The sequence below is a fragment of the Bombyx mandarina genome, chromosome 19 (assembly GCF_030267445.1).
Source record: "Bombyx mandarina strain Sakado chromosome 19, ASM3026744v2".
NCBI lineage: Eukaryota > Metazoa > Arthropoda > Insecta > Lepidoptera > Bombycidae > Bombyx > Bombyx mandarina.
In genome coordinates, this window is record NC_143225.1 from 8,221,254 (window position 1) to 8,289,473 (window position 68,220).

General features: G+C 37.6%; 1 protein-coding gene across 1 annotated transcript; it reads right to left on the reverse strand.

The window, feature by feature from the left end:
- Nucleotides 1-4,105: 4,105 nt before the first annotated feature.
- On the reverse strand, nucleotides 4,106-54,030 carry NGR-A3 (neuropeptide receptor A3). Its single transcript, XM_089735539.1, has 7 exons — nucleotides 53,807-54,030; nucleotides 37,321-37,724; nucleotides 34,050-34,208; nucleotides 27,574-27,710; nucleotides 13,579-13,681; nucleotides 11,386-11,957; nucleotides 4,106-8,781 (listed from the first exon to the last, which is right to left on the reverse strand). The coding sequence occupies exons 2-7, from the start codon at nucleotides 37,633-37,635 to the stop codon at nucleotides 8,760-8,762; spliced, it is 1,308 nt and encodes a 435-aa protein (XP_089591665.1). The 5' UTR covers nucleotides 37,636-37,724; nucleotides 53,807-54,030; the 3' UTR covers nucleotides 4,106-8,759.
- Between the last annotated feature and the right edge of the window lie 14,190 nt (nucleotides 54,031-68,220).

The following is a 68,220-nucleotide window of genomic DNA, read 5'->3' on the forward strand; positions in this document are numbered from 1 at the left end:
ATCTTGGGGTAAAATAGATATTCCTTCTATTAAGTCAAAACTAGAGCTATTGCCAGGTCTTCGTTCAGTTGAAGCGAAGCTGGTATTTGTAATTTTTTTTTCGTTATCATAATCTTGACCATCATCATCATCACTGTTTTCATCACCCGAGTCGCTATCATCGTGATGAGTCGACATAGGGCTCATCGGTGTAGTTTACAACTCAGTCGGTTCGGTCTTCTTTTTTGTCTATAATTAATTATTTTTTGAAGATATTCGATTCGTAGTAATCGAATGTTACTTTTTTCAATTACCAGCTTCCGATTACTTTCTGTTTTTTTTCCATCTGAAGCCTAACTCTTTCATAATTCGTCGTAAGCTTCATTCCGAGCCATTAAAATTTATATCTTCTTTAAATTTTCCGAAGCCTTTCTACGATACGGAGTTTCGCTGCTTGTTATGTAGTTATTATGATTACATCTTTTTATTACAGATTGAACGAAACTATCCATTCTGGTAACTTTCTTCTTCCCTGATCTTTTCTTACCCGGAGTCCGAAACACGGCGAGAGCCTTTAGCTTCGTTAATAATGCACCTAACAGTACTCACTGATGTTTTTCTTGCTTCCGAAGTCTGTTTTACTTTTTCCATATCATTCTTCCCCTGTTTTATAATGAAGCAATATACGTCGTACACAATTTTTCTACCCTTTCTTTTGAATACTACACCAGTTTGTCGCGGCATAGTGTATTTTTTATAAAAAATCAACAAACACTCAACATATAGCAATGGCAACAAAGTCAACAAGCAATTATAACAAATAACTTAACGATGAATAACGATAGACTTTTCACTGTACGCAAGCGTACTTTTGGGAGCAAGCGGAAAGAGGGCGCGGTGCGGGACGCAAGGTTCGACTGATCTACCAATAACGCGCTCGATACGATTTCCCCTGCCGTCGCGCCTCACCCTCACCACCAAAGTGATCTAAAATTCGGTTCTGCGCAGTCAAGGTCATTTGCTCAAGAAGTTTGCCGGTTACTATAACATACTCTTACTTACTGTGAGACATCTCTAGGGTAACAGCAGTTTTTGATTGCAGGGAGATCCGGGAATGGAATGGGGTTGGCAAGGGGTCACGATAGAAGTACCTAGTCAGGTCATAAATTCTGTCACATGTTTAATGTAAAATAATTGAAACAAGTTTATTCATTATGTAACCATTCATATACCAAAATGAACTTAACAAAACATAGATTCTTATGACACTAAAGTTTATTCAAAATTACCTCCGTGATTTTGAATACAGGCCTTCAATCTGCGCGGCCAGTCGTCTATCGCAGCACGAACGAGGTCCATGTTAATATCGGCCGCTGCCTTAATCAAGGATGTCTTGAGTGACTCCAAATTGGAATGAGGCTTTGAGCACGCCTTTTCCTCCAAGTATTGCCATATCTTGTAATCTAACGGATTCAAATCTGGACTGGAGGAGGGCCAGTCTTCGTGCCGGATGAAGTCGATTTCACGCGCCGCCAGCCAGTCTTGTGTGCTCTTCGCTCTATGAGCTGGCACCGAATCTTGTTGGAATACCCAGTGCCTGTTATTGAACATGGTATGAGAAACAGGTTCCACAAGGTTCGTCAGGACTGTATTTTGATACACAGCTGCATTCGTTTTTACACCTTTCTCACAAAAATGTACCTCTGTTAAGCCCCAATAAGAAACTCCCAACCATACCATGAGCGAGGATGGAAAAAGACCTCGTTGGACACGCGGAATACGGTTGCTCGCTTTTTCACTACTGTGTGCGTACACCTTATCATTTTGTTTGTTGTAGCTCTCTTCTACGGTAAAAAAATTTTCATCCGAAAAAAGAATTTCCCGATATTTTTTTCCCGCGTACCGCTTCAACAAAGCGCGGCATCTCTTCAGTCTCAGGTCCATTAGACGAGCATTCAAACGATGTCCTGTTTTTCTTCGATATGCCCGAAGCCCTAAGTCTTCATTAACACCCTTTTCACCGTGGTTCTGCTTAACCCCATCTGAAGGGCCAACAGTTCCTGCATACGTTTGGCATTTCTTTGAATTCGCGCCTTCACAGCTTTTATTACTGCTGGAGTCCTAACAGACCGAGGGCGACCACTTCTTGACCTGTCATCTACACTAGAGTCTTCATTGTATCGTTTGATGGTACGATAAACGAATCTTTTGATTATATTCAAAATTTTCAGTATGTTAAAAATTTGAATTGGCGCGTAACCGCAACGATGCAACGCAATAACTGCAACACGGTCTTCTTTAAGCGTCCACTCCATATTAAAAAATGAGTAAAATTCTAAAAGTATACATATTTATTTTCATGAACAATTCGAAATTCGAATTCAATAAACTTTTTTGTGGCCAGCATTCTAAAAGAAAAGTTTTTACTGTGTGACAATACTTATGACCTGACTAGTTATTTATTATCGTGTGGCATCACTGTTTTATTCTGTTTGTCATTTTGTCTGTGACTAAATTCTGTGTTTTTTATCTATCTATATATATATAAAAATGAATTGCTGTTCGGTCTCGCTAAAATTCGAGAACGGCTGGACCGATTTGGCTGATTTTGATCTTGAATTATTTGTAAAGGTCCAGAGAAGGTTTAAAAGGTAGATAAATATGAAAATGCTCGGAATTAAATAAAAATAACAATTTTATTTGTCCTTTGATGTGTCCCCCATCAGACGGATTCATTTTGTATTTTATTTATCGATTGAGGCACTACGAAGTATGCCGGGTCAGCTAGTTATTATTATAAATACGTTTTCGACGTCTGCTTTAAGCCCCCAACAATAGTCGCGGAATGATGGACAGCCGAGGAAACTGTCCGCCTGATTGTAAGCGGACGTAGCGCTTGATGTTTCTGTTTTTATTAAGCATGCTTTTCGAACCCTTTCGACATATCCTCTGTTTATATATTCAAAGGGTATAACTAATACTAAGCTAAACTAAAAATAAAATACTACTAAACTATTAACTAGACTAAACCACTAAACTAATTCGAGATATTACTTATGACGTATCATAGCGATTAAGAAATACCAAGAAGGGTGGTAGGACTGGAAGGTGGAACTGGTGGTAGGACTTCTTGTGAGTCCACACGGGTAGGTACCACCGCCCTGCCTATTTCTGCCGTGATGCAATAATGCGTTTCGGTTTGAAGGGTGGGGCAGCCGTTGTAACTATACTGAGACCTTAGAACTTATATCTCAAGGTGGGTGACGCATTTACGCTGTAGATGTCTATAGGCTCCAGTAACAATTTAACAACAGGAGGGCTGTGAGCTCTTCCACACATTTAAGCAAAAAAAAAAATTATGAAGTTCATTCCAAATCTCGATGGTAAATTTTTATTATTGCACCTATGCTATACTTCAAACCGAAACGCGAGATAATTGTGCAGGTTTATATATTTTGCGTATTTTGGTTTTGTAATACGATGTTTTTTATTCCTTCATCACTTTTTTGAACACGTGTTAAGTACGTATTTCTTTAGAAAATTAGAAACAGGGAGAGTACATCATACGTCTCAGGATGGGCAGCCAATGTACTATAGAACTCAGACTCAGAACTCTTGTATCAAGTTGGGTGGCGGCATTTACGTTGTGGATTTCTATGAGCCCCCGTGGCCACTTAACATCAGACCGTGAGCTCGTTCACCCATCTAAGCAATAAAAACATATAAATAAATAATATACACACAATTTTGTACAGAGTAGTCAATCAATTAAAATACATCAATATATTAATCTATATAGATAAAAATGAATTGCTGTTAAAACTGCTAAAACTCGAGAACGGCTAGACGGATTTGGCTAATTTTGGTCTTGAATTATTTGTGGAAGTCCAGAGAAGGTTTAAAAGGTAGATAAATATGAAAATGCTCGGAATTAAATAAAAATAACAATTTCGTTTTTCCTTTGATGTGTCTCCCGTCGGACGGATTCCTTTTGTTTGTTTTAAGTTTATTTTATAAAAAATGTTTAGGTCTTTTATTTATCGATTGAGGCATTACGAAGTCTGCCGGGTCAGCTAGTATTATTTAAAATGATGCTTTCAAAATATGAGATGTAAATAAAAACAAATACCACATCAAAAACTTTATTTACAAAAACGATATGTACATTTATTATACGACTACAATTATTTACTTATAATTAAATGAGCAGGTTTGATGGTGTTTAAATATGAGCATCGGAGCACAAATGAATTGAGGACTTCATTCACAAGAGAAACATTCTTTAATTCGATTACGATTATGTTTATAAAGTTTTCTTTATGAAAGTTTAATTACACATCTAATTTAAGGACACAATTACGTATATAATTCAATAATTGCAAATAATAATTGCAAGCTATTATTGTATTTAATATATAATATTTACATTGTATTTTATTCTTATTAGTAAATAATAGTGGTTTGGGGATTACTATAACATTTATTTACATTTTAATTTTTATATTTAACCGTTTGAATGGAACGATCCGCAACACATTTTTTTTTATTTTCTTCCTCAGTAGTCGTTGTTTGAAAATATAATTCATGTGTTATATTTTCGAAGAATTTATCTTTTACATTAAATACATACAGGACAAAAAAAGACTGTTGTTCTAGCTTGTTGCTTGTCCTTTTTTAAAAAGACATTAAAATAATTTACAATATTGGGCGATAACTCAACTGCAATTCTTAAAACATTTAATCAATCTGAATATATCTGTGTTTATTAGAATTTCTCCGCGTAATTTTTTCTTAAAGAAATTAATTCAAAATTATTGACATACAATAGTAATAGTGAGATTAGACCAACAAAATACGATCAAATCAATAAATTTTAAAGCATTTTTTTGTATTAATAAATATATGGAGTATGGGAATCGAACCCACATCCCTTGGCCCTATAATTAGGAGCGCCAAGTACTGCGCTATTATTAATTAAGAGATGAGTATATCAGAGCCGTTTAATTTTTTTCTAAAAGTACATAAATTCTATTAACTGCATTGACCTTTTTTTTACTGCTTAGATGGGTGGACGAGCTCACAGCCCATCTGGTGTTAAGTGGTTACTGGAGCCCATAGACATCCACAACGTAAATGCGCCACCCACCTTGAGATATAAGTTCTAAGGTCTCAAGTATAGTAAAACGGCTGCCCCACCCTTTAAACCGAAACGCATTACTGCTTCACATCAGAAATAGGCAGGGTGGTGGTACCCACCCGCGCGGACTCACAAGAGGTCCTACCACCAGTCTAACATTGTTAACAAGTCTGAAAATTGATTAAATTTATCGATTATTGCGGTTCTTGTAAATCGAAAACAGCACAAATATTTCGGTAAAAAATTACATTTTGTACAAATGTACATAAAAAGCAAAAAATATACAATTTACGGTGGTTTATCTAATATAATATTATTCTTAGTACTAATTTGGTTGGTTTTTATTCTTGCTTCCAATTTCATTTCACAACGCAGACGCAAAAAAAAACCAAAAAATCTAAGAAGACCGACAAAATAAAATTATTCATTTCAGTTTCACAGAATTAAGTTTAATATTCTTTTCGGTGGTTATATTTAGATGTGGAGCTAGAAATTATTGTATCAGAGAGAGTTCTTTGGTTTATATTTTTACATAGTGTTATTATTTATTTGCAATGTCGTACGTACTGTTGAATTGCCAAAATATAGTTGTATCTCTGAACTAAGCAATTTTACTGTAATATGTCAAATAAAATAAAATTTGTGTTTATTTTTTTGCCCATTTCTAATAAATGATGACTAGATAAGACTGAGAATGACTATTAAATTAGATTCACGGCCCGATTCTCCTTTTAATAGTATAATAATAAAAGCTTGCTCATTGTTCTAGAAAAAACTAAAGAATTCGGCTAGACATAAACGGACATTTTTGAGACTAGATTAGAGTAAATGCTTTGATGACTCTGACTAGTTGTTATGAGATTTTTAATACAGTTATTGAGAGTCACAGCAGAGCGTGACGTTTAACTAGTACTTCACTACATAGTATTTTCGGTAGGCAGCGGCTTGGCTCTGCCCCTGGCATTGCTGATGTCCATGAGCGACGGTAACCACTCACCATCAGGGGGGCCGTATGCTCGTCTGCCTACAAGGGCAATAAAAAAATTTAGTATAAAACAAAGTCGTTTTCTCTGTCCCTATATCCCTATATATGCTTAAATCTTTAAAACTATGCAACTGATTTTGATGCGGTTTTTTTTAATAAATAGAGTGATTGAAGAGGAAGGTTTATATGTATAATAACATCCATTAAATAGTGGAGAAATCAATAATAAATTACAGTTTCCGAAGCGAAGTGAGGGCGGGTCGCTAGTTATTAATAAAAACTAGGTTTTACAGGCGGCTTCGTTGGTATTGATATAGAAAAATTAATTCTATCGATCGATGACAGATTTTTTTTTTTGGATGAAAGTAACCAAATTCGTTCTAAGCTTTCACGACTATTCTATTCTATTTTAACCACAATTTGCGCGAAAACTGCTGTCAAAGCGCTTTTTACAGCGCAGAATTATCGGGAACTCGTTAAAAGTAAAAATCTTAGCAAGAACGCGTTCAATAATAATCTTTAGGGAGGCGTGCTCTTCTGAACGTGTTCTTTTCTGCACCTTTGATGACGTCTATGCTTTTTCATGAGTACGTATCTAAATTGAGCGGCTAAGACGTCAAAGCGGAACAAACAAACAATTTCACTTTAATAAATAATTTCAGGGAAATATTTAATAGCACACACACTATACGGAAATAATAGCTTCTTGGAGCTCGGTGGCTTATTAAGCTTGTGGTTTCATCTACGCGATGGCAAGATCAAAAGGTACTTGTAATTTTGTAAAGAACGTTGTATAATGATTTATTATTTTATTTATATTGTATTTTCTATTATATACTTATTATTATTTAAAGCGCTCTTGAAACCGGCTTAGTTTTTAAGGACTGACTACCGTAACATGGAGTTTGGGAACAATTCCCGATTGGAGTCGGTGTTTTTTTAACTCATTATGATTAAAAATGATAATGTGCCTTTGTATGTACTTGTATTTGTTTTCACAAATTTTAATACAAGCGGATATCCTATCAAACTGGTATGTAACGAGTTTCGACGAAGCCATTACAGGACGTAATCTAAAGTTCCCAGAAAAACAAAAAATGAACATGCGAAATGAAATCGGGCAAATATTTACGCGTTGTTATCGAAATATGAAAGATAAAACGATAAGGGTTCATTTCCTGAACTCAGCTGCTATTAGTTGTTGAAATGAATTTCACCGGCTGAATAACTTCTCGTGATTAATACTGATTTTACGGTTGAATCACACATTTTTTATCGATATTATATAATAATTCTGGCGTTTCGGATACAGTTTTATTCGTCGACAACTGAATATTGTGCTAACTGCACTCTGTTTTCTTTACAAAAATAAATATCTAGATTTTTAAGCTATTGCATAGCTTTTATCGCGGGCCTTGAGCGCGGCGACCGAATCATGAAATTCCGTAACGAAAAAAACCTTACACCCCTCACTCCGCCTACCATGTAGCTCGCGTTCAACACATTCACACGTTGCGCTTGTGTAGTGTTTGTGAATAAGCGCGTGGCGTGACATCACACTGCATGCGCATCATGAAAAGTCTGCCCATCTCTCTCTCGCGCGGTCTAGCTTATGAGTGTGAAGGGGACAGTTAAGGTTTTGCTTTTATTAATGTTTAATATAGCGTGGTCTTGTTTTATTATTGTTTTAATATTAAATTATCATTATAATTATAATTGTATAAGTTGATAAAAAATGCTATGCAATAGCTTTACCGCGGCAGTTCCCGAGTGCCACACGTTTTTTTTGTTTCATTTTACACAGAACGAACCACAGTATCTTGAGGTCTGACAGTTTGTTTGACTTGGATTTTCATCTTCACGTTAAGAGAGAATCCCAGTGAATCCCAGATTACGTAAGTCGTCTGTGACCATAAAAACTATAAAGTATTGGAAACGTGATAAATTCCTTAATTATTCGAAAAACTGTGTGAATCAGACAAGTATACGAGATTCGGTTGCTTTCATTTATTAATGTCACTTACGCCAATTGCCGCCTACATTTACGAGCAGTGAAATCAAAGGCCGATTAAACCAGTTTATTACTCCAGCTAGTAATTAAAAGTAAAACATAATTTGGGCGTCCCGAATTGTGAAACGTCGTCAATTTTGCTGAACTATAAAAGGGACAAACACTTTTATCATTATATTTAGAGAAACATAATGTAATAACGATTAAGAATAATCAAGAAAATGTTTTCTATTAAAGGTACTTTTTAATGAAAACATAAAATTGGATTTGCTTTCTTTGGTATTTAAATTAAAGTTATTTTAGATTTACAGTATTCAATGGACCGCCGTTTAATAAAGATTTAATACATATTTTGAAGAATAATAACAACAGGTATCTTTTTGATCCATATATGAATTATTAAATAAATAATATTTTTTTATTCGACTTTTACGGTTTTATATACAAAAGTAATCACCAAAATCAAGATACTAAAGGTTCTGTAAACATTTCATTAATGACTGATTTAAATATTACTAGTACATTGACTCCGTAACCTCTAACGTAATTAAATTTTATATTAAGTTGAAATTCGTCGTCTTTATTGAATGATGAATTCACAAGAAATGATCTAATACATTTGCGTGTTTCTCTTGTAAAATCCTTCCTCAAGGTACCGATGACTTTGCTCTGAAAAACAAAAAACTGTATTATTTAATCTGACATAAAATATAGATAATCGTTGACCGCCAAATATTTTCAGAGAAAATTTAAATAGAAATCTTCAAAAACATTTCAAAAACAATTTAAAATGTTGAGGCGGAGGTCTAAGAGGTAGCCGTATGACTAACAATTGAGACTTTTACCTCACTATTGGTAAAGTAAAAGTCTGACATTTTTTAATTCGGGAACTGACTCGAACTATTCCGGTGGACCGAGTTGACGTCCATACGTCACTGAAACCACTTTCAAATGGATTAATCATTCGACAGCCACGCTTGGCCGTGAAAACATAAAGGACAGATAGAGTTACATTTATTTTAATAGTATCACTGCGAAATAATTTCTAACATAATCTAAAATGACATCTGGAAGTAAATTATCAAAAATCTGTTAGGGACGATAACTCCTTTTGTAACATCCGATTTTAATAAAACAAAGCATAATATATTCTGCTCCTTAACTGCAGTCTATCTATAAAAAACTGAATGAAAATCCGTTTAGAAGTAGTGATAAGTAAATAAAATAAGATAAGATAAGTAAAAGATACTTAAAGAGAGAAACAACAAAGTAAAAACCGCTGACTTAGGTTCTAGTACTCTTTATTAGACATAGCTCTGTCTATATTTGATTTATTTTCTTCAGAATATAGAGATACAACGGAATCTACGTTGATATAACATTTTCTAGTACATTTGAATAGACATAATGTACAATCTAATACTAAGTCCACTTTAATTGACGTTGCAGTAAAGTCAAAGAGAATTTCTATATTAAATTTGTACTCAGTAAAATATGTTCTATTTAAATCTTGTATGAGTGCAACACAGAGCTTATTTTGCGTAAATATACAGTTTAATTTAAAAACAAGCAGAACTCGTAATAAAAATTTATTAGTCTAAGAAACGGGAGAGTTCGCTGAGTGCGTCTTATCTAGCCGCAGTTTATAACAAAATATTTTTAGCTCTTCGTGCATAATGTTACACGCTTTCAGGTAATTTCTCGGAATTTTCCTACAGAATTGCTCCCTTTGAAACTGTTAATATCTGATTCATTCTTTTTTTTTTCGGGCAAGTGTCCGAACCTCCTACAGGGTCACCGCAGCCTAGGGAGTCCATGGGGACTGGGCGGTCCCCAGATGTTGGGAGTGGACCGCGGGCCCAAGGGATAAAGTTTAAGACCCTACCCGCTAAACGACTCCCCTGAAACCTTTTTTTTTACTCGACATCCGATCTCCACCCGAGGTCAGAACCCACTCAGAGTTGGGGAGTTCCCGCGGTCAGTACTCCAACTAGACTTGCGGCGCCACCCCGAGAATATGGACATCACGAGGGCAACCAGTAGAAAATGTAGGCGATTGATTTCCACAACGAATGAATTATATATATATCGCTTAATCATTAAATTCGTGGAGTTTACTCATAGGTAGAGTGCAACTGTACTTATTTGGCTACGTATAAGCCATATATTCGGAGAGCTGATACATTGATATGTCGATTGATTGAATTTCAAGAACATGAAATCTTAGTGATTGACTCCCCTAAAATAATGAACCAACGAATATTGCAGTAAAACTTTTTTTTGTGAATAGAGATTTAATTGCATTGCATATAAGTAGGTATGAAAGTAGATGGTGATATGAAGAGGAGGCGTCCCAAAAACCTTGGATGGACTGTGTGATAGAGGATATGAGAGAGAAGAGCGTAAGCGCAAAAATGATAGATAGCAAATGATGAGCTCAAAGGTCTTAATGGAAAAAGAAGACAAGCTGCACCGACCAAAATAGTGATATAAGAGCAAGCAGAAGAGGAGATTGAATTGTATCGAGTTTCGACTTGTGAAGCAAACGTTTTTATATTAATTTTACGTACTTTTTAATATTACCTTATAATTTATATTATTTATGGTCACGGCAAACACTGAAGTCACAATAATGGCCATCGGAAGTAAATTTAGAAAACAATTTTTTTATCACTGGCCTCATAAGAATAACGTAGCGGTAGGATAAATAGAGAATTTTATAAACACCACACAATTATCGGCTCGAGTACGCCAGACGATAACATTTACTGTTTTACATTAAATTTTTGTAATGCTTTTATAATCGATTTTTGTTTATGAAATGTGTCATGTCATACGTTTGCAATTATGATGATTTCCAGTTTATTCACCGTTTCATTATTAACTTTATTCAAAAATTCTTTGTTCAACGTTTTCGATATTACGTATACTCTATCATCAACTATTATTGTAATCTTAATAAGTAGTAGTTTAGAAAACTAAATAATACGCTTTTGTAACTGACTAAACTAAACAATAAGTGTGATTAAGAAAAAACAAGCATTTTATCGTAAAAATTAATGAAGTGGTTTTTAAGATATTTTCTAATTTTATTTTCCAATTCAATCCAACCCTTTAAAGTAGGTGAAAATAATATTCAAAGATTCTGTTACATAGATACATACCAAGCTAATAAAAGCGTGTTCAAGCTAATACCCTCACTAGAATTTCAATTTAATGAGATGATCAGGGTGTGACAATCTAGTAGCTAGTACATAGTATTTATCAACTTACGTGGTTTGTCCGTCTGAGTGAGAAGCCTGCGGCGGCGACCAGCGGTGTAGATGAGCGCGCCACATCATTTGTCCAAACGTCATACGGAATTGCCGCGACATCGAACAGTACAACACGAAGTTAATCGCCCCGTTCAACAAAGCCAAAGCATCCATCAGTTCCCCGAACAAATCGTAGCAACGCTTGAAGAAACAACGCCCCAAAATCCCACTCAATAAACCCAATATTCCTTGGGGTAGTTCGGTAACCAGGAACAGTAATAGCACAGCCACGAGCATCTTCGTTGTTCTATTAGTTCTCCTGTCGGCTTTGTATTGTCGTTTGATTGCTTTGTTGTTGCTCGGACAGGCGTTGTAAACTCTAATTTTTTTTTGATGCTGATTAGCACTGTACACCTCTCTGATCAGCCATAAGCTGATTACTGTCAGTATACAGCACGGCAGCAGTTTTATCAGTACCGCGTGTACCCAGAAGTTTATTTGGTACAACCCCCCCTCCTCATCAGAATCTACGTGGTAAAGGATCATCGGACCTGTCGGTTCCAATACGACCGCCGTGTGAATGTCAAATACCTGCAAGGGAATTAGAGAGCATAGCTTTACTTTCGTTATTGTGGCTTTCATATCTTACCTATTGCTGATGCGAAATATTCTTGCTTCCCAGTCAGGGTGCTGGATAGTGTAGAAGAGTCGCATAAGTTTACTTAACGTTGGTTATTTCTAGTCGGGTTCGATAAATACTTTTGATCAGACGAAAGATATTTTTTTGCAATGATCAAATGCACAAAAAAATTACATATATCCACTCCGTTAAAATGCCATTTTTGTGGATCGTCTATATCCTATTAGGGAGTCCATCTTTCTTACAACTCATTAGAGTTATGATAAGCCATAGTTAATATAGATACCATAACCCATATAGTATCAGATGAAGCCACCTCTACTGCCATACTAATGGTTGTTTACGTTGCCGAGATTGAGTTTCGAAAAAGCTTCACACTAGGGCCTCTGAACGTTTACTCATTATCATTACGTATCGAAGCACGTGCGAAACGATGGCCGGTTTAATATTAGCTACGTTTTATTTACATTCCGAAAGCTACGAAAATCGCGTAGGTAGAATAGTTATAGGATATCAATCACTTCAAAGTTTGCAAATGGTGACGTCATTGGGCTATCAGCTTGCGGTTTTAAATTAAATACTTTTAATGAAAATTGAACGATTACAAATTTAGATCGTGGAAAAAGTTTAGCTACTTTATCAATACGTTATCAAATGCTAAGAATAAATAATAAGATCGAATGTACATTTTTGTCATACTCAGAAATAAACTCTCATTCTTCTGAATGATAGAAAACGTAACCGAATAACTAAATAGTAAGTATCAATTTTATACAGCTCTATCAACCTTTGAATTTCCATGCAAACAAATATGAAACCATTTTAAAAGAATCCGCAAAGACATTCATAACATAAATCATCGGCACAGCTAGTTGGAGCGTGAACCGTTGAAAAAACGTCGAATATCGCGGGGCAGACTCCTAAGATTACGCCTCTCTCACAAAAACATTTTTCTTGGTAGGTATAATAAAATTCCTTTCATTGAATCTTAATCATGTGGAAGACTTGCCGCCGGGTTACAAGGATCACTTGTAAAACCAGCAAATTGCCTGTAAAGGCCAAATTTTGGTCTGGCGTATTTTCAATTTTTGTCTCTTGTCTCATTTTTATAGTTAATAAGATAACTAACGGTAGGTGATAGCTGGTGGTAGGATCTCTTGTGAGTCCGCACGGGTAGGTACCAAAGCCCCGCCTATTTCTGCCGTGAAGCAGTAATGCGTTTCGGTTTGAAGGGTGGGGCAGCCGTTGTGACTATACTGAGACCTTAGAACTATATCTCAAGGTGTGTGGCGCATTTACGTTGTAGATGTCTATGGGCTCCAGTAACCACTTAACACCAGGTGGGCTGTGAGCTCGTCCACACATCTAAGCAATAAATAAATAAATAAATAAATCTTAAGGTAAGGTAAGAAATATGTCAGTACTAATTTCAAATAATATTAAAACGCTTTCATTCTAAATTTTAAGCATCACCTTGTAACGAATTGAATATTCTAATGTGTTTTCGATTCTAACACAATGTAAAACATGCAAACTTCAAAGAATGGTTTAAGGTTAATCTATAATACTCACCATATACGTGGGTATACAAAGCACAGGTGGTATTATGAAACTACTCAAAATAGCCGTGCTACATCGCCTTTCCGTACACAAAATGTGATTCTTATCTGAGTACCTGTAAACAGACAAACAAAATAAGCTATAAGAAAATAGTATCCGTGACTCTTTCATAGCATTTCGTGGTATACTCTGGCCGTTTTCCAATTACAGCACAAGAGCGCACACATTAAGTGATTTGCGGCATAATGCTCAACTAAGCTTCAGCATAATTCGGCATTGTGCGTCCATAATTAAACTACCATAGCATAATGCGACTCAGTGACACACAATGCCGAATTATGCTGAAGCTTAGTTGAGCATTATGCGGCATAATGCGCTCTTGTGCTGTAATTGGAAAACGCCTCTATTAGAATAATTCCCCTTTGTTTCTGTATCGCAGCTGTCCCTTCCAGAGTTCACATCAGTTTGATTGACATGAATCGTAAAAATTCGTTCTTTGTATTTTTTTTATACTCGTATGATTGCCTTAGGCGGGTAACCGAGTTCATGGTCTATCTGGTATTAAGTGATTTACGGAGTTTATAGACATCACAGCGTAAATACCGCCACTCACCTTGCGACTTAAGGAATAAATCTCAATTGTATAGTAGTAAATTTCAAGTGTGTAGTCTCGTTCACGTCTGTAAATTCATGTGAAGAATCTAGCATCGTGACGTAATTATTCGTGACGTAATGACGAAAATTACTAATATTGGATGGACAATTTTTTAAGGGTAGGTTTTATCTATGAGCCCTAGTTGCACACCAAACTAAACATAGCAGTAACATGATGTAAAATATATGCTGCGATCCTATAATATATGTCAGGACGTTCATAATTAGAAACAGTTTAGCCGGTAAAAACTATATATTTTATAATTTTAAATTAACATTATACCTTGACAGCGTAACTAAGGACTCGCGAATTATTAGTTCGCACAGACAATTATAGAGAAGTTGCTCACAAAACTTTAACTTATAACAATATACATATAAACTAAGGGATTAAAGAATCGCAAAAACACATAATCCTGTAATAACTTATAATAACGTTAATAGTTATTAAATAATGTTCTTCTGAAGTCGCAAAGTCTGCCCCTCCTCTTAGTTGCGAAGAATATTCAGAAAATATTAGGACTTACAGAGCTTAACGAAAATTAGTTTGAACAGGAAATTTCATGTTGAGTAGTTACGAGAAAAGACATAGTTTGGATTATATAATTTATGTTGAAGTGACGATAATATTATCAAATCTATATATTAATACATGAAGCAAAAACTTTTTAGGTATCCCTTTTTACGAAAATTGCGCGGTCGGAGGAGTATGAAATTTCCCACACTTATAGAGAATATAGAGAAAGAGTGCAGAATGTAAATACTTTTTTAAATTATGCCTAAAAAATACATTAAATCAATAAAAAAAACATTACACACATCACCATGTATTTGACGTACACACGCATGCATACTATTTATTTATTGTCAAACTTTTCTTCTTGACGTCTTTGGTCAAATTGAGAATAGATTTAATATTGTTTGTCTTTATTAATATTTGTCTAAAGTGTAGTCTTGGCGAAATTTGTGATTATAGAAATATAATAGTCTTTGAAAATAGAATCATAATAGTGTACAAACTTACAATTTCAATTAATTATAGTCGAATTTCGACTACTGCGGGACCTCTAGTATTAAATATATTATAACAACTTTGATTTACATGATTATAGCATTGCGGTTTATCCAATTCAACTTCCGAACCCATTTCTGTGTGTTGTCTGACACGTATTTCCTAACTTTTTCACTTGCAACTAACAGCACGCTGCAGTTCATTGTTTTTAAACTATATGGTTTTTTGGTTATAAATACGAAATTTAGTTGGTTCATGTATTACGCAGTCAATTCTGAACTACTCAATCGATCGTGAAGAAATTTTACTAAGATTTTATCAAGGGTATAAGAAAAGACACGGAATGCCCTTCGTCCAGAAAAGAAAGTGGTATTCCCGAAGGATGGACCTTTCGTCTAGAATAAAGCGAGTAAGCCGTACGTAAAAGAAAGTATACTAAATATACAAAATGAAAATCATAGAAACAGAATTAATATTTCAATGTCGTTGCCAGTACCAACGATACTCGATATTATTTTAGGCGGAAATTTAATTGATTGGAAATCTGATCGACAGGGAGCTTCCGGGAATTATTGCGGGTTTCTATTTCGTTTCCAAGCAAAGTTTCATTCAGCTCAAATACGGGTAACTTAAGACAAACATAATAAAGAAAGAACGAAATACCCTATATGTGAATATCCGTGCTCGAATCATTAAATTGAGTTTCAATAAGAATTACAGGTCTATTTGTCGTTGGGTACTGTATATCAAACGATGCTACTGGATGCTACTGGATGGTATAACGTTATTGCTCTTAATCGATAATTAATTAATTGGTATAACGTTATTGATGGTATAACGTTATTGTTATTGATAACGTTATTGATATTTTGTCTATCATTTTTACACAATATTAGCCGTTATTTACCTGTTAAGGAAGTTTGAAGTGAATTTTTCATCATCATCTAACACTATTTCGTTACCAAGAAAAACTCAATAGCCATTTGTAATTAATAGCTTCAAAGGATTACTCAGCCGTACATAACATAATTTAATTACATAACAAAGTACAAGAACATTTTACATTTTAGCGCCTCGCACAGATTTTCAAGTGATAAGGGGCTGGTTTATAATAACCTCCAAAACCAACTTTCTTTGTTGGCGTTTTCATTAAAGATTTCTTGAACAAAAGAAAAGTTTCTTTATTCAATACTACGCTTAATTGTATACTTTTGTTAAGATACTTTTGGATTGAGGTATTACGAAGATTATAGTCTTGTCCTCGATATAGAAATATATTTTAATTGCCTGCGCTTACTATGATTATAAAAATACATAATTAGACGAAGTTATGAGATGACGAACTAAGCGACGTTATCGAGACTCGAGAATGAGTTCTAAATATTTTATACTACGCTTTGGCGACCTGAGCAAATGTGATCAGAAAGTACACAGAATTAGTATCAAACATTCCTTAGATGATTCTTTTTCATTTGATGGTTACCTGTACTTTTTGGCTCATTCTTACATAACATACTGTTCCCTTTTCGTGCAAGTTAATGTATTTTACACTTTATACCATAGAGAAATAAATTTGGATATTCAATAAGCTACACAGCTTTTCTCGGACGCATTTCCCGACGATATAACCATAGAACGCTACATCGAGCAACAGCACTAAACCGCGCGGAAGGTTTCCCATACGGTAGACAGATAATATCTGATCTATAGTAAGAGGTCCCTTAAGCTAGTGTAGCAGAATGGTCTTGAACACGGAGAGATGGCGGGACATCATGAGACGCGTCAAAATTTACCCACTCCTTGGCCTTGGAGGGCCCAAGCCACATAACGATTACGACCACATTGTTGAGAATCAAATTCAGTCTGCGAGTAGTTGGAGTAGTAGTCTTTTAGACTACCAGCGATTAGGGAGGGTAATAAAAAAAGAAAGTGAAACGATTAAGAAGAAGAACATTCATAGACACTAGACGAAAATACCAGTTAGCTTATTTATTATAGTTTAGATTCTAGAACAATGCAGAACAATATGCAGTAATAATAAATCTAAGTATGGTACAACAGTTCTAAGAAAAATTGCGAAATCGTCATTACTAATTACTACATTATAATAGTAGTCCAATCACAATCAACTTCACATGTACAATCGACCACAATTTCTTGGAAATTTTTTTTTCAAACGGAAACAACTGTCGATTCCCACATTGAAAATCAAGCCTATCGATTTTAACATATTAGTTGACACGGATTAAGTAATTCTGCTAGCTTTTCGTTTTCAAGGAAACGGAAAACGTGGATACATACTCCACGAAATAGCCTTGTGGACCTGTGTACACACTGCTCAACTGATAACATTCATGTCAAAATAATATTCACTAATCTATTTGCTGGGATTTCTCTTTATTTTAATACTTGGCCTTTCAGTATATTTCATTTACTTTAAGGGTAGAAAAAAGTCAGTGTTCTCATTTACTATATTTCATAATTAATTTATGCATTGGGTAATGTACTGTAGCGTAACAGGCATGTTTTATTAAGGTTTTAATAAATCTGTGAAATAAAAACAATATTTTGTTTTTCCATTGATTTAAATCTTAACATTAGAGGCATTAAGTCGTTTATCCAATTTTGAAATCAATTTTCTTATTACCACTTACGGCAGGGATTGACGAATAGAAATCGTCAATTAAAGAATAACGAACAATAATAATAAATATTGATCTTAAAATAGTTGAGATGAAGAAGAAGAAATTTTGAAATCGAATGCGATTAAGAATTTTGATCCTAAAACGGTCCCGTTAAAAAAGAAGAAATTAAAAAATTAATGATTATTTAAAAAAAAATCAGAATGTATTGTAATTGGTAGTAGACGTAAGTATAAAAGCATCAACATAGATGACATCATATTCCCAAGCAAAGTACGAAAAGCAAAAACTTATCGTAAGACGTGGATGTCACATAAGATTGTGATCAAGAAAATTCGATTAAATACCGAACGTGTTGGAGAACAAAACAAGCCCACTGATTTTCTCGCCGAATCTTCTGAGAGGATCGCGTTTTCAATCCGCTGGTAGATTTTGCAAAGCACGACTCTTGCTAGGGTTCGTGCTACCACCCGCGGGAGTTGCTGGACTTCTACCGGGCGCGTCCGTAGGTGGCGGATAACGGGCCTCTGGGCTCTATTCCCAGGGGTATCGTCCGGTCTCTCTCGTTCTGTTACAACGAGAGAGACCGAACGACGTGGACCAAAACCAGCTCCGGGGGTTCCAAGCTCTCCTCCCCCTTCACTTGTTGAAGGGTGGTCCTCCTGGAGATGCGTGGGCCTCCACCTTTTATCCTTTTCCCTTTGATTATTTCGTTGATTTATTTACTGTCTTTTTGTTATCTTCATTTGTTTTATTTATATTTTGATTTGTAATCTGTAACTTTCTTCGTTTTACTGTTTGGTTTATCATTTTGTGTTATTCTCTATCTGTCTTTCTTCGCCTTTGGTTTTTATTTTTGGTTTTATTTGTTTTATTTTCTTCTTCTTTTCATTTCAATCCTAATCCTAAGCTTTGACACCCGGTGAGAGGATGCATGGCCGGTGGGCGACCGGTCGCTAGGGTGTCCCAGGGGACCGCACCCCGGGCAAAAAACAAAGGGAAACCAATGAAGATGTCCAGTTTGCAAAGAGTAATACCCCAGGAGGGTACCCGCCAAGCGGGAGAATCCCTCCGTACTACTGACTCGTCGGTAGTGCGCAGCCCCTCGTATTCTGGGGGGGGCACAAACTGCACTGAGATAAGGTCCGGGAAGGACGGCGTCAAAAAAGGAGCAGGGTCCGGGAAGGACATAAGTAGGAAGAACGAGTCCGCGAAGGACGTAGTAGCTATAGGGTCCGTTAAGGACAATGAAGGGAGATCGTCCGGAACCGCTCTCGTGTCGGACGATAGCATGGCCACAGCTGGGTCGGCCCATTCGTCGGCTCGCTCTTCGCCGACTCGCAGATAGCGAAAAAGAGTACTGACGATCAGTAGTGACGAGCTTGGAAGCAGTTCCGGCTCTGACGGAGCAGCCTCTACTGGCAAAGGTGGTGTCATGCCGCAATCAAAGAGAGGGCGTGGTCGTCTGCCGACCACTGGTCTGACTGCGGACAAACAGACGTGTCTTAAAACTCAGCGCTCTGAGATAAAGGCCACCGGTAGCATGAGTAGTATGCGCGAAGTAAGAAGCGCAAAAGCCACGGAAGGGAGCCCTAAAAAGGATCCTGAGTGTCGTCTGAAGGAGAGTGCCGCGATGGCCCTGAAGGTATGCAGTAAGCCCGGCAACCTGAAGAGTACGTATCAACGTGCCCTAAAGGAATTGGCGGTGACAATAATGGAGGTCACAGAAGAGCTGGCGAACCGTCCCGCGGCCCAAGAGACGGAAAGGCTGCGAGCGGTAAACGCCGGTCAGCAGGAGGAGATTTTACAGCTCCGACAGGAGCTGCAGGAGGTACGCAAGGAGCTGGCGCGCATCTCACGGGCTTTGACGTTGTCCAACCCAGTCGAAACCCCAGCCCCAGCTTCAACCACCACGACAGAGGACCAGGAGGAGCTACGTGTCCAACGCATTATGCGTGCCGTCGGCACCATGGTTGACGCTCGCTTTGCGAGTCTGGAGATGCGGCTGCCTCCGGAGCCTCGCATCAGGCCACCCCTGGCGGCGGATAGACGGAAGACCTGTGAGAAATCGCCAGACCCTCCTCTCATCGTTGATGCTACGCTGGAATCAACATCGGTACAAGCAGCATTGCCGCCCTCCGCGAATAAGAAGACACAAGGCCCTAGACGCAAGACCACGGTGCTAGCACCCCTGTCTGAACTGGGTGCCTTCCCTCCGGCTCCAGTTGTTTTAACCGAAAGCTGGTCCACGGTCACCCGTAGGGGTGCTAAGTCAAGGGGGGAGGCCGTGAGAACAGTCGCAGCTTTTCCACCGGAGGAGAAAGCACCGTCTTCAAAGAAGAGGACGAAGAAGCGGCTTCGAGCTCCGCGTTCTCAGGCTGTGGTATTAAAACTACAGCCAGAAGCCGCAAGCCGCGGCCTTACATATCGGTCCGTCCTTGCGGAAGCGAGGGCAAAGATCGACCTAGAATCGTTAGGCATCCCGGTCCAGAGGATTCGGTCCTCTTTAACCGGTGCCAAGGTCCTGGTGGTAGATGGAGGCGATCAAGTGGAGAAGGCCGATCTCCTGGCGAATAGGCTGAAAGAAATTCTGCCCACGGAGGGCGTCGAGATCTCCAGGCCATCGGTGACTGCAGCGATGCGCATCAGTGGCCTCGACGACTCGGTGTCGCGTGAGGAGATCGCCGATGAGCTCGCCAAAATCGGGGGGTGCCCGCCTGAGAGTATCAAGGTCGGGGAAATAAAGTCCGGTCCAGGTGGGATGGGCCAAGTCTTAGTTCGATGCCCGGTCTCAACAGCTGCGAAAATCGCAGCAGTCCCCAAGCTGAGGATTGGCTGGAGCGTACTCCGCGCTCATTTGTTGGAGGCCAGGAGGCTGCAGTGCTTTCGGTGCCACGAGCTGGGCCACGTGAGCGCACGTTGCCCGTCGTCAGTTGACCGCAGCCGGGATTGCTACCGGTGCGGCCAGGCCGGTCACGTGGCCTCAGGCTGCTCGCTGGCGCCGCACTGCACCGTTTGTGTCTCTGCTGGCAGACCGGCGGACCACGTCTCCGGGGGCAAGGCTTGCGCCAAGCCCCCGAGACAGAGACAACGACGGCAGGATTTCGCCACGCTTGAGAGCGCGCGGAGTCGGCCCGGTATGGCCTCGGCGACACCGATGGACGCCCAGTCATGACAGACGTCCTTCGTGTTCTCCAGGGGAATATCAATCACTCCGCCAGGGCTCAAGACCTTTTGTTTCAGAGCATGGTGGAGGGATTGACCCACCTTGCGGTGGTTGCAGAGCCATACCGGGTCCTTACGGGTCCCGATTGGGCAGCTGACCTTGACGGCCGGGTTGCCATTATTCGTCGTGGTTGTGTGGGCGCTCCGCCCGAGTTCGCCGTCGTTGAGAGGGGTCGCAGCTTCGTCGCCGTCCTCTGGGCCGAGATGATCGTGGTGGGAGTATACTTCTCCCCCAACAGGACACTTGCTGAGTTTGAAGGCCTCCTCCTTGAGCTCAGCCGCGTCACTAGGAGGTCGCACTCCCGGCAGATGCTTGTTCTCGGGGACCTCAATGCCAAATCATCGGCTTGGGGTTCCTCGAGGACGTGCCCCAGAGGAAGGGCGGTGGAGGAGTGGCTGGTCGAAAGCGGTCTCGTCATACTCAACCGCGGCACGGAATTCACATGCGTGAGACGTTTAGGCGGGTCCGTGGTGGATGTCACGTTCGCATCGCCGGACGTCGCGTGTCGCATCCGCGGTTGGGCGGTGATGGTTGGTGAGGAGACGCTTTCCGACCACCGCTACATCCGTTTCAGCATCGTTGTGACCCCAGGAGCGGTGTCAACGTCTTCATTCTTCGGTGGAGGCACGGAGGGTCCTCGTTGGGCCCAGAAGCGCCTAGATGTCGAGCGGCTGCACGAGGCGGCTGTCGTCCAGGCATGGCGCCTCGACTCACTTGGCGAGCCGATGGACGTACGAGTGGGGGCGGAGCGTATACGCGAGGCCATGTCGCGGGTGTGTGATGCTGCCATGCCACGCATCAGAGCTCTCGCCCCTAAGCGCCGCGTACATTGGTGGACTGAGGAAATCGCCAACCTGCGCCAGTCGTGCAACGTCAGTCGTCGTGCGTACCAACGGAGCCGACGTCGAAGGATGCATCGAGACCCGGAGGAGCAAGACCGCCTTTACGTAGTGTACAGGACAGCGGTGAGGGCCCTTTGCGTGGCCATCAGAATGGCAAAGGAAGCCGCCTGGAACGATCTACTCGCCTCGCTCGATCGCGATCCATGGGGGCGGCCCTACAGGCTGGCGCGCAATGCGCTTCGACCTTGGGCTCCCCCTACGACCAGCACACTGCCGCCCGAGACTTTGCACCGGGTGGTCGGGGGTCTATTTCCGGACTCATCCGGAACGGCTTTCGTCCCTCCTGTAATGGCAGCGGTGCAGGTCGCTGACGGCGGAGAGCTGGAAGGTGTGTCCCAGGCGGAATTCAAGGCGGTGGTGGCGAAGATGCGCTCGAAGCGCACAGCGCCCGGCCCTGACGGTCTGTCGAGCAGGGCATGGGCTCTGGCCCTAACTGAAGATGGTTTGGGACCTGCACTTCGAAGGCTTTTTAGCAAATGCCTCCGAGAGGGCAGGTTCCCGGAGCCGTGGCGTACGGGCCGGCTGGTGCTCATCCCGAAGGACGGTCGCCCTAGAGATGAGCCCTCCGGGTATCGCCCGATAGTCGTGTTGGACGAGGCCGGTAAGCTCCTTGAGCGTATCGTTGCCGAGCGTCTTGTTCAGCACCTGGAGAATATTGGGCCGAATCTAGCGTCCAACCAATTTGGCTTCCGGAGAGGTCGGTCGACCGTGGACGCGGTCTTGCGCGTCCGTGACCTTACCGACCAGGCGTGCTCTGGGGGGGGCGTGCTATTGGCTGTGTCAATAGATATAGCCAACGCCTTCAACACGATCCCCTGGAGTACGATCATGGAGTCATTACGATTTCACCGCGTGCCCACCGGTCTCCGCAATCTGATCGAAAATTATCTCTCAGGGCGGGCTGTAATCTTCCCCGAGCGGAGTGGGTGGGGACGGAAAACAGTGTCGCGGGGAGTTCCACAGGGGTCGGTAGTGGGTCCGCTCCTGTGGGATATAGGCTTCGACTGGGTCCTCCGTGGGGCTAACCTGCGTGGCGTCGAAGTGGTTTGCTACGCTGACGACACGCTGGTGACGGCCCGCGGAGACGACTACCGGTCAGCAGCCATCCTGGCTGTAGCAGGTGTAGCGACTGTGGTGAGTCGAATAAAGAGACTCGGCCTCGAGGTGGCCCTTCATAAATCCGAAGCAGTGTGCTTCCACTCGGCTCGGGAGGGGCCGCCTCAAGGCGCGAATCTCGTAGTCGGGGGTGTCACCATTGCTGTCCAGCCGAAGCTCAAGTATTTGGGCCTTGTGTTGGACAGCAAATGGAGATTCGACCACCATTTCAAAATGCTGGTTCCAAGGCTGATGGGGACGGCGGGTGCACTGACCCGTCTTCTTCCCAACACCGGTGGATGCAGCGCCGGTATCCGGCGACTGTACCTGGGGGTGGTGCGCAGTATGGCCCTGTACGGTGCTCCCGTGTGGTCGCCCGCACTTACCGCGCGAAACGTGGCTCTGCTGCTCAGAGCTCAGCGGGCGCTCGCGGTGAGGGTCATCAGGGGGTACCGTACCATCTCTCAGGATGTGGCCTGTGCCCTCGCCGGATCCTTACCGTGGGACCTCGAGGCCGAAATCTTGGCTGCGACATACCGACGGAGAACACAGTCCTCGACTCGGGAACGGACACCCGGCCCGTCGGTTGTGGATCGATGGAGGCGTGCTGCGCGTGGTCTGGCGTATGCCAAATGGAGAGAACGCTTGCTGGAGGAGCTCGGCCGAACTTCGGCCACTCGTCAGCGCACGCTCGAGGCACTGGTGCCTGTGCTGGAGGCATGGTCGGACCGGCGACACGGTGAGCTCTCCTTTCGCCTCACCCAGGTCCTTTCGGGGCATGGATGCTTCGGGAGGTATCTGTGGAGAGTCTGCGGAAGGGAGCCACATCCGGGCTGCCACCAGTGCGGGCACCCGAACGATGACGCCCAGCATGCGCTAGAAGCGTGCCCACGGTGGGAGCACCCGCGGCGAAACCTCGTCGCGGTGTTGGGGCAGGACCTCTCTTTGAGGGCTATCGTCGCCCGTATGGTAGAGGACCGGAGTTCGTGGGAGGCCATGGCTGGGTTCTGTGACTTGGTCATGGCGCTTCGTGAGGCTGAGGAGCGCGAAAGGGAATGGGATCCCTCTTCGGCTCCTCAGCGCAGAAGGCGGGGTGGACGGCGCGTGCGAGAGGCCGCCGCTCAGCCCTCGTAGGGACTATGGAGTGCCGGGTGCGGGGGCGCCCGGCACTCGACTGTTTGTCCGGTGGTGAAGCGGTGCAAGGTGGCTCCTGTGCGCCGCTCACGGTGTGTCTCCCGAGACGAGGGTCTACGGGATTTTCCCGGGGATGAAATCCCGTCTTAACATCAGTACGGGTACCGCCTAAGGCGAGACTTTCGGCGCGCATCGCGGTACCGTAAGTTTCGTGTAGTCGGTGTGGTGGAGCTCGATGGGGTTTAGTCGGTAGTCGTTCTGCGGGGCAAGTGCTTCGCGCGCCTTTTTCAAGGCGTAGTCTCCTGTGAGAAATTGGGGGAGGTGAAGGACCTCGGTCCTTCTCTTCTCCCCTTCTTCCTCTCAGGAGGCGCCGGAGTCCGACATAACCCGGTCCGTTACCCCCCTCGACCGGGTATCCGTAAATGGATTCCCCAGCGTTAAAAAAAAAAAAAAAAAAAAAGGGTTCGTGCTACCAACATCGTCAGGTTTAAGCCCCGTGAGCTCACCTACTAACCCAGCGACGTTGACATGGTCTCTCTACACTATCAGCTTAGGTAGGAAAAAATAAGAACAAAAAAACACACATACGCCACTCGCGTTATTTGTGTTTACACAAATTACATAGAATCAAAAGCGAAAACATACGTTGAGCGATTAAAAGAGAATCGAAAGTAAGAAACTTTGTTACTGACGGGATTCACAGACGGATCATTTAGAATTGTTATATGTTTTTTTATTATTATTATTTTTTATTTATCATATCCGTTAGTTTTTGAATAAGATTTATTTAATAAAATTGAACTCAAAATTATTGTGGCAGTATTTAGTCCCCAAGAAAATTACAAAAATGTTGCACGCCCTTATTATAGCGATTTTTGCAAAGAGTATAGATCTCACGTTGTACTTCTGATAACATGAAGCTGGATTATATTTTAATTGACTTCCGAAACATTTAAACATTTTGCGACATTCATAATACTCATTTATTTATTATTATATATATTAATTTTATTTATTTTACATAATATAGTACATTATGTATTTAATATAAATATGTATTTGAAAGAAAGTTTATCCATTCAATATACTACTGCATGTTACGATAAATGCATCTTTCGTAAACAGAACAAAGTTCAGAAGCTTCTGAAGAAACGTAAGCGTCTGCTTTAAATTATTTAAAAGGTACTTAAATGTGTAAAATTTTAATTAAACTTTGAGATACGTTGAAAAAATATCACGATATTCGATATAATTAAAATAATTGGCTTTCATCCAAGACAATTAATTTTTGTTTGATCTACTGTGACATGTTTCTTTAATTTTTTGTAGTTGTTTATACAATAATGAATTTAAAAAAATTATACGTTTGATGGCAGTTATTGTAAATTTCACACACTTCTGTACAAAATGAGAAATTTTTTTCATACCGAGATCTGTTTACTGTAAATGACAGAGGCTCTTTCTTTGACAGCTTGGCGGCAAATTAACGGGTAGCTAATGGGCCCCAGCCGGGTAGTCTCACCAAGCACCCTACAATCTGTCGTTTGTTAAATCAGTCGTAAATCACTTTCCGTTTAACTAACTAATCATTTTTCTGTCACGCTTAGTTCCTTATTCAACTTTGCTAATTAAACGTCGAATTTGCTATATTTCGTATCTACATTTTTTTTTATTGCTTAGATGGGTGGACGAGCTCACGGCCCACTTGATGTTAAGTGGTTACTGGAGCCCATGGACATCTACAACGTAAATGCGCCACCCACCTTGAGATATAAGTTCTAAGATCTCAGTATAGTTACAACGGCTACCCCACCCTTCAAACCGAAACGCATTACTGCTTCACGGCAGAAATAGGTAGGGCGGTGGTACCTACCCGCGCGGACTCACAAGAGGTCCTACCACCAGTGATTACGCAAATTATAATTTTGCGGGTTTGATTTTTATAACACGATGTTATTCTTTCACCGTGGAAGTCAATCGTTAACATTTGTTGAGTACGTAATTCATTAGAAAAATTGGTACCCGCCTGGGATTCGAACACAGGTGCATCGCTCAACACGAATGCACCGGACGTCTTATCTCTTAGGCCACGATGACTTCTACCTACATAATTGTTTTATATGATACCTTTCGGTACTAATTAAGTAACTTTAAATTTAAATTGCTACGCTTCAAATAATTTACTACCTGCACTTTCAACTCTGCTTATGAAATAAATTTCACAGATACACGAAATACACATAGCATCGTTAAACATTTAGAAACTTCTAATTAAGTTTGAATGAAATGTGAACTTAGCGGTGAATTAGATTAAATCCTCATCCGCCGGGAAACTAAAATAACATCGTTGCTAATGGTGAAATAATTAAAGTTTAGTTCTAACATTAAGTTGAGGCTGCAGTTCACACAAATGAAGACAGAATCGTTCCACATCTAATTTCGCTATTTGGCCAGAGAATCCTTTTTGGCCATTGATAAATTAATTAAGCGTTACTAATGATAAAGACTAAACAGTCCCTAGAAATAGTATTATATGAATCTTTAATTTTTCTTTTAAATATAGTTGTATTTTTATTGTATTTCTTATGATTACAATAAACTTAAATACGTTTTAGACCAAGAATTAAGAAACCTCTTCATAAAACTGTAATAACACAATTATAGTATAAGTCACTCAAAATTCTTTGTGTTATTTCAATAAATTATTTTGTTTGTACAGCTTGAGTGAGGCATTTTGGCCATATCCTTTGCTTATTTACTTGCACTTTTCTTCCTACTGTTACGTCGAAATAAATTCATTACAGTACATTATTTTATTCAATCATGAACTGAAAAGTGATAGAAGATTATTAGAAGATATTTTAATGAAAATATTCTGTAGAGAACACAAAAAAAATAACTTGACGTGGCTAGTTTTCATGAAAAAACTAAAAAAAATGCAATAAAAATTATAATTCGAATAATACTTTTTTGTTATTTTGTGAAATAAATATTGAATAAAATGAATCATAAATTGATTGTCTACATTATTAGCTTTCAAATGACACCTCTTTCATCTTCCTGAGATCGACAGCAATGATTTAATCAGTGCAGGCGCAAGAGATGCGAAGTAAAAAAAATATGGCTGCCTATCTAGTATAGAGTGGCCAAGAGAAAACTGGGATAGTGATTTGTCAATAAAAATACCCATATTTTACGCCCCCTTTAAGACTCCGACACTGGTGCTCGGACTCATTGTATATTATTATATTCTGACTTCTATTCATTATTTCTTCATTTCTGACTATATTTAATCTGATTAAAGCGAAGTTAACAATATGCAAATGAACAATATCAACTTACTTGATAGCCACGTATCTCCAAACGGCTAAGGAAAGCGTGAGACATATTGAAGCCGTGTGGAAAATCTGAGTAAAATGCATGTGGAATAGGAGATAGGCTGCCCATTTGTATGGCATCTCTCTTTGACCGGGTAGTATCTGTGAAAGAAAAAAAAGCTTGAGCACTAATCACCATATAAAAGTTAAATAAGTTAATGAATTTGACCATTATTTTTTAATTTTTTTATGATTGAACGATTACTGGTGGCCTGGAGGCCTTTCCAGTTTCCAGAATGAATCTACTACCGGATCGGAATCACGACCCGCTGAGAAGATCCGTCGAGAAACTCAGCGAGCTGATTCATGGGTTAAGTTGTACGGTTACCGGGGGTCCCTAAGCCTGCTTCTAGTGTTAGAGCTGAAGGCGTCTAATTCAAGGTTATTGGATCCGATGTATCCGTAAGGACCTTTCTAGGGCTTCGACGGTGACTGGCTCCTGCGTGATCAGGATTCGGGGAATTTGACCATTAGTAAAGTATTGAAATAATGTTAAATTTTTATAGCCTTGACCAAAATTCCTACTCAGCAAAAATATTTTTTACTGCTGCATTTTCCACCAGAGGAGGTTCTTAAAAGATGCGTCCCCTTTCTGTCACGTAGCAAGAAATGCATACTAGTTTGAAAGATGTGATAATCGTTATTCTAATTTACCAAAACCTGGAGAAAATCACATCTATACTAATATTATAAAGAGGAAAGATTTGTTTGTTTGTTTGTTTCGAATAGGCTCCGAAACTACTGGACCGATTTGAAAAATTCTTTTTCCATTAGAAGCCGACATTGTCCCTGATGAACATAGGCTACTTTTTTTATTTTTTTTTTTATTTTTATTTTTTGGTTTCATGTGTGTTTTAATGTTTCCGAAGCGAAGCGAGGGCGGGTCGCTAGTCATAAAATAATAACTAAAGCAATATAGCAAAGGATTAATTCTTACTCGGTAATAGTAACTAAAACGAACATTTAATCCTTTGTTAGGCATGAGTATATTTACAGATTACACCTGTTATACGTAATTCATAATAATTTGTAAAATATTAAATTATACATTAAAATTAAGGAAATTTTTTTTTATATTATTTTATACAAGTAAAGGAATATCGAACAGAAATAAAAATCTGTCATTTCTATATGCTAACTGATTTGTGAAAAATATATTTTAGTTTTTTTTTTATGATCTTTTACTCGGAGTAGGAACGTAAAGCAACATTAGTGAAACATTTATAAATATTGATGTGGATTTTCACGGTCCTATCTCAAGTTTATTATCTCTCTTGTAACTATGTTTTCTGTTGCCTCGATTCCCTCTTTACATGTAGAGGTGTAAATAGATGAACATTTTTGACAATCCTGTAAAATCTCCTATCTTTTCTGTGAAAGTTCTGGCCTGACAGGCTATTAGTTTGTCTAACTAACTAACTGTAATTTAATATTTTCCCACCCCAGTCACAAAGAGCTCAGTAAATTTTTAAGATCCTCAATTCCACAGAAACCAATTAGTAGTGGCTTACTGGGACTTGTTGATTTATCGCTATCGCCTGTTAGACCGATTTCACTATCAACTGTTAGATCGATTCCAGGTCCACTAAAGCGATTAGATACTGCGGTTATGTCTATAGGTAGGTGAACATTTTCTCTTTTTGTTTCTGTTTTAAACGCACAAATAAAGTTTAGACAGAAATTTAAGCATTGTATTTATTTGTTAATTACTTCTAGCGTGCAACATTCTATATTATTATATATTAAACTAGCTGACCCGGCAAAAGTTATTTTGCTATATATAAGATTTCTAGGGAGTTTCTAGTGTAGAAAAAAAAACTAACTTATTGTAAGTATGTAAGAATGTGGTAAAAGAGTGAAAGAGGTAATATAAAAATAACAAAACCTCATTCAACCACATAATGCCTCAATATAACAAACAAAAAAATTGTCCGAAAAAAAAAAAAAAAATGCTAGAGGTGGACAGCTCTTATTACCTAGGGGTATGAAAAAGAGATAGTAGCCGTTTCTCAGACTCAGAGAAATTTCATAAAAATCGGTCAAACCGTTTCAGAGGAGTATGGTAACTAACATTGTGACACGAAAATTTTATATATAAGAAATATAATCTTATTTTAGGATCCTAATTACAATAACGAAACAAAAACTACATAATCGAATAGTCGTACATCACTTTTTTTTATGAAACTAGCTTTTTGACTTTATTTTGTTATCAAATCTCCCTCTAAGCCCTGTTTTGAAGATTGCTTAGAACGTCTTTATCTTTACTATTTCTATTGCAAAGTATTAATGTCTAAGGAAAGAATGCTTTCAAATGCAATTGCAAACACTTAGGCTAAATGTTTCCAAGTGGGTTCCAAGCATTAACGTTGTTGTCCATTGGCCCCACTTATCATTCAACGCTAAGTTAGCCATCATCACTTGAGATCTACGCAAAAAAAATATAATAAAAATACGCATTGAACTAAATTATATCATTTTTTCAAGTAATAAACACGTCTATTACATTTTGTGAAGACTAAAGCGCAGATTATGAGCCATGAAAGCACATATTAAAAAAGTAATAATTCAGTAGCTACGGTAGCATCGAATCATCTTTTTTTTCTTCATATTTTACATTATGAATTTGGGTAATGGAAGAACAACCCTCATAAATTACATTACTTATACATTCTTCGATGATGTAAGCCCAAAACAAGTGCCCTATTTTCGTTGAGCAAATATGCTCAAATTATAAGTGACATCAGCTTATTGCCGAAGACTTAACCAACAATTTACTTGAAAAATAATATTTGTTTAAACGTGATTTTAGCATGAAAGCCTTTTAAATGTTCATCAGTGATCTTCAACGTTTAACGTGACGTAAAATAATTATACTAAAATAGCTTTTACTTACAGTACAGGAACAGTACTTTTTCCGGACAATAGGCACCTCCTACTACAGAACAGGATTTAGGAAAAATACTGCGTATGCAAATTTCACGATGATCGATTGAGCAGTTACTCCCATACGCATATAAAATAAACAAGATAGTACAAGCCAAAAAGTCGATAAAATCGAGTTGGCTATTAAACATAATATCTTTGCAAAGCGGCTGCGTTTCCGACTTCCTTGTCATTAAATCATATTAAATCATCAAATCGATTTGCTTTTCGTTTGTAATTATTTTCAAATTTCTTTCATAATTATTACAATGTTTTTAATTCTTTTAATCCTACTGCTTTTATTTGTTTTTCTTTTATTATTATTGAAAGATAAAAGAATTACATCGTGTAATAAAAATCGAACCCGCAAAAATATAATTACTAGTAGTAGTAGAGTGTCTTGTGATTTATCACCCTCTGCAGATTTCTGTAAAGCGTTCCGATTTGACAGGTGAGGCAACCGTCGCGTCGTACCATAGAATTGAGACTTAAATCTCATGTTTAATTATTATTATTATTTTATTGTTTTGATCAGTGGACGAGCTCATGGCACACCTGGTGTTAAGTTGTTACCGCAGCCCATAGACATCTACAACGTAAATACCGGAACCCACCTTGAGAGAGAGAGAGAGTATTCTTCATTCTTCACCAAAAAAAAACAATGCGAAACATTAAATACAAAAAAAAGTACAATTGGCGGTCTTATCGCTAAGAGCGATCTTTTTCAGACAACCATCAGGTGAACAAGAATCATTTGGAAACGAATTACACGCGGTGTAGAAATCAATTAAAATATATTGAGATATGAGTTCTAAGTTCTATAGTACAACGGCTGCCCCACCCTTCAAACCGAAACGCATTACTGCTTCACGGCAGAAATAGGCGGGGCGGTGGTATCTACCCGTGCGGACTCACAAGAGGTCCTACCACCAGTAATTACGCAAATTATATTTTTGCGGGTAGAACTTATACAGTTATATCGTAGGAGCCATATTATTGTGCAAGGTAGTGCGATTTTAATCTGAACTTAAAAATTTCCGGCGAGGACGATTGTTTGATGCTTAAGGGTAGTGCATTCCATAAACGGACTGCTTCAACCGCAAAGGAATGGTCATAAAATGACGTCCCGTGAGCCGAAAACTTCAGCATTCAATTCTCCGATGACCTAAGTAAATGGGAGTTTGCAGTATGTAGGAAATCAAAACGTATAGTCGATATCATAGTCTGTTGTTCATCGGTCATGAAATAAATGCTACATATAGTGATACATACGTAATGATATAATCCCTCTTTTATTCCAAACGGAATCGTTCACTTACAGCTCTTTGTTAATGATAGCGATTCTTGTTGATGGAGAGCCCGATCTTATGATATTAGTGTCATGAAGATGAGAAATAATTAATTAGAAGGAAATAGTTTTGCACTGAAGCTCATTACGATACGAAATATTATCGTGACTTACTGTTCTGAAGAATTACTTATAATTAAACTAAAGATGTTTAAACATTGAAGAAATAATATTTCGAATTGAAAACATATATTTATTACTACTGGTAGGGCTTAGTATCTTGTGATCCTGCACGGGTAGGCATTATCACCTTGCCTTTTTATGCTGTGAAGCAATAATGCGTTACAGTTCGAAAAGTGGGGCAGCCGTTGTCTTGTAAAAATTGAAACTTAGAACTTATGTTTGAAGGTGACTGGCGGCGTTTAGGTTGTTGATATCTATGAGCTCTGATAATCACTTAATACCAGGTAGGCCGTGAGCTCGTCAATAAAACACATTAAACTCATTTGTAATTTAAATATTTGATTGCCTTCGTAGACATAAGAGGATATGACCCTCCCGATGGTGGAAGTTATTATCGTTTGGAAACCCTGGGTCTGCGGAGGGACTTCGCTTCTCTCTGCATTTTGTACCGCATGTTCCATGGGGAGTGCTCTGAGGAATTATTTGAGATGATTCCACTATCTCGTTTTTACTATCGCACCGCCCATCACCGAAGCAGAGTTCATCCATACTACCTGGAGCCACTGCTTTCATCCACAGTGCGTTTCCAGAGATCTTTTTTGCCACGTACCATCCGGCTTTGGAATGGGCTCCCCTCTACGGTGTTTCCCGAGCGCTATGACTTGTCCTTCTTCAAATGAGGCTTGTGGAGAATACTCAACGGTAGGCAGCGGCTTGGCTCTGCTCCTGGCATTGCTGAAGTCCATGGGCGACGGTAACCACTCACCATCAGGTGGGCCGTATGCTCGTCTGCCTACAAGGGCAATAAAAAAAAGTCCACAGAGTAATCCCCGCGCAGCATATGGCACAAACTACACAGAAAACCCAAGTCCCTCCGTAGACTTAGATGATCCAAACTACGCTAACGCCACCCGTATGTAGTGAGACAGAAACTTTCTCTGCAGTTCCGGTAGTAAATGATTAAGAAATACTTCGAGGACCAACACACAAAGAAACTTTCATTTCAGTTACACAGACTAGTGCAATCCTGTCACGTTTTTCTGCAATTATGGCGAACGAAACACACGTATTGGTTGGAACTAGTCTCAAGTGAGCTGTTGGACGTTGACATTTATGACACAAATGGACTTTGAACTTAAGTAGCAGTAGTAGTAGTTTTATTTTTCCAAATGGAAAGGCAAAGGTATCACACCATACAGCCTAATCTTTTATATATATATTTTTTTATGCAATATGATATTATGAAATGAAATGAAGCTGATTAATTTAATATGGAACATGGCATGGCATGGAATGAAATGAAATGATATGGGATATTTTTACGAAAAACTAGCTGACTCGGCAGACTTCGTAGTGCCTCAGTCGAGAAATAAAAAACCTAAACTTTTGTATAAAATAAACTTAAAATAAACAAAAGGAATCAGTCCGACGGAGAACAGACACATCAAAGGGAAAAAAAATGTTATTTTTGTTTAAAATCCCGAGTATTTTCATATTTATTTACCTTTTAAACCTTCTCTGGACTTTTACAAATAATTCAAGACCAAAATTAGCCAAACCGGTCCAGCCGTTCTCTAGTTTTAGCGAGACTAACGAACAGCAATTCATTTTTATATATAAAGAAAGATGATAATATGGAGTGAAATGAAATGAAGAATTTGAGGTATTAATCAACTGGGATGAAATTAAATAAAATGAGATGAGATGATATGGGATGAAATATAATCTCAGTAAAATGATGGTCGTTTACTGAGATTTTTTCAGTGGACTTTTTGAAGGATCCCGAGAAGTTACATCCAACGGCTTTGTTTCATTTTCCCACATTTGTGCACTTTCACAGATATTAAGCAGTTAATAAACTACCGTTATTACACATTTAAACCTGAAGAAACACTAAATAGACAAAATAAAACAAATCGCACAACTTGACACCTCGCGTTCCCGCCAAAAAGTCCACTTAGATACTTAATTGGATATAGGCAAAGACCAATTAAAAAAAAACCATTCCATTTTTCATTTGATAAAAGCGTAAATCGCAGACTCACCAAATATTTATATATGGCGAACGGCACGTACTCCAGCATGACGAAGACATCGGCTACAGCTAGCCACTTCAGAAGACGGTTGATAGGTGCCGCAGCCAGATCCCTTCTCGTCAGGACTGCCACATTTAATGTGTTGGCTAAGCTCCCGAAGAAGCATACCTTGTGAAAAGAAACATGTTCTGTTACCTGATATGTTTATGTATGTCTTGTTTTATCTGTACACATTTTATACTGAACCAGTAGTAGGAGTATCAGTGCTCTTTGAAGAAATTGAAAAAAGCGTTGGTGAATCGAATAAAGGTGGTTTGTTTTTCGATTATTGGCTACGAAATTTTAATTTTCAGGAATCTAATAATGTATTACTCTATTGTGACCTCGCACGAGTAGGTGCAAGAATCCGGCCTATTTCTGTCGCCAAGGAATCATGCACCACCGTTTCAAAGGTCAATCAATACAAAGACGTGTCATCCCAAAAAAAAAAAAACTGAAGCTAAAATGTATTAAGCATTGAATCAAATTTTAATTAGAAATGGCAAACGTTTGCGGTACGCAACTTCAAAGAGCACTTCATGCAATAAATTTTATACTAATGAAATTGTTTCTTTGTAAAGTTCTTAATGGTTTTTAATAATTAGATTAAAAGACTAGGTATTTCATATTATTTTTATAGTTTATTAATTTAGAAAGTACTCTAAGAAAGAAAGGCTCTTTATTAATGATAAATTCCAAGAATCATGAAAACTTGCTGGGTAAGTAATAATAAAAATTAAAGGATAAAAACTCTACGCATACGAAGCCGTTTAAAAAAAAACCATGATTTCGTACATCAAAAAACGATTATAATGAGTGGAACGTCCCTTAATCGCTGTTATTCGATACTGGAACTCATAGCAGTTACACGCCAATTATCGATATACAAAATCGATCAAGGGAATAGATTACATATATAACGTATTGTCGGTACTCATCACAGCTCAGTTAACCTAATTTTCTGAACAGCTCGTAGTACTAGTCATTATAGAAACGTTGGCTTTTATATAATACTAGCTGTACCCGTCCGCTTCGCTGGGCATTTAAAATTAACATTATTATTTCTCACCCCCACAAAGATTCTCATTATTAACGCTCCCGCAACTGGTGTAGTCAGTCTAACACTCATATAAATATTAGCCTATCCATTAAGTACATTTATTTTCTATATGGATACCAAGTTTCAAGTCAATCGGATGCACGGTTCAGTAGTTATAACGGAACATCCGTAAAAACCCCTGTAGATTTATATATTGGTATAGAATAGTTATAGATTAATGTCTGGTTCTTTACATATATAGGTACGTGTATATAAGAGCAAGTAATTTCAAGGTCGTTGTCTGTTTTACTGAGGTCTTCTTGGTTATAAATAGTACATCAATTACTAATAGGAGAAGGGGAAAAGAAGATTTTCGATCAAGCTTGTCTTATCAGTAGACCGATTGTTTTTTAGAACTGATATTAAGCTAAATTATCTTGAAAATGTTGTTAGTACGATTTAGGTTTTTGCCGGACTTCTTCTAAACTGCGTTACTGATTAAATAGAGTAATTTATTTTTAATTCAGCCACAGTAGACATTGCGTTATCTGAATGTTCAACAGCGCATCACCTTGATTTATGATTTACTGTCAAGATAGAACCAGACAAGTCATTAATATAACATCAGCTAATTAATATTTACTCTAGTTTCCATAAAAATGATATCAAATTCCAAGTATTATTTGATCGTTTTGGATGGCGCCTGTTTTAATTTGTTTTTCGATAAACGAACGAGCTAAAGGATTAAAGACGCGTTAGTTATTACGTTATCTTCTTGTTGTCTATCTATACTAATATTATAAAGAGGAAAGATTTGTTTGTTTGTTTATATTGAATAGGCTCCGAAACTACTGAATCGTTTTTAAAAATTCTTTCACTGTTTGGAAGCTACACTATTCCCGAGTGATATAGGCTATAATCTTTTTTGAAAAAAATTAGGCAGCCTTACTAAAACTCCAATAATGTAACCCAAGGTGTAAAAAAAATACCTAAAATATTCTTTACATCATGTGCCCTGCGAAAACTATTGATGATATAATAAAATAATGTACTACGACTTTATAGAACACATTATTATTTACAAAAAGTGTTGCGACAGCATATTTCTAGCTAATTATAGTTATGCCGCAATAAGTGTTTTTTTAATTATTTTTTTAATATTTGTATAATTATTTTTGTTAAAAGTTGCCTGCGAATGTTCAAGCTTTTTTTTTTTTTTTTCCTACCTAAGCTGAGAGCCTTGAGAGGCTATATCAGCGTAACCCTAACTTTTGTAGGTGAGCTCACGGGGCTCAAACCTGATGACGTTGCTAACACGAACCCTAGCAAGAGTCGTGCTTCGCAGAATCTACCACCGGATCGGAAACGCGACCCACTGAGAAGATCCGGCGAGAAACTCAGTGGGCTGTGTCTGAGAGTTAATTTACTCGTCGAGCCCTTCGTCGCAAGCGACGGGTTCGACGAGAACGGTGACCGGGGTGTTCAAGCAGTGAGTGCATTAAACGTGAAATTGCTACTCGTGTCCAGTGTGCTTAGTGCGAGTTTTTTAACGTTCTCGATAGCGTAAAAGTTAACTCAAATCTGTATGCAGTTGGAACAGCACCCCTAGTGGCAAACGTAGGCAAACGTTCCAGCTCCATACAAATTTAAGTTAACTTTTACGCTATCGAGAACGTTAAAAAACTCGCACTAAGCACACTGACTGATCCTTCGGCGAACACACCGTCTGTTTGCATTTATTGTTTATTCCCGTTTGTTAAGCGGTTTTAATAAGGTACTTTTCCTTTGTATAAAAAAGGCTTCCACTAAATTGATTTGATTTTGTTTTATAAAACCGTTTATTTTTCAAATTTAGATTATAGATTTTTGTAAGAATCACTCATGACCCAAATGCCAAAGGTACTTTTCTCTTTTTATTTTTTTCATTGCCTTTGTAGGCTTACGAGCACACGCCCCACCTGATGGCGAGTGGTTACCGTCGCCCATGGACTACAGCAATACCAGGGGCAGAGCCAAGCCGCTGCCTACCATTTAATACTCTCCACAAGCCTCGTTTGAAAAAGGACTTGTTATAGCGTTCGAGAAACACCGTGGAGGGGAGCTCTTAATTCTACTGAGAATTGCCATAGCTATCTATATACACATTAAGCATACATTATAACTAACATATTAATAGCATTGACAATGTCATTAAAAACTTACGATAAGACTGATGTATCCGTGTATACTATTATAGGCCAAGATAACATCCCTGATGTTCCCATCGCAATACGTACACGCTGGCTCAATGGGCCGGCTTAAATTTAGTTTATTCCGAAATCCATCGACCAGCCTAATCAAGGTGCCGAAGTCCAGGGGCTCATGGTTGCTGCTGTTCGATTGCACTCGTAAGGCCGACAGGAAATGTGACAAATCGAGATTACTTTCATTGTGGTTTGAAGCTTCCGTTTCCAGAAGCATTTCCTCGAAAAGATTAGTTAGGGTTTGCGTTATGTTCGGGGCGGCTTCAATCGTCATGTTTCAAGTCGTATTTCAGTCAGAAACGTGTTCCGGGTCATAATTCTGATCACCGTCGTCAAGTGAGTCGCTTCAAAATTCCGTATTTCCTGCAACAAAGCATTTACTTAATAAATGAAAAATTAACGAGGTTTATGTTAGAAGGATATTAATATAAAAACCGCGAATAAGAAGAACTCGTTTTCAATTATATTATTAAAAGGCACCCGTTTTATTTTCAAAAGAAAACGTTTGTAGCATATCGCGGATTAACTGTGTTTCATTTTCTTAATTTGATTGCACTTCGGAAAGGACGTTTTAATTGTTTTTACTTTTAATATCGTGTCACAGCAAATAACCATTTTGGAATTTAGTTAACTTAAAAAATTCTTGAAGATTTTTGGAAATCGTGTATTACAGAAACAAGTTTGATTACGATGCGACATTTCAATTTTTTTTTTTTTATTGCTAGATGTGTGGACGAGCTCACAGCCCACCCGGTGTTAAGTGGTTACTGGAACCCATAGACATCTACGACGTAAATGCGCCATACACCTTGAGATAGAAGTTCTAAGGTCTCAGTATAGTTACAACGGCTGCCCCACCCTTCAAACCGAAACGCATTACTGCTTCACGGCAGAAATAGGCGGGGCGGTGGTACCTACCCGTGCGGACTCACAAGAGGTCCTACCACCAGTTCTTGTCTATAATGCGAGTCGTGATCAAAGTGATTATTTATTTACACATTAAAAACATAAAAACGTATAATTTGTGTAGGCACAATCATATTATTTGACAGCGAATGTAGTCGGGCAATGACTTTACTATGGAATGTTCCATAAATCGACTTGCGTTTGACGCTCCATTTATGAACGCGTAATTTATTACACGTATGCAATTAATTCTGATATAGTTGTTATAAAAAACTAAGCATACATAATGCATATCAGTAATGGCGTGATAATCGTGTAAATTTCCAGCGGCTACGAATGACGCAGGATTTAATATCATCGCCATTTCTCAACTGTCCCAATTGCATTATATTCGTTTATTGATGTATTGAATATATGGTAAATTATGAAGTACTTAGAGAAGCCGTGGTAATATTCGACTTGAAATCTATAATGCGAGTATCACAGGCGAATTACAATTACAATTGCAAATATTCTTGTTTTTTTTTTTCCACCGTATTTGCAATTTTACGTGTGAGATAAGGTTACACTAATATGTTAGAAAAATTGTTTGTTTCTTAATACTTAAAGACGATGTAACATTCAATACAATAATGATACAATCAAAGTTTCAAGTAATCAAATGTGGTTTATCTCTTTTCATTTGTCTGACGGTGTTTTGTTTATAATAAAATAGCTTAAATACATAACAATGAATATTACTTTGTATGCTTGTCTCTTGTACCCTCCGTAATTATACACCGGACGGTGATGATGTTTCTGCAATAGTGTCATTAACCTAAGGCTGATAGCATGTCTTTATTTTCTACAAATGGGTGTATTACATTTAGTTAGTCACAACCCTGACCGAGTTTCACCGTATTTTAATAAGTATCTAATGGTATATTTTTCTTTGTGTGTCTAATTAAAAGTGATGAAAAACGAAAAATATTTTGTTTGACTAATTGTGATAAGTGTTAGTATAGATTTTTTTACAGATTCCAATCTTTTTCATAATATAACTTAGTATATGCTATTTTATTCCGTCGCAGAATGTTTTCTTGATCATTTGAGCGAACAGAATTTATGAATAATGATATATTCATTCATTTATTCATAGTGACGGCGAAGCGTGGCCGGGATTTTCTAGATCTTTCTAAATGAACTTTTACAAAGCGCATGACGTAGCTTCAATAACATAAATTATGTTACTTCAAATTGAAGCACACGTTCATTCCAAAGCCAGATTGTTCCAACTGAACAAGCAAAGGGAATATAATCCTGGTTCACAATCCGTGTACGGGCACAAGCTAAAATCCGCTTTGCATCATTGTCAAGTTTACGAGAGAACTGAGTGCGGAATAGTTAATGAGTAAACAAACATTAAAATTATATCAGTCAAACTAAATACAACAACAATATTTATAATTAAATAAATAATTTGAGTATGTTTGTGACATGCTATTTTTTTTATAAAATGAGTTTATCAGATTTTAAAGTGTTTATTTTAAGACATTTTCTCGAGGACAAGTTCCTTAAGTAACGTTCACACTTTACTAATTAAGTTGTACAATTTTTTTATTTTTTTTTGGTCAGGAGGAAATCGCCGGACTTCCGCCCTTTTCTGGGGATACTGGGCGGGGTATGTCAGAGTCGAACTGACTAAAACCTCCTGTCGCTCAACAACCAACGTCCAAACCTCGCATGAGACAAAACTCATGACAAGGCAAAGGGGGGAAAGTGAAGCGTTTAGTGCGGAGCACATCTCTCCCATCACCCTCCCCCTCGGGACGCCGGACTGGCGGTCGTCGGCGCTACGACCACCAGCCCTCTCGGTTGGCAGACTGTCCGAAGCCCGCCTAGATGGCGCCGGTTAGAGTGGGTTACCCTACGGAATACCCTGCTGGACCAGAACCAGCGTGGGTCGAGGATAGCCGGCCTTCCATCACCCGGATGCTCTTGCGTAAAACGCGTGCAGAGCAGCTTGCACGTGGTCTTCTTAGGCCCCCCTCGCCGGTCCCCAGACCAACATGTGAGGGGGACCCGAAACACTTAGAGGGCCAGGGCTTGGGCAAGATCCGCCTCCCTGGCCCCCGCTCGACGGCGGCGGGATTGTGCGTCTCTGACGCACCCGCCGCCTCCTTCTGCGAGATGGTGCACTCGCAGAAGTCGAGCATCGCCTTCCACGACTCGTCGTCGCCGAGCATCGATGCCACAACACTCGGCAACGACAAGTCGGTTCCTATTTTTGCGACGAGGACACGGCGCCACCCCTCCCATGCGGGGCAGGCGACGAGCGTATGCTCTGCCGTGTCCAAGTCGCAACAACAATGGTGGCACTCTGCCGTCGGCTCGGCTGTGATCCGGTGCAGGAACTCACCGAAACAACCATGCCCAGTGAGCACCTGCGTAAGCCGGAAAGTGAGACGTCCTCTGTCACGATTCACCCAATCCACAAGGACCGGGCGAATCGCCTCGACGGTCCTACGACCAGCCGAAGGATCAGCCAGCCGTCTGGACCATGACTCCAGCAAGTTATACTATTAACTTACTTCTAATATTTTTTATCTTGAACATCAAACATGAAAATAAAATTTTAATGGAAAAACTCCAAACAAATTCTACATAAGTCATTGATCTCTGAATGTTTACCGAAAATAGAAATTTCCATTCACATTGAAAAGGGAAGATCTTCCGTATTAAATAAAATGACATTTCGGAGTATATGAAGCATTGAATATAATTCAAAGGGTCAAGTGACATCGTTTATATATCTAGAACACAATGGAGAAGAAACCCGGACGGATAATACAGGCTGAAAGATAGCGAGAGCCAAGATAAATAACGTGAGGACTCATGTCAAATTATTACATACTCGAAAAGTACCTACATCTATTTATGTATGGTCTTATAGCCTTCTCTACCAATTTACTGGGCATTCAAATTTTTTCAATAAACAAGTAACCTTATTGGAAGAAACGATGTTCGATATTTGAATTGATATATATTTAATTAGACTTTTACTTGAGTAAATTGAAGTATTAAAAAATCATATACTGACAATAATAAATACGGAGTTTAAACTGTAAAAGTAATTTTAAATAAAAGCTGTACATTTAATATTTAGGAGCTTTTCTATGATGCCATTTTGGCTATATGATAAGGGTTTAATCATATAGTAATAATAATAATAAGTCCACATTTATGGATAGTAATTAGTCTTTATTACGTTATATTATGTTAAATTACTGTAGTCGTACTACGAATTTTTCCCGAAGTCGGATTCGTGACCCCGGAAGGGAACGCGAGGACCCCACAAATAATCACTGAATTTTCCTTGCGTATATTACATTAGATGGTAATTCAGTTCACCGCTTGGTCACACAGGACCACGTCTTTCCTTCCGAAAATACTTGCCTGCGGGATTTGAACTAGAAGTAGTAGTAGTAGATACAGATTTTTGAAGTTATACTTCTTTAGGCGCGTTATGAAAAATTGATGAGAGTGAAATTTCACGATGCGCGCGCATCGTGACACAAAATTAACAGAAATGAAGTTGCCCACTAAAGAAAAAATGCTACCAACAAAACAGAAATGGAACCTCTGTTAGTGGTGAATGTTGGCACGCACGCCGCCTCTGTTCACTGTGTATTTATATTTATAATATTTATTCAAATGCTTTGAGTTTCTACATTTAAACCACGTGTTTTCATTTTGTTTTCATTATACAAGTGCGAATTTTATATGTGCGTCTGAATTATAATCAATATTAGAAATACTAATTAATATTAGAAAATATTTGTGAAAAAACTGTGCTCATCAACCTTCCTAAGTGCTCCAATACAATTGAGTTTAACTATCCGTATGTATTATTTAGTAATATAAATGACAAAATTATTATTTAATATAATTCATACTAAATATTATTAAATTATTAACGTTAAATATTTATTATTAATTATGTAATATTAAAAAAAAAAAAAATTTTTTAATAAAAACAAAGTATTTATTATTTAATATAATTCATACTAAATATTATTAAATTATTAACGTTAAATATTTATTATTAATTATGTAATATTAAAAAAAAAAGAAATAAATTTAATAAAAACAAAGTATAACTTCTTACGCGCGTACATAAGTACACGCATCCTTTTTTTTTCTTTATTATACGCAGACCATAATACCACTGTGACACAAAGCGTGTTTTTTAATCTTAAATGAAAATATATGAATGAAGGCTGTCTCACCAATGAAATAGGAACGTTTCATTGCTTCACGTCAGAATTCCATTGGAAATTCCTTCTATCGGTTCAATTTCTGATGATAGTACCTACACACAGTGCGATGCGTTATTACAATTCACGTTTCTATCTACGATTCAAGTGAATCATTCGATTGCAATATCCTGTTTACCTATATGTATGTATAGACAAGAAACGAATATCTCATGGGGAAATTCAAGCTGAGCTTGTCATTCATATTCTGAAAGATATCATCATTCATCATCATACTTTCCTATTACCCTCTGCTGGGGTGTAGGGCTCGAATCAAATTTTTCCATTTATATCGGTCTTGGGCAGTCTGTTCTAGCTCCTTCCACGTCATGCCCAAGAACCCTAGCTCCTGCTCCACCGAGCGACGCCAAGTTGTTCTGGGGCGGCCTCTCTTCCTTTTGCCAGACTCTAATCTTTTTTTGAAAGATATAGTCCTAATTAATTTGAACCCGATTTTTTTTTTTTTTATTGCCCTTGTAGGCAGACGAGCATACGGCCCACCTGATGGTGAGTGGTTACCGTCGCCCATGGACTTCAGCAATGCCAGGGGCAGAGCCAAGCCGCTGCCTACCGCTTAATACTCTCCACAAGCCTCGTTTGAAGAAGGACATGTCATAGCGCTCGGGAAACACCGTGGAGGGGAGTTCATTCCATAGCCGGATGGTACGTGGCAAAAAAGATCTCTGGAAACGCACTGTGGATGACCGCAGTGGCTCCAGGTAGTATGGATGAACTCTACTCCGGTGGCGGGCGGTGCGATGGTAAAAACAAAATGATTCGTTTCAATGGTCTAGTTACAAAAAATAAAGGCGTTTTTATTAACTCATCATTTTAGGATGAGTTGGTTTTGCAGTGTTAAAACGGTAATAAGCACCAGTAATGACTCAACATCAACTATGCCGTGACAACATTAGAAATACAGAAAATAATTCATATGAAACAAGCCAAAGACTAAATTTATCGCAAGAATCGTTCTAATATTGTATTTCAAAAGATTTATTGTTCCTTGATCTACCAAGGGACTCTAATATAATTCTTGACGGCTTATATTACACGGTCCGTCTATTCGAGAGTATTTTTATATTTTTGCCATAGTATATTAACAAACCAACACTTTTGTTATAAATAGAAGAGCTAAGAAAAAAACGTTATATATTTTTATCTACTTAATCTCATACAAGAGCCACAAAACTTCTTAAATTTTTTTCTAACTACTAATTTTCAAATAGTTTTCTTTTACTGACTCTTAATTTACTCGTTTATGCAAACAAAGGCATAGGATTCTAAATAAAATTTAGAGGTTATTAAGTGTTATTTATTTTATAGCAAAATGATTTATTTATTTTAGTAAAAATATAAAAATGCAATAACAGAAAATGATATAAAAAATCAGTCTAAATGCATTTTTTTTTTCATGTCTCTTTCGATTCATTTTGGACTACCACCAACCTGATGGTGAATGGCTACTCAGAAATACCAGGGACACAGCCAAACCGCTGTCTATCGCTGACTACTCTTTTCAAATCTAGTTTGAAGAAGGCCTTCTCACAACACCCAGGTTGAGCCCCGTGAGCTCGACCACACGTTCTAATGCGAACATAGCCCCCGAGATCACTAACAATAGGTAGGCAAAAAGGCCCTCTACTAACGCTCAGAAAACTCCATGGAGGGTGGTACGTAGCAAAAAATACAAAAAAAAAGTTAAATCACCTAACCAACCTCTGGGGTGAGCATCGTCTATTTTTCCTGCTTCAAACAACTTGCCTGTTTTATTAAATTGGATATGCAAACATCAAACAACGAGCACAATATTTCAAAATAAATAACATTTGCATCTTGCTTTGATGTTGCGGAACCATTTAAAAATATGATGAATAGAAGTTTTTGTGCGTAATAAATAGGAAATTTATTCATGTTCGTTGTGGTGGTGTCCACTTATTAAAGCACTGTGATTCCTCGTCTATCAAAAATTGCAAAGTTAACCAGTGAGCCTGTTAAAGATGACTTTAATATAGTATAGTCAGACCGGCTATTAATTAGATTACTTCACAGTTTTATCAAAAATTTTAACTGATTCTCCCTAAATTCTGTCAAAAGTTTTATGCTACCGGTGCCTGTACAGTAATTAAGTATCAAAGGGCTGTTCTATCTTTCGAATCGGAGGGCTGGTTGACTGCAGAAGTTGGCACGTGTTTATGGCCTTCCGTGACCGAGTAAGACGCTGAACTGAGAGCTCAGTGTGCGTGCTCTAGTGCGAGTTTTTTAACGTTCTCGATAGCGTAAAAGTTGACACAAATTCGAGTTAACTTTTACGTTATCGAGAACGTTAAAAATTCGCATTAAGCACACAGATGTCTTAGATTGATTAAATTTCAGTCTTGTAGCGCGCAGTGCTGATACATTGGCCTTGTCAAATTAATGATCAATACGTCTTTGCTCAAGTCTATCAACTGTCAAATACCTATCGAAAACGCTGACAGCACTGCCTGATAAATATTGAACGGTCTGAACTTTGATTGTTCCATAATAAAGATCAGGTTTAGTTCCAAATCTATGAAAATTTTGTTTTGTTTTTGAAAATTCACTATTGATTTACTTCGATAAAAGTGAAACTGACAAACTTGGAACGTGGAGATGTCCACTACACCTAAATGCTATCATCATCATCTTCATCATCATCTCAGCCTGTCCATTGTCCACTGCTGAACATAGGCCTCTAAATGCTATGATGTGAATTAATGCTCACATAATTTTTCCTGTCCTTTTCTTTAAGTTAATTCAATAGTCAAAAATTGTAAAAAAATTGAGAAGATACTTATTTGGTTATGTTAATTAAAAGCTAAATACAAATTTTGACATCCAGGTTCTTTGTCACCATTTCGCTGCCTGTTTTGTGTTTATTACTAAACAGAGTCTATACACATTACAATATACAATAAAATTGTGTTTTTAATGTGTTGTTAAAGGTTGATTGCCCACTGAGTTTCTCGCCGGATCTTCTCAGTGGGTCGCGATTCCGATCCGGTGGTAGATTCTGCGAAGCACTGCTCTTGCTAGGGTCAGTGTTAGCAACACTCCGGTTTGAGTTCCGTGAGCTCACTTACACACTTTAGGGTGAAGCTGAAATAGCCTCTCAAGGCTATCAGCATAAGTAGGGAAAAAAAAGGTTGTTATTAGACAATATTGTTTTCTAATAGCACACTTTGAGAAGCAACTTATCGTTTATAACAATACTTTATGGTTTTATAGACCAGTATCTCGATATTTCATAAAGCTGGTGTTTCTAAAAGTTAAGGCTTATAAATCTGATATGACTGACTCGTAAGGCCAGTTAAAAGCTTATGAAAACAAAACTTAAGCCTCCTTTCGCCAATACTGGCGTCGCGGCGTCGGTCCAAATGCTCCTAATACAATCATTAGGTAACTATTATAAATCACCAAAAGCGACTAACATTCTTCTCGTATCGTCGGGTCCATAAATTTTTTGTACATAATTTATATCATTTCTTTCCTCGGTTTGTTGACATCCGCACTTTTGCTTGTATCAAACAACATTAAGCAATGACGAATTAGCCTATTTATAATTAAATCCACCTATGCGGCTTATTATCACGTTTTGAGAATAAGTTATTTTATTATTTATGACTTGGTTTTTGGTCTGGACTTTGGTCTTCCGCTTACTTCAGGCTGTTAGTTGATTCCTGCCTATAGGTACACATATGTATATATTCCATATCCAGGATTCAACTGTAAGTTTGATCTAGAGCAGCTTTCGCCGTTCGTAAGGAATAAATAATGTTGTGTATAACACGAACTAAAAGTAATTTTGTGCACAGTTTACTAAATTCTTGTTGTAAAGCATACTTTGAATCTGTCCGGATATTTACCGTGATCCAGCCTGTTTGCCGTAAAGCAATCAGCGCTGATTTTAAAGATGGGACAACTAAAATATAACACAACTAGCTGTACACGTCCGCTTCGCTGGGCATTTAAAATTAACATTATTATTTCTCACCCCCACAAAGATTCTCATGATTAACGGCCCCCTGGCCTGGTGTAGGGAGTCCAACACTCATACAAATATTAGCCTATCCATTAAGTACATGTATTTTCTACCAAGTTTCAAGTCAATCGGATGCATGGTTCAGTAGTAATAACGGAACATCCGTAAAAACCACTGTAGATTTATATATTAGTACTAGCTGACCCGGCAGACTTCGTAGTGCCTCAATCGACAAATAAAATACCTAAACTTTTGTACAAAATAAACTTAAAACAAACAAATGGAATCCGTCCGACGGGGGACACATCAAAGGAAAAACGAAATTGTTATTTTTATTTAATCCCGAGCATTTTCATATTTATTTACCTTTTAAACCTTCTCTGGACTTCCACAAATAATTCAAGACCAAAATTAGCCAAATCGATTCAGCCGTTCTCGAGTTTTAGCGAGACTAACGAACAGCAATTCATTTTTATATATAGAGAATAGATGACTATAACATGAAATCTTAAGACGGATGTCGGTATTGAAGTTGTTAAGCCTATAGACTTCTATAGAAAATTATTTAAGCTGAATTGCAATTTGTAATTTTAAAAAAAATATCTCAAATTACAAAGCAAGTTTTAGTTTTAACGTTTACTTAGTTTCATTTGTAAATTTCTAATTAAACAAATAACGTTGATAGAACCGGATACTTAAATTATCTAGTATGCAGCTCTTCTCAGAAACTAATTTACAAAGTAAACGTATTACGACCGGATATACAGTTGCAAAGGTGCATACCGCGGCTTAGTGATAAACAACGGAATGCTTCTAACATTGTCACTGAAAAGGACACCTAGAGATTCACGAGATAACTTCCAAATTCCAACATCCGAGATAGGTATTTAATTAAAATTTAAAAAGCAAAAACTAATACTACAAATAATGAATGAGTAAAGTATAAACTTGATTAAACTTGTGATCAGATATTGATATCACAGACCATCAAATACACCCAAAATTCTATTCTAAGAATAATAGTTAATATCATAATATCACTATGGATGGTATGCCTTCTCAGCTATTTTTGATCTATAAGAAATATCGCATTTCGGCCATGTTATCGAAGTGAAAATGAAATAGTAGATATGATTATAATTTTGAGTAATCATTGGTGCAACCGTAAAATTAGAAGTAAAAAACACCTAAGCCTACGCTAGCTAAACATCGTGACACTAGCTACTTCGTGTCTAAAAATCAATAGAAACATTTGATTTTTTAAAAGCATAGATCTACTTCGTCTATTTAGTACTAAAAGCATCAAATATAAATTAATTAACCCTGAGAACTACTACATATTGCCAAACATAACCCAAAAACCCCAATATGCGATTAACAATTGTTATAAAAATAAAGGTTTACATGCACGTATATGACGGCGTTAACGATATTTATGTTATATAGCACGTACAATAGGAGTGACTCACACAAGCCAGGTGCGCCGGCCGTGTCGTTCCACTCGTAAACAACAGCTGCAACAGAAGTGACTCATAAGCCAGCTGCGCCGGCTAGTATAAAAAGGCGGAACGTGCCTCAGTAGGATGACATTCCGCCCCCACATCAAGACGGTACGCGATCGTGCCGCCTTCATTCTAGGACGTCTCTACCCGATGATATGTAGGCGAAGTAAAATGTCCCTTAGAAATAAGGTGACACTCTACAAAACTTGCATACGCCCCGTCATGACCTATGCAAGTGTAGTGTTCGCTCACGCGGCCCGCACTCACTTAAAGTCATTCCAAATTATTCAATCCCGTTTTTGCAGGATAGCCGTCGGAGCCCCGTGGTTCGTCAGGAACGTCGACCTCCATGACGACCTGGACTTAGAGTCCATCAGTAAGTATCTGCAGTCGGCGTCCATGCGCCACTTCGATAAAGCGGCACGACACGAGAATCCTCTCATCGTGGCCGCCGGTAACTACATTCCCGATCCTGCGGACAGAATGGAAAGCAGTCGACGTCGCCCAAAACACGTTATCTCGGATCCTCCCGATCCACTAACGGTGCTTTTAGGTAATTCAAGCACCGGTCACCGTTCTCGTCGAACCCGTCGCTTGCGACGAAGGGCTCGACGAGTAAATTAACTCTCAGACACAGCCCACTGAGTTTCTCGCCGGATCTTCTCAGTGGGTCGCGTTTCCGATCCGGTGGTAGATTCTGCGAAGCACGACTCTTGCTAGGGTTCGTGTTAGCAACATCGTCAGGTTTGAGCCCCGTGAGCTCACCTACTAAAGTTAGGGTTACGCTGACATAGCCTCTCAAGGCTCTCAGCTTAGGTAGGAAAAAAAAAAAAAGAAAAAAAAAAAAAATGAAATGGACATTCGTTGGACTGCGTTTGCCTGGTGCACTTACTATATCCTTGTTACGTTGTGTGATTCAGTGACTGTTGTACGTACTGGTTAAAGTTGGACAAGTGTTAAAGTGAATTGTTAAGATAACATATTGTTGATTAAATCAGAAATCAAAGGTGACTTCGTTTAACTTGGTGTTCAACAAAATAATGTCTACCCTCAAGCTTACATATACATAAAATCAGTGTACAAACATTAATACGACTTATTCACTTCCCATGAGAGAAAGCATTTAGCGTCACATGGCATCAGTAGTGACGTGAAAAATGATCGCAGAAAATGTATTACAAAATATATGTTACACATTTAATAACGTCAACGGATGAACGCTTCGTAATTCGATTATCGATGTTGTCACAGCACTAACGATCACAATATCAGTATATTTTTACAATATAGTAACATACCTTTCAAAATATAATATCATTATCGTTATAAATGTGTATCTAGATCATTATAGATATGTTAATATATTTTAAATGTACCTACACAATATTCATAGCTGTAGTAGATACATCTTCGAATAAGTATCTACCTGTCTTATTTTATATATATTTGGTTCAACTTATAATACATTTTTTTTTTTTTTTCTTTAGTCCAGTCTATCTAATGATTTAAAAAAAAAAACCTTTTAACTATAAAAACATTTAATTTCATCTGTTGTTCTCTAAATTACTTTGGTGTACAATAAGTATATCTCTTCATATATAACTCAGTATTATTTTCACGTATTTTCATTACATGGTTAGCGTCTTTACATCTTTACATGGTTAGATCTAAATGCGTCACGCATTAGCTTGGATGTGCCCTCGGCATTTCCGCTGTCAATAAGAAACGATAGGAGTCATCCGTCAGTGTGATCATCTGTCTTCGTTGGCAAAAAAAAATGATATAGCGCAGTAATATCGCGGCATCGCCAGCGCATTTTTTTTTGCCAAGCATGCTCAGGGAACCTCGGCAGCTTACAATTCGTACCTACTTTATAGTATCAACTAGCGACCCGCCCTCGCTTCGCTTCGGAAGCAAAAACACACATGAAATCAAAAAAAAAAAATGAAAAAAAAATTAAAAAAAGTAGCCTATGTTCATCAGGGACAATGTCGGCTTCTAATGGAAAAATAATTTTTCAAATCGGTCCAGTAGTTTCGGAGCCTATTCGAAACAAACAAACAAACAAATCTTTCCTCTTTATAATATTAGTATAGATAAGATTATACATACTACAAATTCACGTAACTATCGAATTATTAATGAATTTTCAGATTATTGTGTTATGATGTTATTATTATGCAAAACATATTATTTAATCAGCTTTCGTTGCCGCCACCGGAACATGAATTATCTGTGTTAAATCTGTGGATACATCGATAACTCCTAATTAAAATTTTAAAACTGGCTTTAATAGTGAAATACATCCGTTAAGTTTGACAATTGGACTACCTATAGGCTTATTTTTTCAAACATATTCTTTCAAACACAACAATAATGTTTAAAATCGACCCATAAATGGCTGATAAATCGGTAAACAAATATAAAAAGAGCCGAATATTGTTTTCTAAATCCTCTTGAAATATAAAGTCACTGTAGAAATATGTGTTATAATTTAAATTATTACATTACGACTTATAGATAAATTGATTATTTACTAAAATTTAAAACAGAATTTAATTCCTAATTTAATTCCGAAATGAATAATTAAAGTGATCAAAATTCGAATTATAAGCAATCCTACTTTCCCTCGTCAATTAATATTATAGTAGAACTGTTCTTTTCTACTATTATTATTGATATTTGTTTGATAAAAGACAGGGCCACATACATTAAAATTTATGGCACTAAGCGGCTTGCTAGACTCATAGACACTACGCTGTTTTTTTTTTATGTTTGAAGGATTACTGGTGGCCCGACAGGTGGGCGAGCAAAGGCTCAGCCAAGAAGGGTGGGATTTGCTAACAGCTGCCCGAGCGCCTCCCACGCTACCGCCCTCCTTGAGACAAGAAGCTGTATTATTGCTTGCATCGAAAAAAAACTGCCCTTTATTCAAAATAAGAAGCATAGATTATATTCTAGTAAAAAACATCAGGGATTGACGAAGGAGCAGTGATAGTAGTCGATTTGAAATCGGCACGTATGATAAAGATAAACTAATGGACAGACTACTTTTTTTTTAGTGCTAGTAGGATGTCTTGTGAGCCCGCACAGGTACCTTCACCCTGCCTATTTCTGTGGTGATGGAGTAATGCGTTTCGCTTTGAAGAGTGGGGCAGCCGATATACTGTCAAACTTTGATTTAGAACTCGTGTCTCATGGTGGGTGGTGATGTCTATAGCTTCCGGTAACCACTTAATATCAGATGGGCTGGTAACTCGTCCACCCATCTAAGCAATAAAAAAGAAGAAAAAAGGTATTACCTATTGTCACTTTTGATATTGTATTTGTAATATTGGCTGATTCATTGAACTATTATACCTATATAATCAAATTGTCAAAGGAAAACGTATTCCTAGCGACATGCATTCATGTCAATTATATAATGAAGTTATGAAAGGTGCATTAGCTCTTACTGTTTCACGCAAGTTCAATCGAAAAAATTATGTGGAAAAAATACTTCAATTTCAAACTAAAAGTAGCATCGATTGTCGCTAATCGCGTTCATAAATATCAAAGTGGCATATTTTTACGAAAAAATCGCGTTATTTTTGTTTACAGGGTATATATATAGTGTACCCGTGTGAGCAGGTACCACAACTAGCTTGGCCATTTCTACTGCGAAAAAGACCTCCGTTTGGTTTGAATTCTCGGAAGGCGTGATTTGAGTCTTCGAGTTCATATTTCAAAGTCAGTGGCGGTAATCACATTATGATATTCATGAGCTCCGTTATTCCTTTAACGCGAAGAGAGCCACAGGTTCGCCTACCGATTTAGGTCAATAAAAGAAATAAGAAGTATTTCACACACAGCCGTTGACAGGCTACCGGAGTTTTTGGCCTCCACGTAGAAGTTCCAATTGCTTTATGATAGTTTTCCGCGCTATCTCGAATTCACGATTGCTTGTTGTTTGGCTTTGTTGAACAAAAGAAACATGGTGCAAAAGGCCAAACCAATACGATGAATTTATGATAAATTAAATATTATGGGGAAAAAATACTTCGATTTCGAATTAAAAGTAGCATCGATTGTTGCTAATCGCGTTCACAAAAATCAAAGCGGCATATTATTACGAAAAAATCGCGTTATTTTTGTTTACAGGGTATATAATATAATCTACCCGTACGAGCAGGTACCACGACTAGCTTGGTCATCTCTACTGCGAAACAGACCCCCGTTTGGTTGGACCAGCCGTAACGATTGGCAAGTCGAATTAAAAATGTACATCCAATCACTCATGATTTTTATCTCATTTATCCTGGTTATGAAAAATCAGAAGCTAAAATAGTAAAATTATTGTATTGTCAGGCGTCCGTGATAAGTACTTATGCAAATTTTAAAGTTTAATCGCGGTACTAAATCGGTGAGAATTCCGTTGAAAGATTCCGCTGTATAATTAGATCGATACAAACCAACCGAATAAAAGCGTGTTGACAAATAATTGGGTTCCGACAAACCTAATAAAATTCAAAACCAAATAATGATCGTATTGGTGATTTATATAAGTAATGAAAAAAGTATGATTGCTTCAACGCAAAAATAGATTGGCCGGTGGAGTAGTATAACAACTTTGTGATTATTTGTTAAGGCTACGGGTCGATCGCGATCCTATTTGATATTGGTGATTTCGATAGGCATCAATTTCAATAAATAATTGCTTCTGTACTCGTAGCTCTTAAATGAAAAATTTATATAGCATAATAATGTATATAATAATAAATATAATCTATATACATGAAGCAAAAACTTTGTATCCCTTTTTACGAAAATTGCGCGGACGGAGGAGTCTGAAATTTTCCACACTTATAGAGAATATAGAGAAGGAGTGCACAATGCTAATATTTTTTTAAAATAATGCATAACAGATACATTAAATCAATAAAGAAAACATTACACACACTACATACCATGTACTTGACGCACACACGCATGTATATTTATTGTCAAACTTTTGTTCTTGACGTCTGTTGTCAAATTGAGAATAGATTAAATATTGTTTGTCTTTATTAATATTTTTTATAGTGTAGCCTTGGCGAAATTTGTGATTATAGAAGTATAAAATACAATCATAATAGTGTACAAACTTATTATACAATTCCAATTAATTATAGTGGAATTTCGACTGCTGCGGGACCTCTAGTAATAATAAATGTATATAATATAATGCTGTAGGTAGTATTCGAGAAGATGCTTCTTCGTTATTTTAATTATACTTTTATCATTTGTTTCTCTATATTAGAAACTAGCGACCCGCCCTCGCTTCGCTTCGGAAACATTAAAACACACATGAAACCAAAAAAAAAAAATTAAAAAAAAAATTAAAAAAAGTAGCCTATGTTCATCAGGGACAATGTCGGCTTCTAATGGAAAAATAATTTTTCAAATCGGTCCAGTAGCTTAGGAGCCTATTCGAAACAAACAAACAAACAAATCTTTCCTCTTTATAATATTAGTATAGACAAAAAATTTAATGAATTCAATTATTGTAATCGGTTCTCAAGTGTTAATAGATATTGCGTTTTCTACAGTATTTTATTTTATTTTAGCAATACAAAAATAATTTTCCTTTGTACAGGATAAAAAACACATTATATTATAGTCAAAGTTTAACTGATTAATTATTTGAAACATAATCAATTTAATTGTTTTCCAAAAATTGCAATTAAAACATGACATTAGATATGAAATTACGAAACTCACCTTTGTGTTCCCAAAAAAAAAAAACCACTACGATCTAATTCAAAACAATCATAACAAACATAATATAATTGACACAACACCTCTATTGTTTTGGTAATAAAAGCGCTAACTTCACCGGAGTAAGGTTCACAGACAGTCACATAGCACGGCAGCCGGGGAACAACTAACTGACTTTGGCTACAGTATCCAACCGTTTCATATATCTCGAGAAATTCAAGCGAAACGTTCGCACTCCTATTCCACTTCACGTTTCGGTATTGATAAACGAGACGCCGAAAAACGTATCGGCCTCGTGTTTGTTAGGTAAACGATTATCGGCCCTGAATTCGGTGCTTGTCTGCTGTGACTTCAGTATCAACGTCTCAAATATTTCTGGCGCGAAACAATCATGCATTCCTTTACGTTACAGCTGATATTACAATACAACTGGGTGTTCGATTCGATTTTCGATTTGTTTTTCTTATTTTTGTACTACAGTAGAATCCGAATATAACGACCTTCAAGGGACCAGTGAAACTATGTCGTACTAACCGGATGACGTACAAAACGGCACAATTATTTCTTAAGTACATATGTTTATCCAACTCATGGAGCATGTAAAAATTTGCATGTCTAACTGTATAGCGAAAAATTGCTTTCTCTTGTAGCAGAGGTACATTCACGGGTATTCCCCAATCGCGCTGAAGCTCGAACCACTGGAACAATGCCTTATCCACCGACTTATAAGTATAAGTCCTTACACGTTTGTATTTTAAAACATTGGCATTAAATAGCGGCTCGATCTTATCTTTATTCTCCTTTATTGTTGATATTGTAGAATGAGATACGCCAAACTCCTTTGCGAGGGTTACATTTGGTTCACCGGCTTCTAATCTGAGTGAAGTTGGGGCGCCGAGGTATTGGTAGTTTATGTAAACAAAACATTGTGCGTCGTTTTAACCGAACGGATCATCATAATATTCACAATTAAGGGTCGCTATAAGCAGTTGGTCGCTTAAAACGGAGTCGCACTAAACGGTTATATTTTCTCAGTACCTAACTATGAAACCTAACTTAAGTAATCATGATCGTCGTTAAAAGCGGTTAGTCGTTATAAGTCGTTGTATATGAATTATACTGTAGTTTATACCATGTTCTAAGTCTGTACAGACGTACCTAGCCTTCATTGCCGTAATGAACCAAATGGAAACGGGGGTGACTGAAAATCAGCGCTGTTCGATTTTTGAACAGCATTAGCTGAGCCTTTTTTTTCTTTTCTTTTATTTATATATTTTTTTATTTACTGTGAAAGGCAATAAATGACAAAAAAATATATTGCTTAGATGAGCGGACGAGCTCACAGCCCACCAAGTGGTTACTGGAGCCCATAGACATCTACAACGTAAATGTGCCACCCACCTTGAGATATAAGATTTAAGGTCTCAGTATAGTTACAAGTTACAACGGCTGTCCCACCCTTCAAACCGAAACGCATTACTGCTTCACGGCAGAAATAGGCAGGGTGGTAGTACCTACTCGCGCGGACTCACATGAGTTCCTACCACCAGTAAAAATACCAAAAAAAAACAGTAAAAACCAGTGATATTATTATTATTATTCATGTCGCAAAATGGGAGACGGTACTTTCAGTTTAATAAATATAATTTCGGTAATAATTTAACTCTATTTTTAATTTTCGTAGGCAAAGGTTTTTCGGTCATTCAAACAAAGCTTATGTCCACGACGGACTCCGTTTACCGTAAATTATTTTCAGGGGTATACAGTAAGAAGATTAATGTTTCTTACTTAGTATATAATTGTTGTTAATGTAAACGTAATTACTAATAAAGCAATCTCTAGTTTCCACATTGTCAAGTCAAAGCTTTATTAAAAATCTAAATGGCTCTGTGCCAGGTGCGAACTTAAAATAGTAAATATTTGGCGAATCGCAATCTAAATAAAAACTGTTGTAGTACAAAAAATCCAATAATTATGTTTTTATTTTTTACAAGGTGGAAGAGACAAATGGTTATTGCGAGAGCAAGATACTAGATTTTTTTATCGAAAATACTTTTTAAGTTAAACTACACGAAAACGTTTTCGAAGGTCGCTTATTTCATTTTTTCGTGCCCCCCTATGCTAGTAACCTCCAGGGATACTAACTTCACAGAACGTGTAGGCGAACTTAGGGGACTCAGCTTGACAAATTTGCTAGCACTAGCCCTAGTAAAGGAAGTGCTTCGCTGAATCTACCACCAGTTTAGAATAGCAACCCACAGAGAAGATCCGGCTAGAAACCTAATGGGCTATATGTGTGGGTTAATTTTTAAAACAAACCCATCGCATTCGACGGCCTCGACGAGAACAGTGACCGTTGCTTGAAATGCTTAAAAATACCGATAGTGGTTCGGGAGGATCCAAAGTGTCTTGGGCTACAGCGACTGTCAAGGTTCAGTATGCAAAACCGGGCATATCTGATAAAAACATGAAAATTTTAAAATTGACTTTAGATATCAGTCGATATGGTCAGTGACATGAATCAAGTGTCTGTAATTAATATGGAATTTCTTTAATCAACTATATTAATTAATTATAATTGAAGAATTGATAAATAAAAAATAGCATTAGGTTCGTATATCCTTTGCTGTTCCACAGTTCAGACTCGTTTGAATTTGAATAAGGAACAAGATAATTCCAGGGGAGTTTAACTATCTGGAAATTTAATTTTCATCGAAAAGTTAATGCAAAAAATTTGGAATATTTAATTGGTACGGCCAGATTGTAGGATTTGTATCCCATAAATACCTATATTATTTTGTAATACTGTTCATATTCAGCCTTGTATTTAATGTTAGTGAAATGTGAGTGGGTGAGTTTAGTGACATTCTCGATATTGTGTAATGGAGTTTCCGTGTTTGTGACGTCATAAAAATCATACTAATATAACATTTAACATTTTCGCGTTTCATTAATAAAATCATGGCACCCCTTGTAACAACTAACAGCAAATTCAAAACTGGGATTTTTCGAATAAATAAATCTTAGCATCCCATCTCCTATACATTTTACATTCTGTGGCATTTCAATCTATTCTCTCAGGGGTTGGCGAGTTCAGTCCATTGGTCATGCAGTGATTACTGAAGATATCAGATGTCAAAAACCGACTGTTGGCTCTCACAGACATGAGGTCGAAGCTTCAATTATCCTGTCTAACAAACGACCCTTCGAACCATGACTGCTTTGCAACTAAAATAGACAAAATAGTGGTACCCATTAGCCAATACTCCCTAGCACCAAAAAATGGATAAGTACAATCATTGTTATTATTACACACAAGTATCTAAATCTGTTTGTAATTATAATTTGAAACTTGAGCTGATTTTTCATATGACATTAATCATCTAAATAAAAATCTTTGCCGATGAAAATCCTTACAGGTCGGATCTTGTCTCGTTACCGGTGTAACTTCCCGTATCTGAAGTAAGTTTGAGTTTAAAATGTCATTTCGATAAGATTATCTGAGGATGGGAACTTGCCTAACTGAAGGTTGGCAAAGTTAGACACTTTAAAAATATGGTAATTGGCAGATACAGCGTAAATAGGCCTTAACAAGAAAAATTGCCCCCAAATTTGAAGTATTTTATTACTTTCAGCGCTTTGAAACAGTCTCGAATAGAGCACGAAATAAATAGTGCAGTTCGCACTAAAATTTCCCATTTAAATTCAAATTAGTAATTTCGGGGAATACCCTGTATTCGGCTCCGAAATGTGAAATTTCTTCATTAATAAATTAGAAATGACATTAAATGTATTTGTTGAATGGATGTTGGAAACAGAATAAATGTGAAATCTTACGATATTTTTGTATAGCTTGGGTGAGTGGAGAAGCTAACGGCCCACCTGTTGTCGAATGGTTACCTTTTTTTTTGTTATAGCCCGTGTAGGGAGACGAACATATGGCCCACCTGATGGTGAGTGGTTACCGTCGCTCATGGCCGTCAACAGTGCCAGGGGCAGAGCCAAGCCGCTGCCTACCGTTTAATACTCTTCACAAGCCTCGTTTGAAGAAGCATATGTCATAGCGCTCATTGGAGCTCATTCGAAAACCGGATGGTATGTAGCAAAAAATATTTCTGGAAATGCACTGTGGATAAACCTAATGGCTCCAGGTGCGATTTTAAAAACGAGATGGTTGTATCATCTCAAACAGTTTCTCGGCGGGAGGAGGAGGGGCTCTCTTCTGTATGGAGTCGAATGGAAGTAGCCGGTATTTGGGAGCCCAGCCCCAGAGGTGGGAGCAGTACTATACAGTCAACTAAGTTCAATTCATCCCTCTCGGAGACTCGCCCCAGAGAGCTCGTTACTTAAGAAACAAGTTTGCATCGTCTCTCTTGCACCACGCTCCGAGAAAGACTCTAATGGGTTAGTTTACTCGCCGAATCTTTCGTCGCAAGTGACGAGTAGCCCGGTAGCCGGAGCTTGAGGTACCTTAAAGCACTTTTAGTGCATCAAGAGGATCCGAAATGAAGTGTTTAAAGCGACGTCGACTGCTTACCATTCGGTCCGCAGGATCGGGTATATAGTTTCTGGCGGCCACGACAGAAGGGTTTTCGTGTCGTGCCGCCTTCTCAAAGTGACGCAATGATGCCGACTGAATATACTTACTGATGGTGTCAAGCTCCAGAACGTCATGGACTTTCTTCTTCTTCTTTTTCTCCACCTTATTCTACTAGGCGGGATCGGCACAGCAAATTTTTCTCTTCCATTCTCTTCTATCAGCCGTCATCTCAACACTCACTCCTCTCTCTCTCTCATATCGTCATTCCATCGTTCACTCCATCCATCATGGACTTTATTACATGCAAAATAACCCGTATTTTGTACTGTAATTTGTTTATTGAAAAAAAAGTACTGAAAGAGTCAAGTCATTAATTACAGTTTGCATTCTAGGCAGTATTATATCTTTGAGAGATTATTTAAATTATTAACAATCGCATGAAATGTTCTGTACATACAAGTTTTATTATTTTCCTTTTTCTGCTACAAATCATTATGCATTTCACTTTTAAGAACACGTCTTTCTATCTCAGAGCACCGATGTTTGAAATTGCATATCCAGCCGCATATCCTACTACGCAGCAGTTAAGTCGTCGGCGCTACGGTAAGCACTTGAGAAGTTCACAATATGTTGTACACTGCAAAAAGATGCCACTTACATTTTGTCATTAAAACTAGAATATCCAATGAGGAACAATAAATTAGTTGGCTGTAATAAAGACCGCAAGTTAATAAAAAGGTTCGGTCGTAAATATTCTTTTTTATATCCTTGTTTTACAGTGTAAGAGAACATGGAAGCAATAATGTGGGCTATGTATTTTATTATATGCGCCGGATACGTTCGTATACTAAAAGTTAATTTATTTTGCACATTTAGGTAATGATTTCCTCTCAAGTGCTTCGATTATTGCTGGTAATATAGTAGATGTAATAACAGTTTGATTGGGTGACATTATCAGGCTGCCTTTTGGGTTTTTCTTTTTAATAAGCGTGATGTATGATTTTTTCGGCGTTGGTCTAGAAGGTTGTGACCGTTATTACCACAAGTTCCAGGCTTTATTTAAGGCCGAAGTCAATTTGTCTGTTAAAGCTATTTCGTATACATTTTCTTTTCAGCTTGGGGCTTTTGCTTGGAGAATATTTGTCTTCATTATGTTTGATAATTAAATTACAACAATTTCCCCTCTATTCCAGACTGGTAAAAGCGAGATAGATTAAGGTAATTATAACTGTGTGGTAGAATCACTTATCAGTGCCATGAATTCGGGTCAGCTACAGTACACCAAAATCAGCGAAATTACAAGAAAATCTTTGAATTATGGTTTCTCAATATTACAATTTAAGACTTTGGGCTTATCTCACAAAACATTTTAAGATCAAAGGTCTAAGCATGAATGGTACGCGTGGCCATTGAAATAAAAAAAAGTCCCGAACCTTAATATAGAAGTTTGGTGGCACTTATCTAATCCTCTTATCGTACAGATGAATCGAAGTCACACAAACTGGTCACACAAAGTACCTCATTTATTTACGAAAATAGACTTACTTATTTATATATTTTTTAATTAGACGGTAGGATAGCACAATATTCAAAGGTCGATGAATTACACCTTATTGTTAGTTGTTTGAGACCACGAAAATCGTAAAACATTTGAAACGTCAGGATATAATAATATAAAAATAATGATTTAGAGAAAGGGAAAGAGATATGATTTAGAGAAACTCTAAAAATAGTTTTAAGTATGTTCCTGAGTCGCGGAAACCGAAGAAAGTACGAAAAATATTTAAGTTATGGTCAAGATATCGAATTCCAAGAAACCCTACAATTTCTCAATGTATGCCGAAGATCTTTTTGCTAAAATTACATCCTTCTATCGAGAAATGTTTTTTTTACGTTACCGCATACACCACATACCGAGAATCTTTGATCGATCGAAAGTCCTCCCTCTGCCCACCATCGTCTGCTCTGACATAAATCATCTGTCACACAGGTACTCACTGTATGCGTCCCCACATTATCTTTACCGGTTTTTTTTTTCTCGTATTCAAATTCAAATGTATTCATTACAACTCCAATGTATTCAGCACGCATTGGTCAATTTCAATTCGTAAATACGGAACAATACGAAAATGTTTGATAAAAAGAAAATATTAAAAGTAATCAAAAGCAATTATGAATTGTTTTTTGTACCGTCTGTATTCTCTAATAAAAAGTAAATGAATTTGGTGCGATAAATTATTGAGCAACATAAAAAAATAGTTAGCAAGTCCTTTGTACGACGAGAAATCGTTTGCTGTTACAAATTGTGTGAACGTAAAGAACCGACCAAGGTTCAAAGGTTCTGTAAGGAAATGTATATATTTTTACGACTTTCCTACTAATATCAATCATGATGAACAAAAAACAAAAATTATTTGATTGATCACCGCGACCCGATGTTGCTGGCAGCTATTGTTTTCTATTGTTTTATTTCGCACAGTAAAAAGGTTACACTATCTGTTTTATCGTCACCAGATAAGCTGTAAAAACACAAAGTTATTTAGTTTACATTTCGTATAAATCTAAAAAAGAATCCTCAAAAAAAAAATCCAACATCATATTTTTCTGAAAAATAACCTGTTGTAATTAACTAATTACCAGAACATAAGAAGCGGAGAAGCGCAAAAAAGCTCAAGTTATAAGGATAAAAGTGTATGAAATAGTTTTACTACACTTTTTAAATGAACCTTATGTTTAGACTCAAAACTGGTACATACTTATTGAATACCTTGAAGCTGTTTTTTTTTTCTTATACAACTGAGCATAACTAAAATTGATTAAGTATGAAATAAAACTGGAGGAACACGTCCTTAGATCGTCTATTATTGTCTATATTGTCTACATGATAGAGTGTGTTTTTTGTTGGTGCTACTACTATCTAAGCAATAAAAAATATAATAAAAAAAAATCATATAGTCTATTATTCTTAATGTTATAAACTTCCGAACCACTTTGAACGGAAGTGATTATCGAACGATCAAAGTGCTCTGGTGAAGCAATTTATTTTAATCGTCAAACACCCCCGAACAAGTTCCCTTTTACAAAATCGGTACGAAACATTTAAAGCGGAATTAATTACTCTCATTCAATGTGTGAGTTTTAATGGAAAACTTATATAAACTAATAGCCAAAGTTTGTTTTCGGATATGTAATTAAGAGTGTTTTAAACTTGGCTTTTATCGTCCGAAAACAACTCCAAACGGAAATCACGTGTTATAAAGGGTATTATTATATGATACAAGCGCTACCTATATTATTGAATATAAGAGTGAATAAAAACGAATTAATAAAAATTTTGAAGTTTTAGTGGTCATTCGTAAGTTTTTTTTTTATTTGGGAATAAAAGATAACACTAGTTTTCTATTTACACATTTTAACTATGAAGTTGACGCCTGACATTACTGACGATAATGTTTCCGATCATGAGCAAATTAATTTGTAACTACGACTTACGTTGTTCATGAATTTCGAGGACTTGATTTGAAAACTATTCTGAAACTAGGTAGCAGAAAGAGAGGAACCTACCACTGCGGGGTCAGGACATGTCCTCTCTTTTTCCTTACCAAATCGTTGTTAGGCTAAAGGGCTCTTCCAACTAAGCAAGTAAGCACGGACTGGTAGGTTTTTTCAAGGGGCTCAACCTAAAGGAAGTCAGAGATCAGTACTTTTATTTTTAAACAATCCAACTACGATTTTAAAACTTGTGACGTATGCATAAACCTCACCTCAGAAATACTTATTGCGATGGAGAATCGAATCGCAACCCCAAAGTAAAACCAGTAATATACCAACGAGGTAGTACATCAAAACACTATAGCCCCAGATTCGACGGTCATTTGACTCTCATTAGTTGGGTCGTAAGCTCGATGCTTCCAAACTCATTACTATAACTATCACCGTAAACTTTGCATAGCAGTTCAATTCGTACTCGTAAAATTACACACGAGCACTAAATAAAGTTATAGTACCATAATAAACTTAAGTTTTTCAGTGTCGTTCTTCTGATAGCGCTTCTGTTTGAAAGTAGAAAAATAGCATTTTGTCACTTTTATGTACAAAATAAAATTGCTTTCTTTTAGATATTCATGAGGTATTTGGGTTCGCGTAAATAAAATGGTGAAATATTGTACAAATTTTGAAACAGAAAGGAAATATTGAAGAACAAATATACGTGTTTTTATAAAATTGCTGGAGAAAATATTATGTTTATCACTTGAACATTATAATACAAGTAAGTGCGTACGCTTTTTTTTTTCTACCTAAGCTGATAGCCTTGAGAGGCTATTTCAGCGTAACCTTAACTAGTAGGTGAGCTCACGGGGCTCAAACGTGACGACGTTGCTAACGTGAACCCTAGCAAGAGCCGTGCTTCGCAGAATCTACCGTCGGATCGGAAACGCGACCCACGGAGAAGAACCGGCGAGAAACTCAGAGGGCTGTGTCTATGGGTTAATTATTCGTGAAACCCTTCGTCGCAAGCGATAGGTTCGATGAGAACGGTGACCAGTGCTTGAGGTACCTAAAAGCACCGTTAGTGGATCGGGAGGATCCGAAATGACGTGTTTTGGGCGACGTCGCCTGCTTTCCATTCTGTCCGCAGGATTGGGAATGTAGTTACCGGCGGCCACGATGAGAGGGTTCTCGTGTCGTGCCGCTTTGTCGAAGTGGCGCATTTATGCCGACTGTAGATACTTACTGGTGGACTCTAGGTCCAGGTCATCGTGCAGGTCGACGTTCCTGACGAACCACGGGGCTTCGACGGCAATCCTGCAAAAACGGGATTGAATAACTTGGAGTGGTTTTAAGTTAGTGCGGGCCGCGTGAGCGAACACTACACTTGCTTAAGTCGTGACGGGGCGTATGCAAGTTTTGTAGTGTCACCAAGGGGCAATTTACTTCGCTTGCAAATCATCGGATAGAGTACGTACGCCTTGACGATGATCTGTTAATAATATTTCTTACTAAAATAATAAATATCGTGCTAATAACCAAAAGAGAAGTTTAATTACTCTTAATAATTAAGAAATTCCAATAGGTAATATTCATTACTAATTAATTATATTATCAGGAATTATTTAAAGACAAATATTTGTTTGTCCAGCTATCGTATTTATATGTACAAATGTATTTGGTAAAACCCGAATATAAATCAAAGCAGTAGAAGCGAGGAACCAAAAAAAAAACGATTGACGATACTGAAAAAAAATATTATTTATTATAATTAATATATATTATTAATCTATTTTCAATTTCAAATTAATTCACCTGTTCCCTTATTCACCTGTTTGACCGATTCATATATTCCCAAACTATGAACAACTGTTGAAAATCTTTAAAAGATACGGAAAATATTTTTCCTTGATCACTCTACGAAATCCCTTCAAAGCTTGGTATATACTTTTCAATGCAAATAATGAAATGTATTTTATACACAATGTTCCAATATTGTCATCTAGGGATAATACTTTTCCATCTAAAAGGGTGGTAAAGTTTGTATGGAGAAAACTTATTCTTTTGTCCTGAACTTCAATATGTATATTATTTTATATATTTGTAAAAATAACTAGTAATACAGGATTCCTGAGGTAAATTTCTAAGGGATAAAATAATCAATTTTAAATTTGAATTTACGTCAATCCTCAAGGAATGGGATAGCTCATTTATTGACTCGCAATATAATTTCATCAGGCAACTGAAAATGTCTAACTAAGGTCTTTAAAAACAAAAAGTTATTTAAAAACAAAAAACAAACGGTTACTGGACTATTTTGTCTAAGCCGATTTAAATAAAGATTTACCACGGTTTTAATCTTACCAAATCAAATTAATTTCAAAATGAAATTATACAAGTATGCAAACTCAGTAGTGGATAAAGTGAAATAGTAAACGTAGAAAACATTAAAATTTGGCTTAATGTAGGAAACCCAAAATGAATTTCGTTAAGAAGGAAATGCAGATAGTTCCTGTTAAATTGATTCGATGAGAAAGCAACTCTACGCTAACAGCTTTAAAATTCATTATGCTCTATTCGTTTGGTGCAACATTCAGATTTTTAAGCCAATTTACGATATAGCATCATTTTGCATTTAAAGTTGGTCTTTTAAATATTATTTGTAAATTTAACACTGCATTCCATGGTGAATATTCTGGGCAACTATTCGAAATGATTCGGTTATCTTATTTTTTAATATCGCACAACCAAGCAGTGAAGTAGAATTCATCGATATCGTCTGGAAACTCTGCACTCAACCCGAGTTCATATCCAGAGATCTTTTGTGCCATGCCATCCGACTTTAGAATGAAGCTCACATTCAATATTCCTTTAGAGCTATGACAATTGACAAGTGATACTTTACCCGAATTAAAAAAAAAAGTGGCATTACTATGCCCCTGTCGTTACCATCTATGGCAATACGAAATAGAACATATATTTAAATATGTATGTGTATGTATGTATACATTGCCTGTTCTGGTGATGAAGATGAACCAATTTACGAAACTGTAATAATTAAATAAAACTTCTCGGTCTTTTTTTAATTCGAAGGCGTTTAACAAACACACAGATAATCGAAAAATATGAAAAGAACTAACTTTTTTATTTTTTAGTATGGATAGATATAACAATCAGAATTGAAAGAGACGAGTAGAGTTCGTCGCAGGTGCGGCAAGGTATTCACGCTAATGGTAGGCTATAAAGTCAATTTTATTATGGCTACTAACTAAATTTGGTTGCTCATTCTACTCATATTAATACTAAATTTAGATTTTTACATGTTAGCGTAAATAAAAGATTGGGTTTTCACAAAAATATGAAATTTATACACAAAATAATAAAATGAAAACTTAATAAATTAAATTACAGTCAAAACCGTTTACTGCGACATCGTTTAGAACAACATGCCGGTTATAATAACCTAGAACAAAGGTCCCGGCTGAATGCTATATGACCGCCTTATTAAAAACATCGCTTTATACGACATTGCTTATAACGACATACCTCGTAAAACGACCACATTTAACTAACATTTCGGAGAATTCGGTCTGTTTGAACGACCGGCTAAGTTGTATTGTAAACAATTTGAATAGATATCCACATTTGTCTTCAATGGCTATTAAAATCAGGAGAGAAAACAATAGGTTTTAGTTTAGTGTAGGGTCTTTTCTAATTCATAAAAACAAAACAAGTGCATGCGGTAGAGTCAAAGCCCGCTTCTTCATATCTCTTCAGTTAGTTTGTTACTTATCTATACAGAAGACGCACCAAAACTTTGAATGATGGTATCAATGCTGTTAGTGTATTAAGAAAGATTGATCTTTTTAATGAACAGTTCCATGTCAACATCAATTACGACGATACGTTAATTAAAATCCAACGTGAATTACAAAATATCTATGCACAACAGAAGTGTTCTAAACAGACCAAAATTACAGATTTTATGCTCACAGAAAAATAATATGCATTGTACTTGTGTGTAATAAACAAAATGTACATAGGTGAATAAATATATTTTTCAAATAATTCCCTATCGATTTGTTTGTACTTGCACGATACACATTAAACATCATCGGTTATTACGACTATCGGTTTTAACGACTGAATATGAGCAGTCCCTTCGATGTCGTTATAACAGATTTTGACTGTATAGTGAAATTTACTTTTGCTATTGTGTCTGACAATAATCGTGATTTATATTTATCGTACGTGTTACTTCGTGAGTAAATAACATTGTAATGAAATATTATGGTAAAAATTATTATACATTGGAATGTATAACATAAAAGACGAAGTAATCCAATCCAGTTTTAATGAGCCATTGTTCCTATTAATGGGAAGGGGGTGCGTTGTAGGGTATTTTCCGTCATCTCTCGTCCTTACCACTTTAATGGCCATGACGTCAGAAGCCGCAAAATGCATTATTTAAAAGAATATTTTATAATCTCAACTTCTAGGAAGTAAATTATAGTGGTATTTTCATCGATGGTCGTTAACAGTAGACCTAATTAAAACTACTAATACGAGATTAGGACATAAACTTAGTTTTCATTAGATAAATGCGTTTCACAATTTCTAATGAATCTTGGTAGGCTCACGCTTAAGTTATTCGCATTTAAGTCACTTGAGTAACCTAATGCGAACGCTGAATACACGTGCAGAAATACAGACAGAGACTTTATCACATCCAATGAGAATCCAACCGCTGGAGAAATGAACGCGTTGATATAACACAAAAGTACATTCATATAATGAGCCACAACTTTAAATATGTTAGTTGTTGCATCTAATGTTTTTAGCAGAATGTTTCATAAAGCACGTCGGAAATTTCACCATCGGAAATTGTATTGACGTGATGCATTTTTTTTGTTTATTTTATATCTTGGATTATAAAAATACAAAAGATAATGTCGTTCAATGTGTGTCGGAAATATAGTGACCTGAGTCCGCGCAAGGATTAACTTATATTTCTAAAGTACACCTTTTTTTGTTTCAAATTTTATTTGATTTCTCGATAACGATTTGTATAGTTAGTTCGATATGGCCGTTCTGAAGCACATTGTATTCAAGGAACGGAAATAAAATTGATCCAAAAGGCCGATACAACACGAATTTAGATTATTTTACGTAACTGTTTCCTCTGAATCTGAGGGTACATCGAAGTTAGCTATTCGATGCGAAATACTTTCTTGGTCATCTACAAAACTCTAAGTCATAGTACCATAACGATGGGCGGTAAATATCTTCTGCACCGGACTTAAGTGCATTCCTAATTTAATTTTCTTTACGACTTCTCAAGGGATTCTCAAGAACAAGAGGAAGAGCTTCTCAAGGAATTTATCTTTTGAATCACCATGTATCTTGTTGCATTTGGTTCCACCAATAAGTTTAAAACTACATTATAAGCTTATTACGCATAGTAGCGACGGCGTCTACTTACTATCAGTATGAATGCTCTTCTGCGTACAATGGCATTAATAAAATCACTTGAAATCTGTTAAAAACAGAGACGACTTCTAAATTTCTCATCACAAATTTATTTAAAAAAGTTGTTGACACTTTAGAAGTTTTTTTGTCTTCTTACCATCAACGTTAGACAGGTGACGATAGCTTGAACAAACAGTAGTATATATTATATGGACATTTAGCAAGTGATAGCGGAGTGTGCCCGGTTTCACTAGTAAAAATTATAGCAAAGTATCATGTAAGATCGCATACTTTACAAAATGCTTCACAAGAAATTAACATACTTACTTAACAAGATAACAAAGATATAGTATAATTTATTATAGACCGAGCTGCGAAGACAATTAGGGCGAAATCCCATCTCTTGTTACATTGTTGCACGTTTGCTTTACGAGAAGAAGCCTTCACCTTTAACGTATCGTAATCTCGTTGGGTAAGCCTCCTAAATTACTGGGCAGCCTTTGTTAGTTAAGGAAATAAAAGAGATGCGGGATAACAAAAGCTTTATCTACTATGTTTGTTTGTTTCATTACCGCGCTAAAATAGATTGATTGATTGATTTCAATATTAAATGACATTTTACCTGAAGACGAGCATCAGGACCTCAATATACAATATGAATATGGAATAGTTAATTACAACCCCAATTCTATACTTACTGCTGAAGATCGTGACTCCAAAACACTCTTTCAGTGGTAGTAGTAGTAGCCAGCCTAGTAGTTCAGTAGTAGTAGTAGCCTCCGTTTGATGCGATCAGCCGTTTGATCAAGTGCCACGCTGAATGAAATATCCAGTTGGTGGGATATTTAATTCGTCCAGTGTTAGACTCCGACTAATTGGCCTTTTTTCTTGCAATTCCTTCCAAATCCTGTCACTAACA

What these genes read in the sequence shown, in the direction of transcription:
- NGR-A3 (XM_089735539.1), bottom strand. Translation starts at nt 37,635, where the DNA reads ATGACGATTGAAGCCGCCCCGAACATAACGCAAACCCTAACTAATCTT. An exon ending in TCGCCATATATAAATATTTG is followed by an intron (nt 27,711 to 34,049) that starts GTGAGTCTGCGA and finishes TTTCTTTCACAG; the next exon opens with ATACTACCCGGTCAAAGAGA. An exon ending in TTTGTATACCCACGTATATG is followed by an intron (nt 11,958 to 13,578) that starts GTGAGTATTATA and finishes ATTCCCTTGCAG; the next exon opens with GTATTTGACATTCACACGGC.